This window comes from Gracilinanus agilis, chromosome 1 (genome assembly GCF_016433145.1).
Source record: "Gracilinanus agilis isolate LMUSP501 chromosome 1, AgileGrace, whole genome shotgun sequence".
Taxonomy (NCBI): Eukaryota; Metazoa; Chordata; class Mammalia; order Didelphimorphia; family Didelphidae; genus Gracilinanus; species Gracilinanus agilis.
In genome coordinates, this window is record NC_058130.1 from 483,008,954 (window position 1) to 483,081,042 (window position 72,089).

At 37.1% G+C, this 72,089-nt stretch overlaps 2 protein-coding genes across 4 annotated transcripts; both read left to right on the plus strand.

Annotated features, from left to right (window-relative positions):
* The first annotated feature begins 18,467 nt into the window (after nt 1-18,467).
* Nucleotides 18,468-19,793, plus strand: SLC10A5 (solute carrier family 10 member 5). Its single transcript, XM_044657928.1, has one exon. It carries the CDS (start codon nt 18,468-18,470, stop codon nt 19,791-19,793), a length of 1,326 nt encoding a protein of 441 aa, XP_044513863.1.
* A 6,026-nt stretch (nt 19,794-25,819) lies between these two features.
* Nucleotides 25,820-57,004, plus strand: IMPA1 (inositol monophosphatase 1). 3 transcript variants are annotated; one of them, XM_044657930.1, is made up of 9 exons: nt 25,820-25,857; nt 38,273-38,341; nt 38,893-39,026; nt 40,995-41,099; nt 46,143-46,188; nt 48,795-48,903; nt 50,901-51,009; nt 54,618-54,769; nt 55,514-57,004. In XM_044657930.1, exons 2-9 carry the CDS (start codon nt 38,279-38,281, stop codon nt 55,627-55,629), a joined length of 834 nt encoding a protein of 277 aa, XP_044513865.1. In that variant the 5' UTR covers nt 25,820-25,857; nt 38,273-38,278; the 3' UTR covers nt 55,630-57,004. The 3 variants fall into 3 exon arrangements, with proteins under 3 accessions (XP_044513865.1, XP_044513866.1, XP_044513867.1); XM_044657931.1 differs by lacking the exon at nt 25,820-25,857 and adding an exon at nt 31,788-31,866; XM_044657932.1 differs by lacking the exon at nt 25,820-25,857 and having other exon boundaries at nt 38,258-38,341.
* Nucleotides 57,005-72,089: the final 15,085 nt, after the last annotated feature.

Below are 72,089 nucleotides of genomic sequence, written 5' to 3' on the forward strand. Positions count from 1 at the left end.
CTGATCCTAGCTGTGTGTCAGTCAATCCCTTTAATAGCCTGTTCTCTGTTGCAAATATAAATCTCATCAACAGATAATAAGATTAACATCATCAAATCTATACAGAAGAACTATAATCAACACTTGATATCATCCTGCTAAGCTTATTCATCAATGTATTTAGTTAGATACTAGAGGCAGAAGTTAGGTAGAGAGTGGAACTCTATAAAGAGGCCTAACCCTTACAGGGGAGGCCTTCCTCTAATTCATCTTGATTAGTTGATAGAGATTACCTCATTTCTCTTACCTCATCATTCAAACCTATATTCCATATACCTTCCCTGTTTGTATCTTTACACTGATTAATTAAAAGAAGTTTCCTTTAGTTATCATAGCCCATTTGATTGGATCATAAAATATTTTACCCTTGAATAGTATCCTTCATCATATCAAGGTTTGTCAATTGGTGGGGAACCATCACTTGAGGGAATCCTGTTGATTTCCACATATAATCCTGACAGAGCATCATACCTTGTTAGCCTTTAATATCCTCTCTACTGGAAGAACTTCATCTCTCATTGTAATCATCAGTTTGAAAGAGATTTGACTTGATTTCCTCTGTAAAGCCATTGTACTGAGCCCTTTCTGTAAGGATCTTCTGTAACTAACCTCTTGTGGGAACTAACAGCAGCTAAACCAAAGATAGCTCATCCCCCGCATGAAGGTTAGAGTGACAGCTTTCCAATCTCAACTAAGAATCATCCTTACGCATTTTGGTGACATACTTGAACCATATGTGCTTTTTTTCTATTTTGTTCATATCCCAGTTTTGTCCTTTAGCTACAGACTTCTTTTGTTGTTTTGAACATTCATTTTGCAATCTGTCATCGGTTTGCAATGGAATTGCATTAGCATGGAGACAAGGATGGAGTGTTTGCTTTTTCTTGTGCAGTTGCTATTGACTGGAATTCTTTGACATTTGGATTTTAGGTTGACTTTTCTATTATGTCATTGGTATGTTGTTTTGTAATATCCTCTCTGCTTTCAGTGTCATTGTCTCCAGGAGGTCTCCTAATTTGAATGTTTTCTGTTATTACATTTCCCTCTCCATTGGACCATTTTGTTGTTTTCTCATTTGCTTCAATTAATTCAGTTGCAGTTTGTTTAGAATCTTTAGAACCATCTAATATTTGTTGCTATTGCTTTTGCTATTACTATTTGTTTTGTACTTTTATTTTCTAAGGTATACTCTTTCCTTTCTGCTAAGTTACTTTTCTCTTGTGTTGAGAAATGTTGCAATTCACTATTGCTTGGATCTAATGTTTTGTGTTCTTTGCTTTTTAAGTTATATTTTCCTAATAAGTTTAAGGTCTGTGTGTTACAGACTGTTTCCAGATCTGTTCCTTCCCTTTTCTTTGTATCTTGTTCCACTGTTCCAAACTTTTTTTCTCTAATCTGTTACATTATTATCTAATTGGATTTCTTCTTCTATCTGTTCTTTAGTTTTGTTTTTCTCTTTTGGATCCCCTAATTCTATTTTCATGCATTTTCTTTTTTCATTTTTCCCATTTCTCTTTCTCCTTTTCTCTTTTGATGTTACCCCTTGCACCTGGCTTCATAATTGACTTTGCTTAGCAGTTCGTGAAACGATTTGTGAGTAATGAGGCTTTGCTCCTTGTTGTATATTTCCATAGTCTGCAGATCAGGCACATGAGCTGAGCTTTTACGTGCATGATCACAGCACTAAGAATGATTTTGTTTTATATCTTGTGTTGCTATTCTATGACTTTTTGTTATTTGTTTTTAGGTCTAATTGTTATTTCAGGCTGCAAAATCTCACTATATGGCTAATTTTTCCACAGAGGAAACATCTTTGATTATTGTATCTCTGTCTAAATGGTTGTATATCACTCTTTGGTTTATAAGCTTGTAGTGCAGCTATGTTTTTAATTTCATCAATTTCCTTTTGCTTAATGGTTGCATTAGCCTCTTTAAGTTGTTATTTTAGTTCTTTAATGATTTCCTCTATTCTCTTTAGCCTGTTCTCTATCTCCTGAGAATATATATGTGGCCATCTTTCTCAGGTCTTCAGGCTAAGCTCTTCCCAATTTGGACAGTGTAAATGATAGTATGTCTTTATGGGCATGCTGCTTCCCTTCACAAATTGTCTTTTCATATGTTGTACATTGTTCTCATTTAAATTTAGGATATTTTCTGAGACTTCAGTAACCCTGTAGAGATAGATAGATGGGTGCTCTCCATTTTCCTGTATCAGTTTCTCAAATGTACCCAATTACCTGGTGTTTTTGCAAAACTATGGCCTCAACCAAATATTCTCTTGCCCATCTTAGATAAACTAAATTTTGGTTATTGGACAATTCTAAATCAGTCCACTGCTCCGGCCAGGATATAAGGTTTGAGTTCCTTCTTATCTCATTTATAAACTGGCCTTTTTCTTTTTTCTTTTTTCCTGTCTTTACAAGTTAACATCGTCTTGAATTACAGAATTTTCCCAGGATTTTGCAGGTTTGGCCCTTTTCACCTCTATTCTGGTATCATTGTTCTTATTTACAATCAAATTATCCTTAATTAAATCACAGTTTCCATTATTCTTCTTAGTTACACAATTACTAGAACTTCTAACACCATTTACAACACTCTTTTTCCTTTTCTCACTATTATTTACAACACTAATCAAATTATTATCAACACCATATAAACCTCAGACACTTCCCAGCTATGTGACACTGGGCAAGACACTTGACCCCCATTGCCCACCCTTACCACTCTTCCACCAAGGAGCCAATACACAGAAGTTAAGGGTTTAAAAAGAAATTACTACCACCATTAGGTAAATTACCACTAACATTGGTTAAATTACAATTTACACCATTACCAGTAGTTAATTCAGATAATTTAACATTAACACTATTCAAATTATCATTAATTCTTTGCAAATTATCATTCACATTGATTAAACTATCATTGATTCCATTTAAATTAACATTAACACCGATCTACTCTTCACCATTATTAATTAAATTCTTATTATCACCAATTAAATCATTATTAACACCAAGTGCACCATTTCCATTATCCACAATTACATTATCATTATCTTTAACATACAATTTCCTCAATATTCATTTTATTCCCATTACCTTGATTAATTACTTCTGAATTTCAGGCACACCTTCATAATGAAGCTGTCCCTCCATTCAGGTTACCATGATTAACATTCTGGACAACATGACTATATTTTGGTCAGGCTCCAGCCTTTATGTAATCCTACATCGTTGCCATATTGGGAGCTTGAATATCCTGACAGCATGCATTTTGGCATTGGAACACATTTTGCTGGCTATTTCCATAATTAAATCCATTATTCCAATTATTTTCCCTACATCCATAATTATTATTAAACCGGTTAAATCCATTATTATTATTGTACCTCTGCCCATATAATCTTCTAAACCTACATTCTGTGGCAAAATGTCCAACTTGGCCACATACATAACATGATTGTGGTCTTTGATATCTTGTGTTTATATTAGCATTATTCTTATAGTTATTAGCATTATTTTTCTTTTCAGATGCCCACAGTGCTACCACTGCTTTTATCTCACTAATTTCTTTTTCATTTGTCCTACTATTAGCCTCTCTAAGTTGTTTCCTGAGGCTCTCAATCACTGCATCCTTTTCATCATTCCCTTTGTCCTTCTCCTGAGCAAAAACATAAGTAGCCTTTTGTTTCAGTTCATCCAGGCTAAGAAGTTCCCAATCTGGATAATTATCATTGAAAAATTTCCTCACCTGTGTAACAGCATTTTCCACAAATATACATTTAACATGCTCAATGGTGGTATCTTCCAGGACATTCAGGCCCAAGCAAATTTCGGCAGCTTCGATGATTCGATCTAAATATGTAGCTGGTGTCTCCTGATTGGTCAGCCTTACTTTCTCAAAGTTAGACCAAGTGTTAGGGTTCCTCGAATTTTTCTCCATAATTTTGATTAGTGATATTCTTGCTTGTTGGAGCATTCTGTAAATAGGAACTGAATTTAGATCCAGCTCCTCCCATGCTACTGGCCATGGTGTCATCCCTTCAGTATTTCTAGTTTTTTCCACAAACTTGTTTCTATCATGATTAGATAAGATCTCCCCTAGAATATACCAGCAGTCCTCAAAATCTGGGTCATGTGCTTTAACAAATTCGCAAAAGATTTTAACAAATTTGTCAGCGTCGTCATGAAAGTTTGGGATTTTCCTTTTCAAGTTCTCCACATCCTCTGTCCTAAATCTAGTATGCTGTCTCACATGAAAAATTCCATCAGCGCTCACTACTGGAAGGTCCCATAGCAGCAAAAGGTTAACCGGTTTGCCCCCTTCATTCAGTATTTTCTGTTCCAAATCAGCCTTAGATATGTCTGCATTATCCATTTCATTAACATGCTGAGCCAGACCATAGCCAGTGTTCTTAAACCTTTCTTGCTTTATGTGTTCTGCCATATTATTGATCTGAATTTACATCAAATGTAACATTAACTTTAAATCAGACTTCTTGTACCACCAAGATACCAATACTTTAAATGTATATAACATGCATTTTAACAACCAGCACATCCTATATACAATATATCCACAAAATAAAATCAATGATGTGTGCCACCAAATCTAGTAATGTAATCTCCCATATTGGCTTTACTTTTTCCAAATTTAGGCCTAACTTGATGCATTTTGGGATACCATTAATAAAAAAATAAAAGGTGCCCCACAACAAATTTCATACCAACATTATAAATTTATCCATTAATTCTTCCATTTTAGCTTTAATATACTTGTTGACAATGTGCTAGTAGTATTTGTAGTATTGTATTATGGGTATTTACCAAACAAAACCGAAATTATACATCAACAATAACAATATAGTACAGTAAGGACAATTTTAAAAAAACACTAAAAGAAAAAATAAGGAGAAAAAATAATCAGGGGTAAAAATGGCTGAAAAAACCCTTCCCTGAAGCTTAGTTGTAAAGCTGATTCACTCAGGGAATTTATGAATGAATCAGGGGGAAGGGTAAGCAGCTCTGATTGGTACATCACTGGCTTGGAACTTTCAACCACAGCCAATGGCTATCCTCCCTCATGGAATGTGCAGAACCCTTTCACTTCCAGTCTGTTCCTATGTGTCTAAGAGTGAAGTTCCTGTCCTCCTCTTAACCCACCATCTGGGGTAGTCAAACTCTTATGGTAAAAACTGGGGTTAACTTACATATTTTATCTGGATTCAGAAGAGTGAGTATGAGACAGGAATGGACAATAGGATGGGACCTAACAAGCTGGGGAAATGAATGATTTGGGCAGCTGACAGGAATGACAGTTGGATCTTAACTGCCACACTGGTCCACCTAGCCAGGGAGTCTATGAAACTAACAAGTGAGTGGACTGACAAAAGGTTTTATAAACAGGGGTTTTAATAATTGAGGGTCAGGGATAAAGGGGAGAGGTCACACTGAATCAAATCACTAAAGTCCACACAGGGGCTGGGAGAATGGGAGAATGGGAGAATGAGCCTACGCTGTACTAATCAGACTATTACAGACTAAAAGGGAAATGAGTCTCTCATAAAGTCATGTCTACTTCAGCTCCTCTTGATGGCACAGGAAATGGGTCCACAGAAAGGTAAATCCAGGAAATGCTAATCAAAGAGCTTGTCTCAGACTGGGATGTCCACCATCCCAGCTAGATCTTCTTGCTCACTTGATCTTCCCTGGCAGGTCTTCCTTCTCAGTGGTAACTCCACACTCCTTGGGCTCCTCACTGGGCAGGTAAAGGCATCCACAACCTCTCCCTTTCCCAGCTTGACCAGAATCCTCAAGGGCAAAAGAGTTTTTTCCCTTAATTCCATTTAGAATGTCCCTGGCTGACAGCCAAGGCTTCTTCCCCTATCTGCGCTAAGTCTGCTTTCCTACTTTTAAAGTCTATTTCCTATTACACAACTGGGGTGCAAAAGGGAGCCTCATTAGAAAGGTTTCCTTTGACAGCAAATGAAGAAACAAAAATTTTGTCTTAATAACAATGAGAGAGTCAAACTCCTGAACATTTTTTCCCTTGCACTCCAGACAAAATCTGCTATTTTCAGTGCCACACATCACATTTTCATTTATCTTTTATTCCTTTCTCTCAGTACTATGATAGATAGTAGTTCTTTGTCTAAAACTTCATCACCAGAAGTAGTACATTTGTCCCTTGCTTTGTAGCTTCACTGTATTGTGGGTTTTAAATATATATGTATATAATTCTGTATTGTGCAGTTTTCACTATTATCCTGGGATTTTGTGGAAGAATACTGTACTGTGCACAATGGAAATGCACTATGCCATGACCGCTTGCCCAAGTTTGCCAGTGTGAGATTGTACATGGCTGAGCGCAAAGCAGGCATTTCTGTATTGGCTGATGCAATGAAAGGCAACTAACCATAGCGTTGTGTTCTGTACCCAGGGCTCTGATTGGCTCAGTGTTTATAAGCATGTGGAAAAGGTTTATAGGAGAGAGGGAAAGTTTATACAGCTTTAAAATATCTACAAATAATAAAATAAATATAAAGCCACTACTTCATGGATTTTCACCTATTGCAGGGATCTCTGGAATGTAACTTGCAATAGGTGAGGGATTATTGTAATAATAGAAGAGGCATAGGAATAATAATATAATAAAAATGTTTATAGTTTGTAGAGTGCTTTATATGTAATATCTCATTTAAGTCTTATAATAGTCCTGTTGGTTAGGGCTGAGGGTGGGAGGAATGCCAAATATTGGGAGTGGGGCAGGGGTTCCTGTACAAAATGATCACTAAATATTAAAGTTCATTGTGCCAGTAGCTGTGACTGACAGTACTGTCTTGAAGGAGGGAATAGGATTTTAGATTACAGGTAAAAGATAGGAAGAGAATAGATAGGAATTCCATTTTAATTTTTAAGACAGGCAGAAGGAAAAGATACTTTCCACTTTTTAGAACTATGCAAAGACAGAGGTTGGGTTCTGAAAGAAATGTGTCAAGAGTTTAATAGTATTTATTAAATTCAGTGCAAAAAGATTGATTTAACAAAAATCTGCTTTTATAGGCATATATCTAGTTGAAAAAATACTGGTATGAAAATATGTCTGCTTCAACACTCAAGTACTTGCTATCTGTGCAGCCTTATTCAGTCAGCCTCAGACTTATTCTTTTCATCTATAAAATGGGGTTGTCATCTGTCTTGACTACTCTATGCCATTGTAAGGATCCAGTGAAATAGTGGAAAGAGATTTTTTGTTGTTGTTGTTGTCTACCATGCTAGGTAAATAGGCATCATGGTATAGGGCAGTGATGGGCAAAGTACGGCCCATGGGCCAGATGGGGGGGGGTTAGAAAGGGGCCCTGAAATATTCTATCTCGAGGTGACATTATTCCCAATCTTACAAATACAATGAGTAGGATACAATACAATGAAACTTCAAAAGAGTTGCCTTAGCAACAGACTGACAGATGAGCATTTCCTTTCCTTTGGCCCCCTCTTTAAAAAGTTTGCCCATCACTGGTATAGGGGATGATGAGCTGATTTGAAGTCTGGAAGCTCAGGTTCACACTATCAAGCCATCAAGTCTTAGATGACTATTTACTAGTTATAGATCCATCTTTACTAATTTTTTTAATGAGTTTAAATCAAATAATCCCTTAGGCCTACTTCCAGCTCCAGCATTTTAAGGAAACACTAGCCCTGTCTATGGCAGTCTTAGTCAAATGCCCCAAGTAGATACAAAGTCCTGTTTTGTTAGGGAGAAGGAAAATTAATGATTGTATTTTCCCACTCTTTTCAACCAAGACATCCTGAAAGTCTTAATACGATGTAATTTCAGGGACATTATTCAAAGAATCAGAGAATCTGAAAGGGACCACAGTTCATCTCATCCAAACCATACTTGAATAGTAATCCTTTTTCCTGTCTTGGTTCAATTCAACAAATATTTGTTAAGCCCTTACTTTGTGCCAAGAATAGTGCCTAGTCCTGGGACAACAAATACAAAAACAAAACAGTTCCTGTCCTCTATGACTGAACATATTTAAGAATCTTAGCATGCAGGTTTTTTTGGAAGTCAAATATAGTTTCAGAGGGAGAGGAAAACCTTTTTATATATATTAATAGCTATTATTTATATAGTACTGTAACATCTGCAAAGTACTTTTCATATACTACTTCATTTTATCCTCATAATCCTGGAAGATAGATGCATTTCCCTCATTTTACAGATGAAGAAGCAGGCCAACTGAAATTAAGTGATTGAGCTAGTAAGTATTTGAAGTTGTATTTGAATACAGGTCTTCCTGACATTCTGGGTCTAGTGCTCTATCTACTGTGCCACCGAGATTTTGTTTATTTCCTTTATTGATTATAAATGTTTATTGCCTTTAATACTCAACTAAGTTATGAGGGAGTTCTTAAATCCTACTTGAACTAACAAGACTACTTCACTATGAGTACCACCTCAACATCCTGATTGGTCGGAACCAACCACCAGCACTATAAGAAACTGCTTTCCATCATTGGTGCCAGAGTAATATAAGGTACTTGGAGCTGGTCCCAGGGCCAGCCCTGCTCATCCCACCCAAGGATCCAAATGAATATGGAGATTTGAGACAGGTATACCTAAAGGGTAAAACAAGCTTCATAGTCCATTTTCAAATTTATTCACCTTAAGTTTATAGGCTGTTCAAACAATTGCTTGGGCGTGTCTAGCTTCTCATCTCAAACCCTTAAAACTTCCTAGGGCCCAATTCTCTACATTCTTTAGGAATGTATAATGAGTCATCAGACCCTAATCCCTGTGGTCCCTTTTCAAGGATGGAACATTTTAGCTCACTGCTAGGTCCTTCTAGTGTTGTCCTTCAACTTTTTAGCAGCCACTGTCAACTCTCCTTACCATCTTTTGTCTATAACCTTAAAGATAATGTTTACGTAACTGTATTACCTATTCTTTAGCTGATCCTTCCATATCTACTGTTATAAGAGAATTAGGGAAAGTTTAGCAGTAGGCATAAGTAAAGTGGATGCTTGTCAGGCAAGGCTGGAGTGTTCCAATCATGGAATAGTGAGAAGGAAGTCTTTCCCTAATTCTCTTATAACACTACTCATTTACCATGCTCTCTCCTCTGGTGTAGACAGCTTCCATGATGTTAATTGGGGACTAGATTACCCAGATCTTAAGGTATGTCAGAAGTAGGGAGCAGCTGGGTAGCTCAGTAAATTGAGAGCTAGGCCTAGAGATGGGAGGTCCTTGGTTCAAATCTGGCCTCGGACACTTCCCAGCTGTGTGACCCTGGGCAAGTCACTTCACCCCCATTGCCTAGTCCTTACCATTCTTCTGCCTTGGAGCCAATATTGGCTCCAAGAAAGAAGGTAAGGGTTTAAAAAAAAAAGAAGTAGACCTGGCTTCTGCTTTAGCAATGGGCCCATGAAAAATAACTTGTTTATCTATATTATGGACAAGTACTTCTTCCTTCAAAAGGAAGAGGAACCAATGAGGGCACCAGTGTTGTGAATTTACTGTTTCCAATGAGAAAGTACTGGTTGCTAATGTGGAAACTGGGACATTTGGAAACCTGACCTAGCCCTTTCCTACCTTTCCAGACTTCTTTCACTTTCTACCCTTCTATAAATAAACTTGTCTCCAGATGTCCTACCTCTGTGCCTTTGTCCTAGCTATTCCTCTACAACTGGAATGTTCTTCTTTCTCAACTCTGCCTTGGAAACCCTGGCTTCTTTCAAAATTCAACTAAAAATTTTAGCAGGGGGAATGTTCTAGTTCTTTCTGGCTCATAGAGCCTTTCTCTTTTCTGTTTGAGTTTCCCCTTCTGTCCTCATCTCCATTTACTTAGAAGCCTTCTGCTACTGTCTCTTCCTTTGTCCCTGCCTCACATGATGTTATGGCCTTACTTCTTACCAAAGCTAGCCCTTCCTTCTTCAAGTGATCCCATTCCATCCCATTTCCTCCAGCAGACTGCCCCTTCTGTCATCCTCATTCTGTCCGTTGACTCTTTCCTTGTCTACTGGCTTATTCCCTACTGCCTACAAACATACTTATGCCTCCCCTATCCTGAAAGACAAACAAACCTCACTGTTATGGATGCCTTCTCATGAGCCTGTCTTTCCCTCAAACCCTATAGGAGAATAGGCCAGACTTTCTTCTGGAATGATTCAGGAAGACCTCAGTTTAAGTCTGCTTGAGACCCTAGTCAAGTCACCTAACCTCTCTCAGTTTCCTCATCTGGTAAATGGGGATAATAATAGCACCAACCCCTAAAGTTATTTTGTGGATTAATAACACACTTGTAAAGCAATTTGTTAACCTTAAAGTGCTATATAAATGTCATATATGATTATGCTGATAATACTGATAAGACTGCACCAGTGGCTAGACTATCCCTTGTCTATCCCTCTTTTAGGCCTACATAAACTCTTCAGCCACCATATGTTCCATCCCAACTATTTTTGCCCTAGGTGAAGGAATTCTCATTTCCAGCTCTAATATGTTCAGATTGGTTATAGCACAGCATAGTTTTGGATACAGGAATTTTCAAAGATCCTCTACTAAACTAGGGGGTGTTGTGATCTTCACTGCAAAGGGCAGAACAATGAACTCTCAGGACCTCCTTTTATGAAGGACTCAGACCTTTCAGCTAACTTCATTTTCCAACATCTGCTCTGCTTGGTTTCAATTCTATGCACATATCTCAGCACAAGGTATCCTCTTGTAGTCCTCATCTTCTTCCCTGCTTTTTGACTTTTTATGAATAGTTTTCTTCCATTAGATATTTTTCTTACTTGATCACCCAGTGCTTGGTACATAAAAGGCACTTAAATATTTGTTGGCGGTTTTGAGTTCTCCATCAGTGGTGATATCCAAATGTAGGTTGAATGACCATTTGTTAAAAGTGGTACAGATGAAATTAATGCTTTCAGTAGACTTTCCCCAAGATGGCATAGTTAGCTAGTTTGTAGTAGAGCCTGAACTACATCATCAGATAACAAGTATACTAGTAAATGAAGGTCTGAAGGTAGAAGTGTTGTGTCTAGTAGCCAGGAGATCCTTGGAAGCTCTGAGTTTTCACGCAAGAAACCCAAAGATCAGTTGTCCATGTTCTGGGTCTGGAGATTAGAGAACATGTAGTGACTACTGAAATCACAATGACAACAATAATGGTAGCTAAAATTTATATAATGCTTTTTAAGGTTTGCACACAGACAGTACCTTCTTTTGTTCTCATAACAACCCCATAGTCTTCTGCCAAATAACAGTAACTATAACTTCTCACTGGCAGATTCTTGACTGTTGTTTCTCAGTGTTCATTTTCCTGCCCCAGCTGCCTTGTCAGTGGGAAATTTGGATGACTCAGTTTACCTCTGCCCTTTGAGACATCTCAGTACGAAACATTAAGATGTGTTATAGCCGACCCCTAGTTGATACCCCTGTGGTTGCAAAGAGGTTTGCAACCTGTTTGTAGTTTTTCTCTGTAGGCTTAACTTAGTCAATTCTCCAGAGGGTAGAAGAGACTCCCTAAGTTCTGTCTCTCTTCGGAGCTGGCAATTAGCACTGTGTTTTCTCCCAGGGCGGAGTTGGCATCAGAGCTGGCATTTAGTGTGGTGCCTTCTCCCTGGGATAAAGTTCCCAGAGTCCCCAGGGTGTAGGCCCGGTGTGGTATGTGGTGCTGGACTCTGAGTGGTGGCCGAAACAATGGGCCCTATCCCTATTCCTGATTAAAGACTTGGGTTTTTCTGACTACTTTGGTAGTTCTGTGTTATTTCCAAGGTAACAAAACTAATGTTGCCAATTCCCTTTCTGTTTACTTGTATTCTTTTCTCATGTTTCTGTCCTACAGGCCTCATGTTTCTGGTTGCTGGTAGGAATCTACCATGATATTTAGGCCCCTTTTTAATTACGTAGACTATGTTATCAATAAAATTTGAGACCCTTCTTGGATAAGTATTTAAAGGTTTCATTTCATTCTTGGAAGAATGGGCATGCACTACAAGAAGTGGCACATGCACAGCCTTGTTGCAGTATATTTTTTATTCCTAATCCTAAAGTAAAGTTCTCTCCCCTCTGTTCCTCATTGTCTGAGTACCAGAAAGTGTATGGTCTTCACAAAAGAATTCCAATTAAGAGCCCCTTGGTATGTATAACACTCCTCCTGTTACATACATTTCTCTTTTTCCCTAAACCTTACCTTCCAACTGAGAATCAATACTATGAACCACTGTTGAAAGGCAGAAGAATGATAAAGGCTTGGCAATGGGGTTATAAGTAACTTGCCCAGGGTCACCCAGCTAGGAAGTGTCTGAGGCCATATTTGAACCCAGGACCTCCTGTCTCTAGGCCTGGCTCTCAATCCACTGAGCCACCCAACTGCCCCTGTTACATACATTTCCATATTTCACATGTGCAGAAAATGGCTGCCAAATCTCACCCAGAGGCAGGAAGAAAATATTAGCTTCATTAACACTTATTAAGCATGTGAAATAAGCACTGGGGTCACCTTCAGGTCCCACTGCTGCCCCTAGCTGGCTTGCCCCTAACTTTCCCCAACTGCCCCTCTGACCTCTCCCCATTCCTTGTTTGGGAAGAGCCACACACTGCTACTTCTTACTGACTGTAATGTTGTCTACAAATGACTGTCTGCCCTGCAGCTTTGACCTAAGGACACACACTTTTTTTTTTTTTTTTTTGCCTGACATCTTGAAAAAGCAGGCCTGAGCCTGTGAGGAGAACCGGGTTCAGTTATGGATCCCAGCCACTAGGGGCCCAAGTGGAGACAACTATTCAGCAGTTTCTTAATTGTCCGTATTTGTATCTCCTACATGTCCAACACCATACGGTACATCGGCACATACAAATGGACAAAATACTGGATGTCCCTCCTCTCAAGGAACTTGGTTTCTTTGCAAAAAGAAGGTTAGCTTAGAAAGACTAGCGTAAACTTTTAAAGGTACCGGCTATAAATGCTATAGGAGTTCAGAGAAGAAAACCAATGGAGCCTCGAGTTGTTAGGAAGGCTTCTTGTAGAAAAGGGGACTTCAGCTGGCCCTGGAAAGGAGTCAAGGTTAGAGGAACAACAGGAACCTGGACTGAGCTTATATGGTGTTTGTGTGTAAGTGAGGGGACCAGACTGGAGGCTGCAAAGTGGGGGAGGGAGATGCAGCTCAGAAGTTACATAATCCCTTTCTCCCAGAGCAGGGGTTGGCAACATATGGCTCTAGAGCCATATCTGGCTCTTTTGAGGGCCAGATATGGCTCTTTCTGCTGCTTCAGCATGGTGGCGGATGTAATGGCAGGTCTTTCAAACTGACTCAACATGGCACATGGCTTCATTTTTCTAATGGCTACCAATAAATCTTTTTAAACCATAATATTTTTAAATCTATCCTTTTATATCCATTTTATTTCTTATAGGGGGCTGGGCCTGGCGTCAGGAAGACGAGCTCAAATCCAACTCTAAATCCTTACCAGCTATATGACCCTGAGTAAGTTATTTAACTTCTGTTGCCTCAATTTCCTCAACCGTAAAATGGAGATAATAGCACCCATTTCCCAGAGTCGTTGTGAGGCTCACACAAGACTATTTCTAAAGCAGTTAGCATAGTGTCTAGCACACTCTAGGTACTATATAAATACCTATTCTCCCTTCCCACATGTTCTAGAACACAATGCAATTTGTGGCTTCTGTCTTTGTCATAGAGCTGCTGATTGATTGGGGGCAAGTCACTCAACCCTTTTAGGCTTCTGTTTTGAGAGGGTTGGATAAATGACCAAATTCCAGAATTTTAATATTGTCATAATGCAGGAAATGTGTGTGAATTTGGGATATCTTCATTCCAGAATTTGTAATTAAGGTCTTCTGCACATGCTTAAAAAAAAATAAGCCTGAAGGTACTTAGGAAGGGCCTGTTGGGAGGTATACGGCCATAGAGGTACCCACTAGAGTTTTGAGAAATTGTAGCACAGGACTTTAGGGTGGGGGGAAATGTCATCTTTAACTTGGGGTCTGTAAAATCAGCTTATTCTTTGGGAATCACTTCTTAAAGTAGAGTCTCAGAATCACTGGTCATCTGAGATATCATAATTCGACTCATTTTGCCTCTACCTAGGATTTCCTCTGGAAACAAAAACTGGAAATGTCCAACTTCCTGATTAGTGTAGTAAATAGAGAGCATTCAATTTCGAATCAGGAAGACCTGAATTTAAATCCTGCTACAGACAACTAGTTTCTGTTACCTTATACCTTAGTTTCCTTCCCAATACAATTAGGGAATTGGACTTGATGACGTTTATTCTCTCCTTCTTCATCTCTACCTCTTGGATTCCTTCAAGACCAAATTAAAGTTCCACTTTCTGCAAGAAACTCTTCCCAGACTTTCTCAATGTTTTCCTTTGATTTATCCTGTATGTATCTTATTTGTGCATAATAATTTGCATGTCCTCTCTTCACTGGAATTCCTTGAGAGCAGAACTATGACTTTTCTATTTCTATCCCCAATGCTTTGAACAGAACCTGTCACAATGTAGGTTGAGTTTCTTTCAGTTGTAAATCTGCCTTCCTAAGCAACTATTCAGCCTAACAATATATTGAACAAATGAATGGTCAAAACATCCTCTTAACTGGGCCTCTACTTTCACCTGGGACTTAAACAGTCCCTTAGACCTATGCTTCTACCTTAGGGATGAAAAAACAATGCAATATGAACACAGTTAGGATTGATGGAGAATCAAATAGCACCCTTACTCCAGTTATCCAGGAATTTAGTCAGGCTTCCCACATTACAGTAATTCTCTATGATTGAGATAGCCTCTAAAAAGAGAAAAGTACTCAGTGACTAGAATATCAAGGAAGCCCCTCAGTCTCCTAGATGAGCCTTACATGTCTCCTCATAGACCTAGGTCTCTCTACATCCCTGTACAACCTTCCAAACTTGTGGCACTTTCTTGGAGTGAAGGATAATTTTTGATCCTCACAACAAACACAGGAGGTTGGTTCTAAAGGTATTATTACCCCCCAAATGAGGCTTAGAGAGGTCATGTGCTCGTAGTCATTTGATGGTGGGGGCTTGGGGGTGTTTAATGGTGGACTGTTAACGCAGGTCTTTCTTGACTCAAATGACTTTCCCCCCATATCACATTGCTTATAGGACCTGTATCATTTGAAATTGTTATAAGCCCTGGAAGACTAAGTCTCCCAGGACTCTCTCTGCTACAACTTTTCAGTTCGCTAAAACACTTGTGTTACATAGTACTAGCCAGAGCATAGGACTTTTTACTTATTACATTTTTTTTTAAATCCTTACCTTCCGTCTTGGAGTCAATAAAAAAAAAATGTAGTAAGTAGGGGGCAGCTGGGTATCTCGGTGGATTGAGAGCCAGGCCTAGAGGTCCTGGGTTCAAATCTGGCCTCAGACACTTCCCAGCTGTGTGACCCTGGGCAAGTCACTTGATCCCCATTGCCTACCCTTACCACTCTTCTGCCTTGGAGCCAATACACAGTATTTTTTTAATTTTAAACCCTTAACTTCTGTGTATTGTCTCATAGGTGGAAGAGTGGTAAGAGTGGGCAATGGGGGTCAAGTGACTTGCCCAGGGTCACACAGCTGGGAAGTGGCTGAGGCCGGATTTGAACCTAGGACCTCCCGTCTCTAGGCCTGGCTCTCAATCCACTGAGCTACCCAGCTGCCCCCTACTTACTACATTTTAACATTAAATTTGGATCATTATTCCTACCTAGACCTTTTGGGATCTTGACTCTGTAATCAAATGTATTAAATATCTTTCCTAGCTTCATGTCTACTTGTGTGAGGTCAAATCAGCAAGCATTTATTAAGGCTTACTTCTTATATGTACCAGGCATTGTATTAAAAGCTGGGAGTACAAAACACAAAAAGACAATCCCTGACCTTAAGGAGCCTATATCTAATGGAGAAGACTACACATAAAAGGGGAAGTGAGAAGTGAATGAGAAGTTGAGGGTTGGGGTTGAGAAGAAGTTTCCTGCAGCAGGGCATGGTGGCCAATTAAGGAGAATAAGGGATGGCTCATTGGGCCCTTACTAAAAATGGAAGTTCAGGGAAGAACTAGAAAAATGGGAGAAGGGGTCTATAGAAGCAAAGTCAAGAGGCAGCTAAGGCATAGTGATACAGTCTGGAAATTGTGGATTTAATAACCATGCCATTTTTGCCTTCATCTAAACCACTGCTGAAAATGGCCAGTGGCAGCAGAATATATGTTCCAACAGGGACTATCAAGGTAGAAAGAAGGATTGATGAGATCTGATGACTGAGGACCAGTCCAACTAAGTTTGGAGAGTTTTGTTTTCAGAGAGCTGAATACATGTAGTGATGATGGAGATTTTTTTGGCTGGAGCAAATCATGAAAACCAACTACCAAGTTATAAATAAGTTTCTATCTGTTCCTGGGCAGCTAGGTGGCACAGTGGATAGAGTGCCAAGCCTGGAATCAGGAAGACCCATCTTCCTGAGTTCAAATTTAGCCTCAGACACTAGGTGTCTGACCCTGGGCAAATCATTTAAATCCATTTGCCTCAATTTCCCTACTGTAAAATGAGCTGGGAAAGGAAATGGTAAACTACTCTGATATTTTTGCCAAGAAAGCCCCAGATGGATCCATGAAGAATTGGATAAGCCTGAAATAACTGAACAACTCCAATATCTGTATTGTAAGGAGAAATATCAATACTGATGAAATCATAGGTCTTTAAATATGTTCTAGATAGATATCCATTAAATTTTGTGCTAAGATTAAATCATTTCTTATAGACACTGAACTGTTAAAAATATCATCTGATTAATGCCTAGGGGCCCTCTCCCACAGAGGAAGAGACTCTGAACTTTCATAGATAAAAGATTTATCTCAGGTTGGTAAGTAAGATTACAGATTTAGGAGAGGGAATAGGCTCTTTTCACTTTCTGGCTTATTGCTCCTTACCTGGAGGACTCTGGGGAAGTCTTTAAAACAAAGCTTATCAAACAAAGGTAAGATATAAAATCTCCCCATCAATGAGTCAAGGCATAGTGGTATAGTCTAGAGACTACAATGTGTGGATTTAATAGCCATGCCATATATGCCTTTGTCTAAACTGATGCTAAAAATATGCCACCCTAGTCCCCCCTTTTTTTCTAGAAGGATAAAGTATTTCTTCTAGAAAAGATATAGTGCTTACTAGTTTTAGACTCAACAGGTCTGGATTCAAATTCTGCCTTTGCTACTTATACACCTGATCACTTAATCTCTCTGGGCTTTCCTCATTTGAAAAAAAAAATTATGAGGTTGAACTAAATAACCTCTAAGGCATCTTCTCATTCTAAATCTTAAACTTAGGAGCCTTGAAGTTTTTATGTCTTTCATGACAGTTTGGACTGTCTTTCCAGTAGTCTGAGAGATAGCATTGATGAAGGAATGCAGGGAGGAGGGCTGGGGCTAGGGATCCTTTAGTTTTGGAATGGTGAAAGTAGCAGGATGGCAACATTGGGTGAATGATGATAAAGACATCAATAATATGTGCTAGCAGTGCCAGTGAACACAGAAGAAAAATTCAAACTGGCAGGAGTTGTAGGGAGTGAAGAGGACATCCTATGGCCATTTCATGTATAATCTATGAAAATAAATCTTAAGCAGGAGTAGCCATTTATATAACTATGTGGCTAAATTCATAAGAGGCAATCCTAAAGTGGTATGTACCTGGTTAAGACTGCCTGTACTTGAAATGCTTTGTTGCCATAGACCTGTGCAGGATTCTCACCAGAGGTGAGGCATATGTCTTAATGATAAATTGCAGAAAATATTGTTTTTCTGTTTTTTTACTTATATGCCTAATTTTTTTAAAAAAATCTATTCTTTCTTTTGTTGATGAATGTGTTTAGAGGTCTACATTCCTCTAAGGATACTTTGTTAAGTACCTCAAGGGTTTTTGGTGTGTTATTTGTCGTTTTCTTTGATTAAATTTTCTGTTGTTTCTATGGTTTGTTCTTTGAGCCACAAAATCTTTAGGATTAAATTATTTATATTCTAATTAAACTTTAATCCTTTCTTCAAAATTCCTTCATTGAACATAATTTGTATTGTGTTATGGCCAATAAAATATGTTAAATATTTCTGCTTTATAAGGTTTTAAATATATTTTCCAAGATTTCATTACATTGTTAAAAACTAGAATTGCTAAAACACTGCTTCTTTTATTTAACAGATGATTTCAAGTTAAACAGGTTATGTCATTAGATACCTTTATATTTACCTGTTAAGGTTATTCACCTTTCTTCTTCTGAACTTTGATCCAGCAAAAACAAGTCTTCTAACTTAAAGCAACCAGGAACTGGAATACTGGAAGGGATGAAATACTTTCTTAAATCTCAGCCATTTTTCTTGTTCTGATAGCTACAGAGAATATTATGTTTTCCAAAATGATTATAGAACTTGTAATTTTCCAAGTTTTGGGTGTATCCCTGGGTGAAATGTGGAAACCACCTGTCCATTTTCTGAGTCTAGACCAGACGGAAATCCGGCTTTACACAAAGACAGAAGAAGCATTACTTGTACGGTCAAGCTACAAGAGTGATGGGCCAAATAGGAGCTATCTTTCTGTATATTCAAAAGACCTGGAAGTGACAGAAGTGGTAAATGTGACCAGGATGTCTTCGGAAGTTGCAAACTTTAAAATAAACCTACTGCCAAAGAGAGCAGGTGAGACAAGTTTAACTATCCAGCTATGGGATTTTGTAGGTGGACAAGAAAAACTCATCGAAGAGATAAAAGACATCCAAATGAAAGTGATCTTCAAACAGGAAACAGAGACTGTCCTAAAGGCACTGCTGCATTTTGACAGCTATGCCCTAATGCTGATTTTCCCAATGATCTTGCTTAATAAATGTGCATTTGGTTGCAAGATTGAAGTGGAGACACTCCAGATTGCATGGAAGAGACCTTTACCAATAATTCTTGGTGCAGCCATACAGTTTTTTGTTATGCCATTCTGTGGATTTCTTTTTACTAGGGTTTTGGCATTATCCCAAGCTCTCTCTTTTGGATTTGTCATGACTTGTACCTGTCCTGGAGGAGGTGGAGGCTACCTCTTTGCCCTGCTTCTGGAAGGTGATATTACTTTGGCCATTGTGATGACTTGTACTTCAACATTATTAGCACTGATAATGATGCCTCTAAATTCATATATTTATAGTAGAATGTTGGGACTGCATGGTTCACTGCATATACCTGTTTCTAAAATCATGACAACCCTTCTTTTCATAGTTATACCGATATCAGTAGGCATAATCATTAAGCAGAAAGTACCTAAATGGGCAAGCTACCTGGAAAAAATAATTAAACCTTTTAGTTTTGTGTTAATGTCTGTTGGAATATATTTGAGCTTCAGAATGGGATCACTGTTTGCAAAAACAATCAGTTTGGAGATGCTTTTCCTGGGAATATTAGTTCCTGTGTTGGGTTTGTTGTTTGGATATTCATTTTCTAAAATGCTTATGTTGCCTCTTCCAGTTTGCAAAACAGTTGCTATTGAAGGTGGGGCTCTAAATAGTTTCTTAGCATTGGCCATTATTCAGCTCTCTTTTCCACAACCCAAGGCAGATTTGGCATCTGCTGCTCCTTTTACAGTAGCCATGTGTTCTGGCTTTGAAATGTTGCTTATGATTCTGTTATACAATGCTAAGAAAATTACTGTTCTAAATGTAGAAAATGAAAAACTAAAATCTTTTGTCTAATAAATTCTTACAATCAGTTCACAAGTATGTTTTGAGCACCTGTCATGTATCTGGAGGGAATAAAAATTAATATCAGATATAGTATCAGCCTTTAAGAAGCTAGTTAAGAGATAAGAGAAAATGATAAGTAACACTACAATGCCTAAATAATAAATATCAAATACCTAAAACAGTGGTTAAAGGCTTTAAAGGATCAGAGGAGAGATTCTATAGTAATTCAAAGGCACATCAGCTACTTCCAGATAAGTTTCCTAAAATGAAATCAAATAAAAAGAAAAGTACTCTCCCTTCCCCCTCCCCAAGCTAAATGGTGTAGTAAATGATTTAGCAACACACAACCTGAACTTATAATAAAACACATATAATCCAGTCAAATACTAGCCTGTTCAGTAACTTTTCTTCCAGGCATGTGTGTGTGTGTGGATGTCTTGAAAGGAGAGACAGAAAGATGGAGTTTGAGCTGGACACTTAGGATTCTTGTCTCCATCAAAAGAAAGAATATTAAAATTTTTTTTGCATAAATGAAATGTTTATTCTTTGAATGTAGAATCAATTGATTATACAGTATTACCTGCAAAATTCTGAAAACCATTCAAATCAATTTCATATTTAAAGATTTCACTTTAATATATTTTTTTTACTAGGTGTTCAAGGAAGAGTTGGTTATTCATTAGACCAACTACTTGGTTCAAAAATATCAGAATAATTAAAAATGCTTTTATCATTTTTATGTCTGATAAAAGATGTAAGTTCATATGTTGAATCATATTTTTCAGTAATATATTCCTAGGGAGAATATTACATTTGTTATTTTTTATTAAGTGGAATATTCATAAGTATATTTTACTTGAAACTTCAACTTGAGATTCATGGTTTCCAGTACCAATCTTTAAGTTTCCCAAACTTCCATGATATATGTGATTATTTTTAGGCTTTCTGAATATTAGTTTTTAACTGAACTGTTATTAAGAATAATGAAAATTTCTGAAGAAATTTATATATATGTATATGTATATGTAAACTTCGGGAATTTATATATAAAATTTCTCAAGAATTATTATAGCAAAGTCTTGCAAGAAATTAATGTTATTTAATCTTTTTTATCCAACCAGAATTAGAAGAATGATGATGACAAAGTATGATATGATATAGATAGCATATGTATATTATGATATGGTTTAATATATTAAACATTGTATTATATATTATATAATTTATTCTATTATAACATTTTATTACGTCTGAAGGAATTTCGTATTTTCGCTGCCTCATTAGGAGCAGAAATTTTAGGTCGGAGGAAGATTTTAATTTGCACGCTGTCTCCGTAAGAAGCAGCAACAACAGACCCCTCTGAATCTGTCACTTTAAGAAGACGGAACCGACAGATCTTGCTTCCGGCTCTTTAAGAGAAAGCCATAACCCGGGAGAGGGGAGTCAGTCAGGAGCTCTAATTTGCTCTGGTCTCGGTCGGAGACGAGTTGGAAGGTGCTGGTTCAGTTTTCTCTCTCTATCAGGAGAAACTGGCAGTGAAGGTTTGAGAGTTGATTTGAGACTTCCCGAGAGCGCTGTTTCCCAGAACTCCGAGGGAGCTGCCGCGGGACTGTCTGACCATTTTGGAGTGGAGGGAAGAGCGTTCTGAGCTGTTCAGGTTCGCTCTCTGTCCACAGGACCCTCTGACGGTCGGCTTCTGGCAGCTTTTGGTTTTCGGATAAGGAGTTAAGGAAGTTGAAAGAAGAAAGACTTATTAATTTAGTTAATAGAAGTTAAATCTTAGTTTAGTGAGTATAGGTTAGTGAAGGCCTTTTCTGGCAGGCAAGAAGATTCTTAATATAGGAGTAAGATTTTTAGACATAACCAAAATATTTTAAATGATTAACTTGTTTTATTTTATTTTAGATATGGAATTGTCAAAAGGCAATTATGTCCCATGTTTTAAACACCAAATGACGATTTTAGACAAATTTTTAAACAATTTTATAGCTACCTCAGACTTTCTTTCCAGAACTGTATTAAAATCATCAGTATAAAATAAAATTAAGTTCACTTTCAAATATCCATTATTAAAACCACAATAACTTAAAGCAGACAGAATACAAAGAAAGCTTACACTCTAATGGGGGAGCTGCACTTTAGGAAGATTACTTTGAGAGCTGATTAAGAATGAACTGGAGTGGGGGGAGACTTGTGGAAGGTAGATGAGCAGGCTGTTGTAATAGTCTAGTTGTGAGGTGATAAGGACTTGTACCAGGGTGATAGCAGTGCCAAATGAAAGAAAGGGCTGTAGTCTACTGATGTCTAAACGGGGAAAATTAAAAGGCCAGGGCAGGGCAGCTGGGTAGCTCAGTGGATTCAGAGTCAGGCCTAGAGACGGGAGGTCCTAGGTTCAAATCTGGCCTCAGACACGTCCCAGCTGTGTGACCCTGGGCAAGTCACTTGACCCCCATTGCCTACCCTTACTAATCTTCCACCTATGAACCAATACACAGAAGTTAAGGGTTTAAAAATTTAAAAAAAAAAAAAAAAAAAAAAAAAGGCCAGGGCAAATTGTACTTTGGAAGTAGGAGTGAATGAGGTGAGGATGACACCTAGTTTTCCAGCCTGAATGACTGGGAAGATGGTCATACTTTTAACAGTAACAGGGAAGTTAGGAAGACGGAGGGTTTAGTGGGACAACACAATTAGTTTAGCTTTGGGTAATTTAATGTTAAGATGTCTACAAATGTCTAATTCAAGATGTCTAAGATGTGAGATGTGGGATTTGACTGGAGGTCAGGAGAGAGATTAGGGCTGGACAAGTAAACTGAGAATCAGCTGCATAGATGTGATAATTGAATCATTGGGAGCTAGTGAGAGTACCAAGTGAAGTAGAAAAGAAGGAGAGAACATAGAACAGAGATTGGGGCCTCACCCATGTTTAATGTACCTGACTTGGAGGAAAATCTAGGAAAGGAGACTGAGAAAGAGTGGTCAGAGAAGAGAACTAGGAAATAGTAGTGTCATGAAAGCCTATAGAAGATATCAAGAAAACGGTTGATCACCAGTGGTCAAAGGCTGCAGAAGTCAGAGAAGGCAAAAAGGTTGAAGATTGAAAAAGGCCATTAGACTTGGTGTCTAAGATTCTTAGTGACTTCGAAGACAGCAGTTTGGGTTGAATGAATGCACAAAAATCCAGGTTTATTTCAAGATAAATAAATTAGGAGATGATTATTCATCTTGCAAAAAGGATTATTACTTTTACCAGAGCATTCACCATAAGATTTTTTAAAATAGCAATTCTCTTTGTGAATATAATTCAAATTGCATACAACTTTTCAAAAAATTTCTCTTGGACTGGAAGTTGAGAAAATCCAATTACTATTAGGATTAGATAATCTTCAATATTCCTTTCAGCTCTAAATTATTTTTTGTGTAAAGAACCTTTACCCCACACTACATCTCTCAACTTCATATTAACTTTATTGGCTATCCCTCATAGCTGGAATGCTATTCCTCCTCATTTCTCTCTCTTGGCTTCTATCAAGACAGCTTAAATCCTACCTTTTTGCAGGAATCTTTTCCTGTTCACCCTCAAATCTAACCCTCCACTGACTTCCCTCTGAGATTACCTTTGTGTATATTGTGTATATACATAGCTGTTTGCATATTGTCTCCCCTCACTAAAAGATGAGGTCTTTTGACAGCAAGGAATGTTTTTAGTTATCTTTTTGTCCCTAGCCTCTTAACACAGTTCCTGGCACACAGGAAGTGCTTAATAAATGGTTGCTGCCTAATTTACTGCCTATACCTACCTTGACATAGTAGAAAGGTCACTGCTAGATTTGTGGTCTGAAGACCTGGATTCCAAACCAGACCCTACCATAGGCAAAAATTTTGATCTTTCTGATCCTGTTTCCTCACTAATAAAATGCAGATGGATTAAATGATATTGGTTATGATTATACACACTACAGCAATTTTCCTTTTTAAGAAGCAGTTGTGTATCTAAAAATATTTTGAGACTTCAAAATATTTCAAATTATTTTATATTTTCTTATTGATGTGTTATTGCAGGTTATTTATTAACAGAGATATGTGAATTAAATGGGAGTTCACTTGGTGAAGTTGGCATTGATTGTATGCTCACAGATCTACAAAATGTTATTTGAGATATTCTTTGTGATTAATGACAAAATGTGACTTAATGAATCAGTTTTTATGCAGTCTGTTTTACATAGTCAAGATTTATGGTACAAATGAAGGCAGATTTCATAAGGTTCTTTCTAGAATAAGGGCATGATACCATTACACTTACTCTTATGCTGGGGTAAGGAACCATTACAAGTCTTTAACTGATTAGACAGATAAATCACCTAACTCAGTATCTGTAGAACACCCACATAGATACATTAAATTAGAAGTGTCCTTAACCTCCCATCTGTAAAAATAATTAAATCACTTTAGAAATTTCAGGAATAATACCAAGGAAGTACATGCATATTTGGTGTTTAATTTCCTTTTATATGATGCATTATTAAAGACAAAGTGTGGTATAATCGAAATGTGCTCACTTGGGGGTCATAAGGGAGTCATATGATAGAGTTCAAATTCTGCCTGACACTCAATGCCTTTGGGACCATAACCTCTCTAATATAAATTCACTAAAGATAATGAACTATATCCAGAATTGAATAGAAAGGGAAAGGGCTGAAGTGAATTTCAGATAATAGGTAACATTTTCAATAATGCAAAGATCTGCTTCAAAAGCACATTTGTTTAATACTATTACATTCCCAGGAATACTGTATTAATATGAATCATTTAATACTGCAATTCCATAAAAATCAAAATTGTAGTTGACCTTACAGGAAATAAAGGAAAAGACAGAATGAGTTTGGGAGCAGGCTGAAACATCTGACCAGTAATGGTGGGCTTCAAAAGTGGTATGAAATGCATCAAGTATGCATATGAGTTAAAATAGGTAATGGTGTACAGAGGAAAGAATTGATTTAGAATCGGAGGACTTCAATTTGAATTCCTGGCTTTGCCATTTAGTACCTGTGAGACGCTGGACAGGTAAATTAGCTTTCTTGTAGAAAAATAAAAGGTTTGGGTTAGATCACCTTTAACATCTCATCCAGCTACAAATTTATGATCCCATGAGAAAAGGCATACAAATTATGTAACAAATAGGTTAAAAGTCTATTGTTACTCATCTGACTATGAACCCAGAGATCATGGCATTCTTTGGGGTTTTCTTAGCAAAGATACCAGTTTTCCATTTCCTTCTCTACTGGATCCTTCTGTCAGGCAATCAGAAGTTAAGGGATTTGTCCAAGGTCACATAGTGAGGAACTGTTAGAGGCTGGATTTGAACTGATTTTCCTAACTTCAAGCCCAACACTCTACTACTGCCATCTTTCTGCTCTGCAGAAGACATTGACTGCATTAAATAATGGAATCTTAAATTCAAAATAGAATAGGCCTGAATGACTTGGTCCACCTCCTTATCTAAATTTAAGGTTTAATGAGGGTGGGGTGAGGAGGAGAGGGTAATTGAGGAATTGGAAAAGAATGATAATATTTATATCATGCTTATAAGGTTTGTAAGGTGTCTTAAAATACGACCTAATTTTGGCTGCACAACAATCTTAGGAAGTGTTATAATTCTTTCCATTTTGCAGATGAGGTAACGGAAGCTGGCAGCTGTGCAGTGACTTGAGCAGGGTAACACAGCTATTGAGTAAATTTCAGGTGCATTTGAACTTTGGCCTTAAGAGAAGAAAGACTAAGAGGAACATTGGGGTGAAAATGGACGGAAGGGAAAGACTGAGAAGGGACAGCAAGGGAGGAGATGGACGTAGAATAAACATAATGGAAGAGGTGGGGAGAGGACGGGCTGGGTTCCACGCCCCGTCCTGGAAGCACAGCCTCGCTTCCAGCCACCTTTGCCCGCCTCAGGCCCTTCAGAAACAAGCCGGGAGGAAGGCGGGACTTCCTGTTTTGAGGATGAACGGTTTCCGATTAAGAAGAACGGACTCTAACGGCATCAGAGAGAGCCGGCCGGCAGGGAGCTTAAGACTAGAAGGTGAGATTCGCGGCTGCCTCCCTTTTCCCCCCACGTCGCGGGACTTTCCTCTCACTCCCCCCTCCCTAGGTGGCGTCGCGTGGTGTGAGAACGCCCTTGCCTCCTTCTTCCCCTTCTCCACCTTCACCCTCCGGGATGGAATGAGTGGGTGCGTTGGTGGGGGGTGAGGGAGAGAGTGCGCGAGAAGGAGCGCGGAGCCTGATGCTGGCGCTTGCGCTGTGGGGCTGGGCTCTTGGAGGAGGGCGTGACGCCCAGACCCTGCTAGAACTGGGTCTTTGAGGCACTGACTGGGGAGGGGAAAGGAACTCGGGGCGACTAAGCGGGCATTAAATGGGGATCGAGATCGGCCAGGCACCCTTCGGGTTGGGGGTAGGAGTAAGAGGAAGATGGATTTAGACCGCAATAAATTTAGTCATTGCTCCAGCCCCACCCCGGCTTTGCCTTGCCCTGGTGAGAAGGAGTAGGTATGAGGAGTGTAATCTCCACACCCTCCACGTGCTGGAGATACTGTGGAAAGGGCCCCTGATTTGGAGTCAGTCTATACCTTATGTCAACTTCTTGGTCTGCAACATTTTTTTGGAAACCTGTCTGACATTAGATGAATTTCTTAATCTTTCTGGCAGTCTCAGTTTCTTCTGGGCTCTTAAGTTTTTTTTCTTTGCATCACCTGTACCTTGCATGCAAACATGCAAAGCATACAACAAATGCTTGTTGAATTATTGACTAGTCTTACTTGAGAAACAGCTGTTTCATTTAATGATATTTTTTGGGCATCCCAGTTGTGCAAGTTACACAGCTGATGGCAGTGACCTATGGATACAGAGTTAAATGAAAGGCAGATCTGGTGCCAGTAGCAGAATCCTGGTTTGAACTAAGGACTTGTCCTGCTTTAAGGTGTACAAAACAGTCAATTCCTGCCCTCAAAGAGTTTATGTAGTGGTAGGGAAAAGAATACATAATAAAAGAATACACAATGTAGCAACTGGATGTTCTATAGGCATCTAGGAAAAATGTTCAAAACATTCATTCTTTTAACTCTTGCTCTACCCCTTCACCACCATTCTTTATATTAGTAGCCTTTATCTATAGCTCTTCCTCCTTCTCACACTTTATATCCAAACAATTGCCAAGTCTTTTTATTGCTACATCCGTAACATTTCTCATATCTTTCCTTTCATTCGAAAACCTTGTTAAGGTTTTCACCTGGATATAAAAAATTAAAAAAATTTTCATTATAAACTTAATCATAAAAACTGTAAACATTTCAGAATACAGAACAGAGGATTGTATATGAAACTGTGAACCTCTGTTATATTAACTTGGAAAAACACAGAACCACTAAGATAGAAAAACCAAATCTTTATTCAGGTAAGAGACAAGTTGTTAATATTCAGCCCTCACAGAGTCAAGTGCTAAAAACCATACCAAGATAAAGCTCTGGAACTCTGGGAACAGTGTCTCTTGTTAGAATGCACTGCCAGATGATTCTCCAAAGAGTAACAGACCTTGGGAGTCTTATATACCTTTTGGGGGAACAAAAGGCAGGGAAGAATGATTGACTAGCCCTACTTTAGATACAAGAAGAGGAGAAGCCCAAGGCTTGACTGACAGGAAGAGACTGATGCTTTGCACTAGCTTCAAAAAGATGTTTCTAGCCAGGGACTGGATTATGGGGTTAAGGTTGATAAACTTTAAAAACTAAACAAACATTCCTAAGGCTTGATTGACTACTAATTTTATGTAAACTGAAATCATTAAGTACCTCAAAGTCTATTTTTCAGTTCAGAGGTAGGATCTAAAAGTCTAGGGACAAACTTGGGATTTCTAGAAATAGATTTGACAGTTACATAGTTTGGTTTTCAAAGTTTATTAGATTTAACATGATAGGAACAAAGTAGTTCTGTCCTCTTCTGAACTAATTGGTGCTCTCTTTGTATTAAGCATTAAGTATGTCAATGGCACTTTTTTCTTTTCTTTCCTTTGTTTTTTGCTTCACTCTTACTAGTCCCCAAATATTACCCCATACCTCCAACTTCCTATATCACCTGAACTATTCAAACAGCTATCAGATTGGACTCCTGACTTCTATTTGCCCCTATTTTCAATTCATCTATCCTCACATAGCTGCCAAATTGACATTTCTAAAGCACAATCTTTTGATTATGCTACTTCCTCAATGACACCCTTTCCCCTTTAATATAAATGATAGTTTTTTTCAAATTAGCACTTAAAACCCTTCACAGTCTTTCCAGCCTACATTTCCAGACTTAATGAACATTATTTCCCTTTAATGCACTGTACATTATAGCCAAACTGCTCTATTTGCCATTCCCTGAACTTGGCATTCCATCTCCTGCCTCTGTTTGTGTACAGCCGGTTCCTCTGCCTGGAATATATTTTTTCCTTACTGCTGCCTCTTCCTGTGAAGAAAATGGTCATGTGCTGACTTCTGAAGGATGCCTTACCCAAATCTGTTGGTTGTTAATGTTTTGTCCATCCTCAAATTTTCATCTATATACTTATTTTCTTGCTATATTATTCCACTAGCTCCCTATGATCAGGGAACTAACTATTCATTTTTTTCTTTGCATCTCTAGCACTAAATTTCTTCCACATAATTGATACTTAAACACTTTATGGATTATTATTGGAAGTGTCATAGTAAAGGTATAATAAAGTGCTACATAGAAGTTCAGAGGAAAAAAAGGTAATTTCTGATAATGGGGGATCAGAGAAGGCATCGGGAAGAAGTTGTCATTTGAGCTAAGGTTAAGAGAGGAGAAAATAAATTATAATTTTTTTACCCTCAGTACAAATATAGCTTCAGATTTTGTCTGTTACCTGCCATTTTAAAGGGTAAATATTAAAAAATAAAACAAACAAACATTTGCTCTTTTAATTCACTTAAAATGTAACTACTAGTGATTCCTGTTGTATTTTGATTGTGAAATATACTTCCTCAGTGTCTAGCAATAGTAAGTCATTATATTTAGGCTTCATTTTTTACTGGTAATGCCAGGTTTTTTTTGTTATGGAGAAATCTTAATGGAAGTATTTACATTATTCATCACAATAGCATCTATGTTTTCTGTGAAAATATATATTTCCGAATATAAAACCAAGAAATGGATCTTGAGTCGTGTTACTTAACAATAGTTAATTGACAGTTTCTTGGTAATTTTCTGCCTTATATTTTTGGTCATTTAAAAAAAGTTTTCTTTGGTTGAATTCAGTTGCTCCTAAAAATATTTGTCTTTGCTCTCTTTCCTTATTTGAGGACCTACAGATATTCCATCTTAAATTTTTTTTCATATAAAGGAAACCTTCATTATTTTGATCTTTCACCTTGACAAAGCCTACATCATTTTTGTTCAGTCTTGATAAATTAAACCAAATATAGTATTCAACAATAGGAAAAGAATTTTTGTGGCTGATGTCACATTTTTCTTTACCTGTAATAAATTGTTTCCTTTGAGGCCAATGCAATAGATAATTACCCTTAAATGTGGTAAGGTTTTTCCCCCTTTCTCTACTGTCATATTCACAAATAAAGACCCAATATTTGACATGCTCAAGGTGGAATCATAGTACAAGTAGTCTTTTACAGATCTCCATTAATAGTACCAAAAATAGTTTTATACTTAATGCTCAGGAAAATTCCATCTTTTAGACATTTTGGAATCCTCTAATGGAAGATTTCATCCATGAAATCTAGGAGCTAAAAGTCGATCATGATTTTTGGATGACTTAAGGTCATGAAGAAGGCCATTTAGATCAGCTTTGAGTTATTAAATTTTTATCTGAGGATCAAAAAATTACTTCAAATGGGGAAGTCACTTTACTGATTTCTAATATCATTGTTACAATCTGAATCATAAGGTTACTCAAAATTTTGAATTTCTTGTAGTTAAATTATCTCATAGGTGATGGTAGATTTTGATATTGAACAATGTTTAGATTTGTAGGTAATCCCTAATATACTTGTTAAGCAAAAATAGCAATATATTGATTTTTTTGTTCTCTCTAAATTATAAGAACTACAGAGAACATTTGAGGAGATCCAGGTATCCAGCCAGTTAGTAGTTTGATGTGAAGTGCCTAAGGCTTATACTGATTATTTTTAAACCAAAATAGAGTTCATATAGTTTCTTAAATAGATGAGTAAAAATTTGTCTCTGATACTTATAAGTTGGTTTGTAACAAAAACCAATTAAAAGGTTCACATATTGAGAACTTAAGTAATTCTATATCAACCAAGTATAAAACACTTGAGAAAACAGTAAAAATAAAAATGTATCAATAATGACACCTGGTATGCAACTAATAGAAATCTGCTAAATATTGAGATTCACTACGTTAACTCACATCTGAACATCTTAACCTTTTTGCCAACTAGCATATAATAATAATGTCAACTAGTTAGTGATTTTTCATTACTTGCTCCAACCACGCCATATTTTATTCACTTTATTACAACCTCATATTGCATAATTTAGGTAAATATTTACCTGTCATTTCAGGAACTGTGATGGATAGAAAAATTCCATTTCTATTTTGGATTCAGCACAAAGAAATTACATATAAAATGCCAAGAAATTTCCATGTGACAAAATATTTGTCTAGCAGTTAAGTGTTCTTCTAGGCTGTACTTGAAGCCCTCAGGTGACAGAGTATCTACTATTGTGAGGCAGGCTATTTCATTTTGGGATAATTCTAATTGTTAGAACATTTTTCCTTATGTTGACTTTAAATTGGCCTTTTGCAACTTTTCCCCATTGTTCCTGGTTCTGTACTTTAGATCCAAGAAAAAGTTAATTTTTCTGTTTGACAGACCTACAAATACAGGAAGGCATCTAATATATTTCCCATAAGTCTTACAACCAAATTAAATATTTCAGCATCCTTCTGGTCATCTTCACATTTGACAATTTGCTGAAGACCTTTCTAAAATAAAGGAGGTAGAACAGAAAAGTAGACCTACTTATTTTGTGCCTGTTTTTTTCTGCCAACTATAATGAACTTTGGTTTGGAGAGGACAACAAAAATGGCTAATGGGGAATTGATGTCCAAGATAAGTATGTAGGTTTTAGAGAGCCCTGAAATACCCAGATGTAAGCTAATCAGAGCAGATTATAGGGGTATATTAAATTCATTATGCACACTGTATCTCTGTTAATTTAGCCTGTGATAACATTAGGTTTTTGGCAGCTGAGTCACATTATTGACTCATTTTGAACTTGTAGTCTACAAAATCCTCAGATAATCTTTTTCCATGCATACTATTATCCAATCATACCACCCTAGTCTTACATTTGTGCAGATGATTTTTTTAAAATCAAGTATTTGATTTTATGTACATCTATATTAAATTTCATTTTGCTGGCCTTATTCTAGTAAACATACTTTTTTCCTGTCCTGGCTTAGGATCTCAAGTTATCCTTCCCAGTTTTGTGTCATTTGCCAGTTTTTAAGCATGCCATCTTTGCCTTCATAACTGTTACTGATAAAAATGTTGAACATCACAGGACTTAAGAAAGATCCCTGGGAGCACCCAGTGTTATAAGCTTTTACCTATTAATAGTTATTCTTTGGGCCAGATCATATAAGACCATTTCTGAATTTATCTAACATACTATATAGTCCAACCTGTATTTCCTCTTGTCCACAAGATAGTATGATAGACTTTATGTACAAAATTTTAGCAAGACATTGATCAATGTCTTATGTCATGCCCCTGAACTAAAAGTCTAATAATCCTATTCGAAAAGGAATTGGGGTTAGTTTGGCAGAAGTTGTTTTTAATGAACCCATGCTACTTCTACAGGAAAAGTCAGTCCAGAAGGGATGTGAATCTCCCAAGAGTGAAATTCTGAAGACACAAATGCAAACAATTCTTATGAGAAAGAAAAAACAGGAATTATCTGGAGAGACTGATGTGGATGCACAGGGAACTCAACCAACCAACTTATATTTTAAAAAAATTTGTACAGAAGATGGAAGCAAGGGCAGGTAATAGAGGATTGTTACAAAATAATGGAATATTACTGTAAGAATTGTGTCAGAAATGCTAGGGCTCAGAATGAGCTGAGGCTACTGGGAAAAAAAGTTCTTAAAATATTCAAATTTTTAGCTAATTTGGTGAAAAGTAGATCAAGAAATGAAGTAGATTGCTTTTAGGTGTAGATGGTTTTCTTCTGTTTTCTCTGCCAAGAACTTTGGATTGAAGAGAACAGAACAGAAAAGGCTAATGGGGAATTGATGTCCAAGATAAGTAAGTGGATGTTAGAGTGCCTAGATACTGTAGGAGTAAAAATGAATAAATATTCCTGATATTTTAAATTAAAGAATTTAATTATAACAAAAATGAGAGGGAAAGGGATTCCTTCAGCCAAGTGAGCAGAGCACAGAGCCAGAGACCCACACCTGCCACACTTTAACCAAATTAAAGTCCAAAAAGAGCCCCAAAAAAGTCTCTAAGTGTGGGTCTCAGCAAAATTTATCTCCCAAGCCTCTACATCAAATGAGGATGGACTTAAAAGGATGCTGGGAATGTAGCCCAGGTGTGGCAAATTTTCCACCTGCACAATATCTTTGCTGAATTTAGATCACCATGTCCAAATAAACTGTGTCCTTTGGTACAGAAAGAAATGATTGTTGAACTGATCAATGATATTTGAAAGATGGAGAATAGAGATACCAAAGGATTGGAAAAAGACAAATGACATGATTTCCAAAAAAGGAAAGATAATATAATTTGTAAACTATAGGGAAGTGAGCTTGACTTACCCCCACCCTCACCCCAATTCTCACCTTTTGCTTAGGAATAATAATTGCATCTTCTCTGAATTGAGGCCTGGAGCACAACTACCATTATTCATGTGAAGAACAAAGTTATCTTTCCCTTCAGAATTCCCGTGATTTAAAATCTAGACTGCCTAGATGAAAACTTCCCCTGGTACCACTCCCCAAACCCTCTTACCCATCTTTGTCTGTCCCATTTCTCCAAATTCCTTTTTAATTCTTGTACCCTATTGGAAACCTTAGTGTATTGCTAACCATCTACTTTTTATGTTAAACATTTTCCTGAATTCTATCTTCCTAGAATCACCATTCAGAAGACAGTCTTTTAACAAATCTCTGCAGTTTCTGGATATACTTTCTCTTGTGCCACTTGGTGTATTGGACCAGGAGAAGGCATAGACATGCTTCTTGCTCCTTATTGCCTATTCTAGTTTTCCTTAACTACTACCAACTCTTAACTTGTCCTTCATATAGTTCATTATCCAGAGCCTGATTGCTTTTCTCTGTCAACCACAGACCATCTCATTTCTCAAGGAGTTTGATAACTAGTTCACAGTCTTCCTCTGCTCTTATCCTTGGAATCAACTTATCCTTACCCATACATATTGATATCTCTTCAGAAACACCCTTGCTTCCTAGTTCATCAACATCTTCAACTCTCTTGATTTATCTGCACATTCCCTCCACTTTAGATACCTGTTGAGAGCCGTTGGATGTAAAAAGCCAATTGGAGAAATAGGGTCAAATTTAGGGCCTGTTATCTGGATTCCCTACGTGACCAATCCAGGCTGAGGCAGTCTTTGTGTTTGGTCCTGGTCACCTGAGCCCTAAAAACTCTGGTACCAGCAGGTAGATTAATCCAAAAACAACTTGACCCCTCCAAGAGGCTCTTAGGAGTCATTTAGAGAAACAGAGTCTGTAATAGATGTTTTATCTGGATCCCATTACAAAATCATCGGCAAGTAAAACTGTGTGTATGATTTTTCTGCACTGCATGTCAGATGCAGATAGAATGGACCATCTAAGGTAAAAATCTGAGGCTCCTCTTTTGACTCATTTTTAGATCCCCACATTTTCTCAATATTCTTATTGGAAAGCTTTGAGTCCTTATCCAGACCAGCAGCTACTGAGTTAACAATTCCTCTCCTTGACAATTTCTCTTCTTGATAATTAAGAAGCCTGAAACCTAAAAAATATATTACTTAGATAAGGACTGGAGCCAGACGATTTAGTCCAGACTATCTGACCAGGTGCAGATCTGTAAATCAAGGCAGAACGCAATTAGTAAACATCTCCATGAAATTTATTTCTGCTTCCGGAATTATCCCCTACTAATTGGTGGTTGGAATTTGGCCCCTGTCCTTGCACCCATATCTCTATTTTTTAGACTTTAATGAATTGTGTATGATTTGTAACCCCTTCACAGCTGTGATTCTTTCTTTGTGTTCTTTGTTTGAAACCAGTATAAAATAAAGTCCCAAATCCCCTAGTGTTGGATCAGCATGGGCTAACTGCTAGTTCAGCTGTTCTCAGTTTCTTTTTCCTGTCTTAGCAATCCGACACTGTAAAACGCCGCTCAGGACCCCTACTATATAGAGCTGGTCCTCTATAGATACCCACACCAGTATCCTACATACCCTTGATTTAATCATCGGTGTACCACTTCTATAATCCATAACTTTGAAATCCTTTCATCTTAAACCGTCCTGCCATTTCTCTCTGCTTACCAAACCCATATGTCATGATAACTTCTAGTCATTTCACATTCCCCTGATTTCCAAGGCCATCACTCATTTTCTTCCCCTCTTTGAAATCTTGATTCTACAGTTCAACTTTATGCCATTTTATACTGTCTAATTCCTTGCCATTTGCTCTTATCATCATTTGGCCTTTTTCAAACCCCAACCTTGCATTACTTCTGCCATTACTTTTTTTGCTTCTACTTGGGTACTGCTATTTGTAGCTGGAAGAAGATGTATCAACCATCCTGAGCAGGTTTTCTACAAATTTATTTTGCTTCAGACATTTAACACTTGTAGTTGTATGACCCTAGGCTTAATCTCTCTTGGTTTTTATTTCATTATCTGTAAAATGGGGATAATAATAGCGGTTACCTCACAGAGTTGTTCTAAGGATTAAGTGAAATTATATATATATATCTATATATATCTATATCTATATCTATATATATATATACACACACACACACACACATATACACATACATATACACATATATATACTTAATGAATATTAAAGAGCTCTGTTAGGTTGTGATGTTGTTAACAGAGAGGAATCAGATTTGAGAGATGTGGGAGTTGAAAGAAGATTTGGCAACTCATTGGATATATAAGGTGAATTAGAATGAGTAATCAAGGATAATATACCCAGGTTATAAATCTAGGAAACTAGAAAAATGGTAATGCATTTTTTAGAAAGAAAGAAAGAAATTTAGAGGAAGGAGTGAGTTTTGAAAGAATGATAATATTTTTCTGTTTTGAACACATCAATTCTTTTGGACATCCATTTTGAAGTGTCTAATAAATATTTTTGTTGCAGGAATGAAGCTCAGGAGAGTTGTATATGGTACTGGATATATAGATGTGTGAGATATCTCCATAGAGTTCCTCCACTTCCTCCCTCTTGAAGTAGAAGCTTGATATGGATAGAGGATATTTCTGTATCCTATACCTATCCTCTATACCTGACCATCTGTTGAATATATTATAATAAGGATTTCTTTATGGTTTGGGTTAGTCAAAATGACTGCTGAAATTCCATCTTTAAAGTTCTGTGATATTCTGGTCACTATTTCCTCTTCCTAAATACTTAAAAACTATCCCATTAATAACATACTAAGTTTTTGTTTTTGTTTTTTCTTTTTTTTTTTTTAAACCCTTAATCTCAGTGTATTGTCTCATAGGTGGAAGAGTGGTAAGGGTGGGCAGTGGGGGTCAAGTGACTTGCCCAGGGTCACACAGCTGGGAAGTGTCTGAGGCCGGATTTGAACCTAGGACCTCCTGTCTCTAGGCCTGACTCTCACTCCACTGAGCTACCCAGCTGCCCCTTAACATACTAAGTTTTGATAAGAATCAAAGCCAAGCTCACTGACTAATAGATTGAAGACTCATCCCAATTTCCCCAAGGTTCTAGGTAGAAGAAAAGACTTCGGCAAAGGAGCAGAGACAAAGCAATATAAGTTTCTTCAGCTAGTAAAACATCCAGTTTGGTTAAAATACAGACTAGAGGGTGTAGTAGGAAGCAAGGAAGGCCTAAAAGGTAGTTTAGGGCTAAAACAGATTATGAAGTGCTATGGGATGTTAATGTTACAATTTGTAGAAAACACTCTTGTTATTCTTTCTATTTTAACTTGTTTTTAACTCTTCTTCCCTTTCTTTATGCCACTGTAACAGGTTTTAGGCATACATTATTTATAATATATTCTTTAGGCAGAAGTACCATGCTTGTTATCTTTTCAAAGAAAAGTATAAGAAGGAAAAATTTCCTCATCTTATTAAACAGCTGACAGTTCCACCATGCATCAGACGTTATAAAGATTCACTGTAAGCCGGCCTCAGACACTTCCCAGCTGTGTGACCCTGGGCAAGTCATTTGACCCCCATTGCCCACCCTTACCACTCTTCCACCTATGAACCAATACACAGAAGTTAAGGGTTTAAACAAAAAAAAGATTCAATGTATGAGGTATTTTAATTTTTGTTTTGTTTTGTTTTTTGGTATTTTAATTTTTAGTGAAGTGTTTGGTTAGTTATTTTTAGTTCTCCTCAGGATTTCAGTAGAAAATCAGTAGAAAGTTAGATTGAATAGAGCAAGTATCATAAATGCTTTTTCTCTCTAAAACACAGATGCTATTTTTTGTAAACTTTTTTTTATACTCTATTTAATACTATTCCCTTTGTACTTACAAGCGATTTCCTTTATTTTCTAATATTCTCATCTTGTTCCTCTTCTATTTTTTCCCCCTTCTCTCCTTAAACCATATATCAGAGTTGTCAAACTTGAGGTCCCACAAAATTCTCAAGTGAGGCTGATATGTAATCAAAAAATAGATTATATCTGCACTAGTATAATTTCTTTAATAAGTCGGAAGAATTACTAAAGTCTCTAAGGGTACCTGATTTAAATTTCAACAAGGGGTCTGAAGTATGGAGCTGAGATAGTAGAGTAGAGGTAGCAACCTGGACAACTGGGAATTCTCCCAATATTCCCCTCCAAAAAATTTTAATATAATGCATCAAATCAAACTCTGGAGTGGCATAGCCAACAAAAGATAAGAGTGAGACATTTTCCCAGTCCAAAACAACTTAGGAGGTCAGCAGGAGAGATCTGTGAGAGTGGAGTGGGAAGAGGAGGGAGGTTAACTGCAGCACTAGCAATGAGCCTTGGAATCTGCAACAGCTTTCCAGAGCTCTCAGCCTAGAGATGGTAAGGTGGTTGGATAATTGGCCAGAAAAATATTACAGTAACCTCTTACTTCACTAGACACAAGATCTGGCACAAGAATTCATTTTCCATAGGCAATTCTGGGTCACAATTCCAGGGTGGAGAGGAGTACTAGTGCTTATGACAGGAGGGTATCAGGAACCCTGATCCCAGTTCCAGGATCTGAGGTGTGCTAATGCTTATGGCTGTAGGAGAGTAGGTGCATTTCCTGGATAAAGACCAGAATGCAGAAGAAGAGAGCAGTGATAACATTTCTTTGGATCATAACAACTTGGAAGCACTGAAAACTTGCAGATCTCTGAGAACTAGCTCTGAAAACAGCAGCATGAAAAAGCCTGAAGTTTGGAACAATGTCTCCCTACCCCTAAGTGAGCAAAGCCCAACTTTAACAAAGTTCAAAGTTCAAAAATAAGTTGGAGATATGAGCAACAACAGCAACAAAAATAAACTTATTAGAATTTTATTTTTATTTTTTTCCATTGTTACGTGATTCTTGTTGTCTCCCCTCTTCCCTCCCCTCTCTCAGAGTTGACAGACAATTTCACTGTGTTATACATATGTTATCATTCAAGTCCTATTTCCATATTATTCATGTTTGTAATAGAGTAATCTTTTAAAACCAAACCCCCAAATCATATACCCATACATACAAGTGTTAAATCTTATGTTTAAAGAAACTTATAAAAAGCTACTATTGTATGGGGAAGGTAACACCCAAACTCAGAAGAAAACAAGGTGAAAATAGCTATAAGCAAAGCCATTGGTACAAGAAAAGTATGGAAAGAGAAAACCATTTTAAAAAACAGAATTGATCAAATATTGGTAAAAGAGATTTAAAAATTCACTGAAGAAAATAACTTCTTAAAAAAGCAATACTACTCCATGATGTCTTAAGTTCAAGAGCTTACTAACTTTGGCCCATCCTAGCAAGTCACTCTACCTCTCTGGGCTCTGTTACCTTAGTTGTAAAATGGATTATATAATCTTTAAAGTAACATGTGGGTATCTTAAAATGTATGAATTCCTTGGTGGAAAATGTGGGGAGTCTGAAATCAAACTGTTGAAGCTAACTTTTGAGTAGTATATTCTTCAGCTAGGATTAGGACTTTTGGGAATTCATAACTACATAATATTTTTTAAATATATACAGGAGAAGATGGCTGATCCTTGGCAAGAATGTATGGATTATGCAATATCCTTAGCAAGAAAAGCAGGAGAGGTAAATTGAGTCATATATTCATGGGTGGATATACAATTTATGTTATTTTAAATGGGACTATAAAAATTTATTAAACTCACTTTTCTTTAGGCTAAATATCACTTGAAATAAAAGAAGTAAATGTTTCATTTCCCAGATTAAAAAAACTACAAATATGTATGAAAAGATGACAGAGTTGAGTCTAAAATAGGACTCCCATTTTAGAAGCTCATGAATTTATAGTCATTGTGTCTTGAAAAGGAGCTTTTATTAGGAATTAGAAGATGGGGGTTTCTAACTCTCAACTCTTCTACTATATAGTCATGTGCCTTGGTAAATTACTCTTTTCTTTGAGCCTCAGATTCATTACCTATAAAATGAAGAAAGTGGTCAGCTGGTCTTTAAAGTTCTTTCCAGCTTCCTTTTATGACTTCTGAAGGTTAATTTCATGTAAGTTAAGGGTGGAGGTCTGTGGGGATTGTTGATTACTAGTTTAATGTTTCATACCAAGTTTTTGTCTGTTTTAAATTTTTCATCTTTTTTCCTTGTGTTTGCTAAAAACTCTCTCTTAGATGGTTCAAGAAGCTCTAAAAAATGAGATGGCTGTCATGTTGAAGAGTTCTCCAGCAGATTTGGTTACAGCCACTGACCAAAAAATTGAAAAAATGATGCTTTCTGCCATAAAGGAGAAGTTTCCTTCTCACAGGTATTTATTTCTTAATTTCAACTAATAAATACAGAATATAAATAATGTAGAAATGGAAATAGATAGAGGTATAAGTTAATTTATTGAAACTTTTTGATTGTATGTAGAGAGCTCTGGTGAGGAACTTATTCATTGCAGATGCAGTTTGGAAGCTACTTTGCCACTTACTCTCTTAAGAGTACTGCTTGGGAAATTAAATGGTTAAACGACCTTCCCAGGGCCACATAGCCAGTATGTGGGAGTGGTGGGATTTGAACTCAGGTGACCTTGACTGCTGGGCCAGTTTTCTATGTACATTAGGCTGTACCACCTCTCCATTGGAACTTTTTTATCATATTATTTGCCAGGAAACATAGTTAGGTATATGGCCAGTCTGCCTGTCTTTGATCCATGAGAAAATCTATAAGGGCGGTGTAGATAAATAGAGACTTTATGAGTGAGAAAAACGACAGGTTAAATACATTTTACAGGCTGAAAAGCACTGAGGAGAGAGGGAAAAGTTGGAGTTAAGGAGTAAAGAGATGAGTTTCACTTCAAGATAGGAAGAAGTTCAGGTTGCAGCTAGAGGAGATTGGCTTTTTATTTATTTATCTATCTACTTATTTGTTTGTTTGTTTATTTATTTTAAACCCTTAACTTCTGTGTATTGACTTATAGGTGGAAGAGTGGTAAGGGTAGGCAAAGGGGGTCAAGTGACTTGCCCAGGGTCACACAGTTGGGAAGTGTCTGAGGCTGGATTTGAACCTAGGACCTCCCGTTTCTAGGCCTGGCTCTCAATCCACTGAGCTACCCAGCTGCCCCCAGAGATTGGCTTTTTAAAGGAGAGAGAGAAACAAATATTCAGTCAACCCCTTGCAAGTGATTCAAGCTTTGGTTATCCTTGATCATGTCTGTCTATTCTTAGCGAGGATCACGGCCTTTATGCATGAGCAGAAACAATACCCTTAGCTATTAATCAATATTTATTAAGTTCCTACTGTGTGCCAGGTACTGATGGGCTCTGGGGATACCAGTACAAAGAGGGAAACAAATCGAGCAGCAAGAGCTTTGAAAAGCATTAAAATCAGAGCCAGAAGGAACTGAGAAGCCTCATTTTACAGAAAAGGAAATTTGAGATCAGAGGTGAAGTGACTTCATCAGAATAATTATATTAATTAACTACCTGGTTCAATCTTCAGATTTTTCATAGCACTTTGCCTGGATCTCTCCTTTAAGTCTGCCCCCTTTTATTAAATAGTGGTCTCTCTCTGTCCATCATCCTTCAGATCATTACATTTTTCTCTTGTTACCACAGTTACCCTAAACCAGACCTGCTCCAGGTAAAATGAATGCTGCTGAATTGAACTGAAGTAGAAAGGGAAGGTTTATAAAAGAGGGCAGAGACCTCACTCTCCATGGGCACACAATTTATTCCATTTATTTAAGATGCCTCTTTATTTTAGATAGAATAAGGCCAGACATTTTATGCACAATAATGATTTCAGATTGATTCTTGTCCCTGTGTTTTTGATGTTTACATTTTCTTCTTTATATCCTGTGCACTTTTCAACATCTTGAACACTGAGTCACCTTGAGTTTGCATTTTTGTTGTGAGTCCTGCTGTCTGTGTGAGAATTTGAACCAACACAGTATCAGATCTGTGTTCTTGTAAATCTTCCAGAAATATAGAGGAGCAACAGCAGAGGAGAGTACAGGCAGAAAGAACCCTAGATGTGGAATCAGAGGAACTGAATTAAAAATCCTCGCTTTGCCACTATAACCTGTGTAACTCTAGCAAGTAACTCCAGGTCTCCATGTATTCATTTGCAAACTTAAGATTCTGAACTATGTGCCTATTCCAGATCTAAATCTGTGATCCTAAACTTGGGAGATTTTGTAAGAATAGACTATTGAATTTGTGAAAGGTGTTTAGGAAATGACTGAAAGTAAAGTAAACATGGTAACATTTCATATTCTTATTCTTTATAGTTTCATTGGTGAAGAATCAGTGGCTGCTGGGGAACACAGTGTCTTGACTGATAATCCCACATGGATAATTGATCCTATTGATGGAACTACTAACTTTGTGCACAGGTATATACTACTCTAATAATACTAATATCAATAAAATGGAAATTTTGTGCCATGTCTTATGAGAATCAAATGAATTAATAGGTATAAAGGGCTTTGTATGCATAGGATCTATGTAATGTCAGCTATTTGTCATTGCTATTAACTTTTTTATATTATATGTTGATAGAGTTTTTTTTTTTTTTTTTTTAAACCCTTACCTTCCGTCTTGGAGTCAATACTGTGTATTGGCTCCAAGGCAGAAGAGTGGTAAGGGTAGGCAATGGGGGTCAAGTGACTTGCCCAGGGTCACACAGCTGGGAAGTGTCTGAGGCCAGATTTGAACCTAGGACCTCCCGTCTCTAGGCCTGACTCTCAATCCACTGAGCTACCCAGCTGCCCCCATTGATAGAGTTTTTATTCCTTTGGAATTCTAAATTTTTAACATTCACCATTTAGAAAAATCATTGTTTTCTTCATGATTCTTTTTAAAATAGCAAATTTTTGTAAAATAACGATTAACAAAATAGTTGTTTTTTAGTAAATACTATTTAATTTTCTCAATCAATTCTCAATCAGGAATATAGTTATGAGGGTTATAAAACTGGTGTACTTGTCACTAGATTGTCTCCTGCTGCCCCAGATTCCTTTCTAAAACTAAATGAAAATTTAAATATGGAACAATGCAGCCTCTCAGTTTCAGTGTCTGCTGAGAGATTAGAGGCTTAAAATGTATATGGGGAGGAAGGCAGTCAGTGTAGACATAGAATCTGGATTGAATAAGGAATTGTTATAGTTTAGAACAGTGATTCCCAAAGTGGGTGTCACCGCCCCATGGTGGGTGCTGCAGCGATCCAGGAGGGCAGTGATGGCCACAGGTGCATTTGGGGGCGGTGAATAACTGTATGGGGGCAGTGATAATATGTGACGGGGGTGCTAAGTAATATTTTTTTCTGGGAACAGGGCGGTAGGCCAAAAAAGTTTGGGAACCACTGGTTTAGAAGGAAGAGTAAAGAGGAAGGGAGTTCAGGAAGTCAGGAGATAATTATGAGAATCAACCTTCTTACCCTTAAATGAGTAGATTTTTTTTTTTTTGGTTGGGTCAGGCATTTGTACTGAAAAGAGCAGTGGGTTAGGAATCAAGAGACTTGGGTTAAATCTCTCTTTCAGCATTTATTACCTGTGTGATCCTTATTTTTCATGGACCTTAGTTTTCCCATCTGTAAAATGAGAAGTTGGACTTGACCTTTTGAGGTCCATGAGCTTTATTGTAGTTATAGATCTGTGACCTTTTTGTCTCTGTCTCTTATCTCTATCTGTATATATGCTTGCACACACTTGGCATATAGTGGTTGTCTTGAATCTATAAAGGACTGTAAAATATAAACCCTTCTTAGGTTTGGGATCTATATGAGTTGAATCTGGGTTCAAGGCCTGGCCCTTCCATTTAGTGCCTATGTGACCTCAGGTACATCACTTTACCTCTCTGGGTCTCAGTTTGCTCATCTGTAAAAGCAAGCTTTTTCAATGATTCCCAAAGTGGGTGCTACCGCCCCCTGGTGGGTGCTGCAGCAATCTAGTGACGCGGTGATGGCCACAGGTGCATTTATCTTTCCTATTAATTGCTATTAAAATTAAAGAAAAATTAATTTCCAGGGGGCTAAGTAATATTTTTTTTCTGGAAAGCGTGTGGTAGGCCAAAAAAGTTTGGAAACCACTGCTTTAGATAAAGAGATTTCTATTGTTCTTTCTGGTCCTAAATATATGAACAATAAATAGTCTCAAAAGAAAATGTGTTTCCTAGACCTGATTGTAGTGGTTGGTAATTTCTATAGCCAGCCATGTGCTGAAGCTTAGTTTGTCTTGCTTCTTGAGAGCTGATTATAGAAATTAGATAGCTCTGGGCTTGAGTTATTGTTTTCATTATGTTGATCTCTTAAATTGTCATTGGTATTTCAGTTAATAAACTTTTAGGCACTTACTAAATGTTGTGTAATTGGAAATCTTGTATCTTTAAAACTACATTACCCAGGAGCCCACTGACTTCCTAGGTAATGTAGTTTTAAAGGTTCAAGATTTCCAATTATACAATGTCAGGTCCTTTGCTTAAGGCTGGAGATACAATAAGAGGCAAAACACAGTACCCTGCACTCAAGGAACTTACAGTGTAGTGGGAGAGACAATAAGGAAATAAATATATACAAAGCAAGGAATCTACAGGATAAATAAATTTAATTAAAATAGGGAAAGCACTGGAATTAAGAGGTGTTAGGAAAGGCTTCCAGTAGAAGATGGAATTTTAGTTTGTTAGGAAGGAAGGGAGATCAGTAGTTGGAGGGAAGGAGAGAGCATAGGGAATAGGCAGAGAAAATGTTCAAAGCCAAGAGATAGAATGTTTTTGTGGAACAGAGCTTGGTATCACTTGGTGGAAGAATATGTGTTGGGAGTAAGGTATAAGAGGACTGAAAAAGTAGGAGAAGACTAGTTTATGGAGGGGTTTTGACCATTTTGTATTTGCCCTTGGAGGCAGTAGGGAACCACTGAATGGGGGCAGGATGACATGATCAGATGTGCACTTTAGGAAAATCACTTTAGTGGCTCAATGGAGGATGAATTGGAATGGGAAGAAACGGGAGACAGACCTTTCAGCAGGCTCTTATAGTAATCTAGGTATAAGGTGATAAGGGATTACACTAAAGCAGTGACAGTGTTTGAGGAGAAAGGGGGTGTACTGAAGAAATATTACAAAGGTGAAATCAACAGTCCTTAGCAACAGCCTGGATATGGAGGAGTGAGAGATAGTGAAGAGTCCAGGATGATTCTTAGGTTGTGAGCCCAAGGGACTAGGAAGATAATGTCCTCTAAAGTAATAGGAAGTTAGGAAGGAGGGAAAGATTTAGGGAGAAAATAATGTGCTCCATTTTGGGCCTATTGAGTTTAAGATGTCTAGTGAACATCTAGTTTGAGATGTCTGAAAGTCAGAGATATGAAATTGGAAATCAGCAGAGATTGGAGCAGGAAAGGTAGATTTGAGAATTTTTTGCCTAGAGATGGTAATTAAATCCATGGGAGCTGATGAGATCATCAAGTAAAGTGGCATAAAGGAATCACAAATGATGGCCTAGGAAAGAACCCTTTAGGACATCTACAGTTTGAGAGCATGATCTGGAGGATACAGCAAAGGAGACTGAGAAAAAGCAGTTTTATAGGTAGAAGGAAAACAAGAAGAGAGTGGTATTCCAAAAACCTAGAGAGGGGAAAGTATCAAGGAACAGAGTGACTGACATTGTCAAAGATTCTAGAAAGGTCAAAGAGAATGAGGACTGAGAAAAGGATATTAGATTTGGCAACTAAGAGAGTACCTTTGGAGAGAGCAGTTTTAAGTGGAATGATAAGATTGAGAGTGAGAGGAAAGTGGAGGCACCTGTATTGTAGGTGGCCTTTCTGAGGAGTTTAGCTTTCAAAGGCAGAAGATACATAGGATCATAATTAAAAGGGACTGAAGAGTGAAATGAAGGGTTTTTTTTTTTAAGGATGGGTAGACATGGGCATGTCTGTAGGCAATAGAAAATGAGCCATTAAGGCAGGGAGAGATTGAAAAAAAGTGAAAGAGGGAGCAGCTGAGTGGCTCAGTGGTTTGAGAGCCAGGCCTAGAGTTGGTCCTGGATTTAAATCTGGCCTCAGATACTTCCTGGGTAAGTCACCTAACCTCCATCTCCTATCCCTTCCCTCTCTTTTGCTTTGGAACCAATATACAGTATTGATTCTAAGACAAGAGGCAAGGGTTTATTAAAAAAAGAAAAGAAATGAAAGAATGGAAATATTAGAAATGGCAACAATCTGTTGGAGGAAACGAGGAGAGAATGGGATTGCTTGAGTAGGTAGAGGGGTTAGACATGGTAAGGGGTAAGGCTATTTTATCATGTGAGACAGATGAAGGAGGAAGTAGTGAGAGAAAGCCTCTTGCCTGTTAGGAGATGAGGAAGATGGAAGAAGAGGAAGTTCATGGTGAATGGCCTGTTTTTTCTGTAAAATAGGAGACAAGATTCTCAGCTAAGAGTGATTTTCTTTTAGTGATTTTTGTCAGGCACTTTTTTTTAAAAAAATTTTAAACCCTTAACTTCTGTGTATTGACCCATAGGTGAAAGATTGGTAAGGGTAGGCAATGGGGGTCAAGTGACTTGCCCAGGGTCACACAGGTGGGAAGTGTCTGAGGCCAGATTTGAACCCAGGACCTCCTGTCTCTAGGCCTGGCTCTCAATCCACTGAGCTACCTAGCTGCCCCCTTGTCAGGTACTTTTAAAAAAATTTCTTTTTTGTTACTATGAACTTAAAAAATAAAATCATTTTCATATACAAAGAAGCACAGGAAAAGAAAATTATATAGGAAACTGTGAATCTCCATTATTTTCACCTATTTAAAAAAGTACATAACAAATTCAAAAAGTACTTCCAAAACTGCTCTGCTTGTCTTTGTCTTCTTAAATTACTTCTATTTCTCTTTGGTAAATTTGAAATGTTTTATTCATATTTTTCTTTTTAAAAATCAATACCACTGTTCCCTTTTTTCCTCCTTCTCAAAACAAAAGTTCTCCTTTGTGATTGATAAATATTGTCAGGTGAAATGAATCCACACATTAGACATGTCTAGAAATATATGTACAATATTTTTTATTTTTTACCTCTAGTTTATCATTTCTCCATTTATATACTTAATATACATTATATTGGAAATACATAGAAAGGATTAATTTTTTAAAATTCAGTAGACCTGAGAAACACAAAAGGAAAAATTAGCTTTTAATTTGAAATAAATTCAAAGTAGATAAAAACTATAGGTGGAAGAAATATGTTCTCAAATTTTATTAGGTCATTTAAAAATACAACTAAAAGGCTACTGATAAACATTGTTTCATACTGTAATTTTTCTTTGGTAGAAAGAAAAAGCACATAAAATTTCATTTCTATATTGTTTGAAACTGTCAGCATAACGTACATACATAGTCTTGCAAAAAGATCTAATAAAAAACTTAATTTGGAATATTTATCTTTCTTTTTTTTTTAAAGATTTCCATTTGTAGCTATTTCCATTGGCTTTGTTGTGGGCAAAAAGGTATGTAGATATTTTAAATTTTTAGGTACTGAAATCTGTCTTTAATTATGGATGATTGTTTTTTTGAGAAAAGATTTCTGAGTTTGACTGCAATTAAATTCCGGTTTGTGTATATGTATAAAGAATATAATGGTACCTACTTAGTATTATACATGAAAATAATTGTTAATTTTATTACATATTTTTGCAGTTAAGAAAATTAGAATTAATTTTCAAGTATTTTAATAAGCTCTGAGAACCATGTTTGTACTTTTTATTTAGTCTAAACCTGCTCCTTTGATTTTGTAAATAAGAGCTTTTTAAACAAAGATAACGGGACTGACTTCAGAGGTGATTTGATAAATTTTTATTAGATATAAAGGATTTCTTGACAAGAGAGTATTATGAAACCTCAGAATTAACTTTTAGGTCAGGCCTTTATCATTAGTTTAATTTAGATAGTTATTGTGTACCTGTTACCTGCAGAGTATAATGGATATATAAAAGCAGTATAAGACCTGGCCCCTGCTCACCAGGAATTTACATTAAGAGATATAATACAGAACACTTTGTAATAAAATAGGAATAATGTAGATGGTACGTACAAGAATTCAGACAGAGAAATAGTCTAGGATAATTAACAAAAAGGTCATGGAGGAGATGAATAAGATTTGAATAGGTAGAAGTAGGAACAGTATTTGGAGAACAGAAAAGAGATTAGAAATAAGGGCATAAAGATAGAAAAATAAGAGTTGTGTTCACAGGATGGAGACTAGAATACTTTGGCAGGAATGGAGAGTTTGTATAGAGAACTGAGAGAAAAGGATGGGAAGGTAAGGAAAATAAACTGAGTTGGAAGGGATCTTATAGGTCATTTAGTCCAGCCACCTCAGTTTATAAATGAGGAAACCGAATTTGGTATTTTTTATTGGATTTTTTTGTATTTGTTGTATTTTTATTGTGTTTTACAATGTACCCACCACACTGCCTCTTTTAGCTTTGAGACTGCATTAGAAAGGATCTTGAATGTCAAGTTAAGGAGTTTAGGATTTATATTCTGGAACTGGGAAATTGTTGGAGATTTTTGAACAAGGAAAGGACATAATCAAAGTAATCTTTTAGGAAGATCATTCTGGTAGCAGTTAGCAGTAAGTAAGCAAATTACCAATTTTCACATTTATAGGTTTTTTTCTCTCAGGCCCCTTCTCATATATCTTCGTTCCTCAGATAGTTTGTAAACTCCTAACAGCAGGTACTGTCTTAGAACTCCTTTTTATTCTCCCTAGAACCTAGTACTTTAATCAGCCAACAAGCATTTATTTATTAAACTCCTACTATGTGCTAAGTACTACAGTGCTAGGCACTTTGCTAATCTAGGAGCTTCCATTCTATTTTTTTAAACCCTTACCTTCCATCTTGGAGTCAGTACTGTGTATTGGTAGAACAGTGGTAAGGGCTAGACAATGGGGGTTAAGTGACTTGCTCAGGGTCACACAGCTAGGAAGTGTCCGAGGGCAGATTTGAACCCAGGACCTCCTGTCTCTAGGTCTGGCTCTCAATCCACTGAGCCACCCAGCTGCCCCATGGAGCTTCCATTCTAATGAGAGAGATTAATATACAAGTAGTAGGCTCTCCAAGAATGTACCCTGATTAATTAATAGTAATAATAATAGTAATTAAAGCCTATGGAGTTCCTTGATATTCTGGCAAACTCATATATTATATATTAATGATTGATTTAAGTAAGAAGCCCGAAGAAAACTTCAAGAGATTTCTGTAACTAGTTTAAGCCCAGGAACTTGGCTTATAGAAATAATGTGCATGTAACCAAATTGGCCAATTTGAAATCACAGATCTTAGAAGAACTTTCCTGCTAAACTTGTCAGTTTGTAGAAAGCTAAACAACAGAAAGAAAGTGAAGAAGGAAGACAGGATTCAGGAGAGTATACTTTCTGGAAAGGTGGTAAAGAGTATTACAATAAACTGGAAGTTTTCAAACTCAGACTTGTCTAGAAATCTGCATTTTAAATACCCAGTAGTTAAGTAATTTGACCACATTTTTTTATTTAAGTAAACTTGGGGCAGGATAGAGTAGTGGATGAAATGCTATTTTGGAAGTAAAAAAAGCCAGAATTTTCTTTGATATCCCACCTGTGTCACCCTGAGCAAGGCACATACGCTCTTAGTGCCCTAGGTGTAGCGCCTTTTGATCTGAATTGGTAGAAGGAGGTTTCTTATTAAGAGTTTTCTTTTTTATTTTAAAACAATTAAAACAATTTATTTTGTTAGATATTTCTCAATTATATGTAAAAAATTTAATGATCATTTAAAAAAATTTTGAATTCCAAATTTTCTCCTACTTTCTCCTCTGTCCCCTCTTTCTTGACAAAGCAAGCAATTTGGCAGAATTATCCATATTAGCGATGTTACAAAAGAAAACAAAAGAAAAAAGTGAACAAGAAAAATAAAGTAAAAAAATCTATAGGAGTTTTTATACCAGTAACATCACTGGTCAGATCCCCAAAATAATCATATGTGAATATATTTTCTTGCTACTAAAGATTTCCTTTAGACTAAGACACACCAAGTATAGAATTTATACTTTTGTAATTGTTTCTCTTCTGTAGATGGAATTTGGAGTTGTATACAGTTGTATAGAAGATAAAATGTACACTGGCAGGAAAGGAAAAGGGGCTTTTTGCAATGATCAAAAACTTCATGTGTCGGGACAAGAAGGTAAGCTTAAGTAGTTTTTGGTGGTAGAGAGAAAATAGATGATTATGAATTATTAAGAAGGCTTTGAATTACCATTTTTTGGTAATCTTTTGAATTCTTCAAATGATACAGTCCAATAAACATTGTAGAACTATGTATGGGGTTTTGCTAGGAGTTAAGAATACAAAGATAAAAGTGATGTAGTCCCTGCCTACAGGAAACTTCTATAGTTAAAAGGCTGGAAAAGATACATAATTGAGCAAATATATTACAGAGTAAAATGTAATAAGGGCAAAGCAAAGATCTAGACAAAGTACTGTTAGAAAATTTGAAGAGATTCTTTTCCGTTAATAAAATTATGGAAGGCTTAATCTGTAGGTACTTATTAAAATCTGTTATATGCTAACCACTGGACTTAGTTCTGGGGGATACAAAGATAAGAATGAAACAGATATGATGGTACCTGAACTGGGTTTTGAAGGATAAGAAGGATCCCAGCAGGCAAAAAAATGGGAAGGTACATTTCATTGATTAGTGATAGACTACGTGAATGTGTGCAAGGGTATATACTGCAGTATAAAATTATTGATTTCTTTCCAGTTTTTGGTGTTTTTTCTTTTCCTATTTCAAGCTAATGGTTAGCTTTTAACCCATCATGGAAACAGAGAAAGCCAATATGATTTAGAATTGCCCCAGCCTGTGTAGCTTGGGGGCAGTACAATGGAAAAAGTAAGGATTTTAATCCAGAATTCCAATTTACAACCTGTCTGACCTTGGAAAAACTAATTGATTATTTTGGGCTTCGGTTTTCTAATCTACAAAATGAGGAGGTTGGACTAGATGGATCTTAGAAATCCCTAACAGCTTTAAATCTGTGATTCCAATTTAATTTTTTTTTTAAATCTCAAATTACTACTGTTTTATGGAAAGTCTAGGTACAAAAAGTTTGGCACTTCAAAGTTCAGTATGTTCTGCCCCAAAGTACTTGCTTATTTATTTCCCACCTGAGGATCTAGGTACATAGACAGGTTATATCCTGTGCCTTTTGGGGAGTGGATGAAGTTAGACTTTTTTTGAGATTTATAAGAACCATCACCTGGGTATTGTTAAATACAGACTCCAGCTAGAGTTGTTAAACAGGCACTGCTTCAGAATATCGAGTCATACCACGTGGGAAGAAGGAATTAGGACAAACAATGAGTGGACTTGAATTTCAGTTTTGAAGAATTATGATTAATTATAAATTTCTGTTTAGTCTCATGTACATATATAGTGTGTTCCAAAAGTCTTAGTACAATTTTAAGTTTCAACAGGCACAGTTTTCCAAATATTGGGGTAACCAGTACCTGATGAAATGGAAACAAGCATCTGATTTTGTCTTAATTTCAGTGAGTTATCCCAGGAACCAAAGACTTCTCCCTATGCCAACTACATAAATAACTGGAATCATGAGGCAAACCAAGAAGTTAGGATGCTTGTAATTGTTATGTGGCTGATGCTTGCCCAATTGGCCCATGGGCCCAAGAAAGACCTAGATCACCCAAATCCTGCCTGGGAGATGGATAGATATTCTGATTGTTACTTGAGCAAACATGGCCTGTTATATAACATTTTCTTTAGCTAATTTTAGACATTTTAAGCTAATTTTAGAGATTTTAGGAAAAGTATTCTCCTTTCTGAAGATTTATTTTCAAATTTTTATTATTTAAAACACTCTAGTTAGATATACTGGTATTACCTAGAAATATGGAACACTATTCCAATGTTATATTTTTAAAAAGCCATCATTCTAGCTTTTGTAGGCCTTGATATTCCACAAGGTAATGGATGGACTATACAACGTGTACTGGTCTATTGTTAAAAACATAAGAAATTGGTAGGATAAAATGCAGATACTTTATTAGAAAAGAGTATAAAAGGTTTTAGTCTGAATTGCAGATGGATAATTGTGTTTTGTCCTAAGTTCAAGATGTTGAAATTTCAAGTTTCTAGTGATAGATTATTTTTCTTCCTTTCAGATATTACAAAGTCACTTTTGGTGACAGAATTGGGATCTAACCGACAACCAGAGATTGTAAAAACTATTCTTTCAAATATGGAGAGACTTCTTTGTATTCCTATTCATGGGTAAGCTGTTTTCCTCTTCTGTGGAAAATTTCAGAGAGTTCTGATGTTTTAGAATAAAACATAATTCCCATATCCCTTCTGCTGAAACTGTAATGGTTAAAATGTGGTTTAATTTTTATTCAGTCATAGAATGGAGAAAAAGCCTAAACTTAATATTTGAACAGTTATAATTTTTCATTGAATATTTCAAAGGCAAAGCTTTTTTTTTTTTCCAAATAAACTGTGGCTTTGTTTAGGATTCAGAGCTCTCAAAATTTATATAGTGAGTTCTTTCAGGAAAACAACAACTTCATTATATTTCCTGACAACTTTTCTAGAATAAAAAAAATAAAATTACTGAATAATTACAGCTTTGTGATTGTTGATTAATAAAATTACTGAACAATTGTAGATTTATGGGATTGTCGAATCTCTCCAACTTTCTAATCTTACTGAATTTTAGATTGGAAGGGAGCTTTGAATTCATCTAGTTCAGGGCCAAATTCAAACTGCATGTTTGTTTTAAATATAGAGAACTTGTTTGTTTTCATAACACTACTATGCAAGTAATTGTTTATCTTTATGAAGATTAATTCATCTGACTACATTTTAGAGATAATTTACTTTGAGAGATTGATTTCTAGAAAATCAGTGGAAGCTATATTTTGGTTTTTAGGCCACTGATCTATTTCAGATCACTAACATTATAAATAAGGCAACTAAAGCCTAGGGAATTAGCTACAGGGACAGAACATCTTCCTGGACATTAGTTTTCTTATTTTTAAAATAGGTAACAATAAAACAACCTACCTCATCAGATTTTTGTGAAGAAAGCTTTGTAAAGCATAAAATATTATGTAAATGTGCTGCCTTATTTTACCAAACACCTTTTAACAATTGAGAAATTCAAACTAATGATTTATTTAGCTACTCTAACCTGCCAAGTATTAGAAAATAGCAAAGTATTTCTCCTTTTAACTTTTTTTCATAAAAGCATGAATTCTGAGATCAAGAACAGTTGTTCAGTTTTAGTGAATGGATTTGTCTTAAAAGAATATCACTTTCCCACAGAGTAAGCAAGGTGGCATTTTCTTTCTTTCTTTTTTTTTTTTTAAATAAACCCTTACCTTCAAGGCAGAAGAGTGGTAAGGGTAGGCAATGAGGGTCAAGTGACTTGCCCAGGGTCACACAGCTGGGCAGTGTCTGAGGGCAGATTTGAATCCAGGACCTCCTGTCTCTAGGCCTGGCTCTCAATCCACTGAGCTACCCAGCTGCCCCTAAAGTGGCATTTTCAACTCTACTAGACTCTTTGGCATGGCAGTCCTTTTGGTGTGGGTTTAAAATCAGAGATCTCAACAACTGAAAGGCGTCTATAAGACTATTTAGTTCAATACACATCTGAAAAAAATCCCTTCTGCAACATACCTGACAAATCATCCAGCTTTTTACTGAACCTCTAGTGAAGATAATGATAATAACAGCTAGTATTTATTTAGTGCTTTAAGGTTTGTAAAGCACTTTACATATGTCCTTTCCAGGCAGCCCATTCTACTTTTAATAGCACCATGGGTTAGTCAAATTTTCCTTTTATCAAGCTTCATCTGCCCTCTGCAACTTTTACTTGCTATTACTTGTTTTATCGTTTAGTACCAAGCAGAATGAGCCCAATGTCTTTTCAGTGTGATAGACTTTCAGACACACAAAGCGAGCAGTCATGTTCCCTTTTCTTCAAGCTAAGCATCTCCTACCCTTCAAGTGATCTTTATCTGATGTGGCCTTGAGGCCCTTAACCATCCTGTCACTTTTCTTTGAATATTCTCCAATTTATCAATGTTCTGGGTAGCTAGGTGTGGCAAAGGATGGAGTGTTAGATCTGGAATCAGAAAAACTTTGCTTCAAATGCAACCTTAGACATACACTAGCTGTGTGACCATGGACAAGTCACTTAGCCTCTGTTTGCCTCAGTTTCCCTAATTTTAAAATGGGGATAATAATAGCACCTACCCCCCAGAGTTGTGGTGAGGATTAAAAATGAGATAATATTTGTAAAGTGCTTAGCACAGTGCCTGGCACATAATAAGCACTATCTAAATGCTAGCTAGCTAGCTTCCTAAGTTATGGTAGCCAGAATAGAAAACGGTATTACACACATGCTCTCTGATGAAGACAAAACAGAGCAGGACTTTCTTACCATATTCCTCTTTCTGGATACCCTTTCACACTGTTGATTCATATGGAACCTTCAGCCCACTAAAACCCCTAAATCTTTTTCAGATCTTTTTAGAAATGCCTCCCTTACTTTATACTCATGGACTTAATTGTTTGTGTCCAAGCATAAGACTACATTTTTCCCTATTGAATTTTATCTTATTTAGTCAGACCAGTTTTGTAGCCTATCAGAATTTTTTGGGATTCTGACTCTTACCATCTAGTGTATCCTTCTACCTTTGTCCTTTACAGATATTGTGTTATATCATCTGTCACTCAAGTCATTAATAAAAACGTTCAACAGCAGAGGGCCAAGCACAGATATCCCACTAAAGATTCCTGACATGTTGACATTGAATTTCAATAACTACTCTGAGTCTAGTTATTCTTCCAGTTGTGTATAGACATTTGGGTATTTGGTATTTTTTTTTAAACCCTTACCTTCCATCTTAGAATCAATACTATGTATTGCTTCTTAGGCAGAAGAGCAGTAAGGGCCTGGCAATGGGGATTAAGTAACTTGCCCAGGGTCATATAGACATTTGGTATTTTTAATAAATTCTAGAATTTTGCCAAGAATTCAAGGCAAGCTCATAGTTTGCAGATTTTACTTGTATCCCACCCCCCCTTTTTTTTTTTTTCAAAATGGTGATGACATTTGCCCTACTCTCATCCTACATTTCTCTCACTCTGAGCTATATTCATTTCTAGGATTTTCTCAAAATGAAACAAAGCCTTATTATATCATTTGTTATTCCTTTTGCTATTTTAACTTTAACTCATTTGTTTTTAGAGTTATGCTTTAATTCAGTCAATGACGACTGATCTTGTAAGATCCTGTGATGCTTTTTGAGTTTTATTTTATTTTTTTGCTAATAAATCAAAGATTATCAGTGTCTAAAGAAGTGGCATTTCTTATAATACAAGATCATATTCTTGTTTTATTATCTAATTATATGTTAGAGGTTTACTGATATGTTTTTTGTCTATTAGCAAAATGAATTAATGATTTCATATTTGACATGTAAAAGTATGCAGCAACTTATACTGGTATATAACAATTAGTGGGATTTGTTTTAAACATTTATATAATTTTTATTCACTTTTAGCAATATGTTCTCATTGGTTATTATTAATGTTAATAGTATTGTTACTATTAATGATATATTCTCATTTCTTAATGTTAAATCATATTAGATAATTTAGTCTTGTTAGAGTCAATACTTGTTTCATTATTTTTGGAGTACATATACAAAGTATAATGCTAATCTTTCTTGATATATTTGCCTTAATTATCCGATGCATGGATGAACAACAAATGTTCCAGGTGGCACTCTATAAAGTGAATTAGGGACAGAGAGAACAATCTTAAAGGATGATTTTTTTTCTAAGTAAATTTTGTTTAAATTGTTGTGTTTTAGAATAAGGGGTGCTGGTACAGCAGCAATAAATATGTGCCTGGTGGCAACTGGAGGAGCAGATGCATATTATGAAATGGGCATTCACTGCTGGGATATGGCAGGAGCTGGTGTTATTGTTACTGAAGCTGGTGGAGTGCTTTTGGATATAACAGGTAAATATATGATGGCGGAGAACCTTTGTTCTGTTTTTTGAGTTTCCTTTCACAGTCCAGTAATTCTTTTAAATCCTTGACTTCTTTTTTAAGCTACCTTCTTTTATAACTAAGTTCAAATCTTACCTTCTGTAAGCTGTCTATGTTAGTCTATCCCCACCCTGACTTCCTTCATTAGTCCTTTCTTTGAGATTGTGACCCACTTTACTTGTAAATATCATTAAGTCCATAATTGTTTGCTTATTGTCATGACTTCATTGGGGTTGTTTGCCATTTCCTTTTTTAGCTTATTTTAAAGATAAGGAAACTGAGGCAAACAAGGTTAAGTGACTTGTCTAGGGTCACACAGCCTTTACATACCTGAAGCCAGACTTAAGAAGATGAGTCTTCCTGAACCCAAATCTGACACTATCCACTGTGCCACATCTGCCCTTTTAAGACTTTATTAAGTGGGACAGTTAGGTAACCCAGTGGATAGAGCATCAGGCCTGGAGGCAGAAGGACCTGAGTTCAAATCTGACCTCAAATACTTCCTAGTAGTGTGATCCTGGGCAAGTCATTTAATCCTAATTGTGTAGCCTTTGCTGTGATTCTGCCTTAGAATTGATACTAAGACAGAAAGTAAGGCTTTTTTTAAAAGAAGATTTATAAGTCATAAAACATTGTAAATGATTGTACAGTATGCATTTTGAGCCTGCCTGTGTACCATATTTGATTCATTGATGTGCTTGATTTTTATCTTAGGGGGACCTTTTGACTTGATGTCACGAAGAGTAATTGCTGCAAGCAGCAAAGTCTTAGCAGAAAGAATTGCCAAAGAAATTCAGCTAATACCTCTTCAGCGAGATGATGAAGAGTAATTGAGATGGTTTGAGTGTATGGTTTAATTGTAAACTGCTTTTCCCTGTGTCACTTGAAAGGGTGGCAATCATTCAAATCCAGCTGCAATTTGAGCTTAGATATTTAGTGCCTCTTTCAAAAGTATAAGGTTGATTTTAAACTGTCCCTGATTTCCAGATTATACAAATTAAAATTTCCTTGGCTTAGAAAAGTACAAAAAAGCAATTTTTAAAGTTCTTTTAAAGGGGGAGGGATACATGGAGAGGAAGAGAGAGAACTCCAAAATAAATATGATTCATAAAATATTATCCAGTCATTTGAAATAGTCAAGGAGAAACTGTGGAGAAGTTTCTGGATATACAGTCTTCAGAATATCCTATTAACTTGATTTTTTAATACTTATGTGCCCTTAGGTTAAAAACAAACTTTTGTAGGAAGAAAATCTTAGGGCTACAAAAGCCATATTTTGTTGAAGTATAAAAGTAAAAAATTACTTATTTGGATTGTAATTTCTTATGTAACATGGACCTTAAATCATATTTTGAAGGGAATAATTCAAGAATCAGAATAATTGTAGAAAGGTTGAGTTAAGTGGACTTATTTGGCACCAAGTCTAATTATTATTAAAGGGAATTTGTTCAGTGATTAGATACTTGTTATTTCATATAACTATATCCCACTTAGGAGTATTTGAAGTTAATATGGTTTATGTAACTACTTGGATCATTGTGCCAGTCATAGGGAGAATTTATTTTAAACTATATGTTAACTATACTACTGCAGTGCAGTTGTAGGAATAAGACTATATTTAAAGGATGCCAAAATAAACAATGGAAAAATTAGGAAAAATTGTTTGGATTAGATATTTGATGCCATTTTGATCTTCCAAAGAGTCTTTTATTCAGTTCAGCATTTTGACTGATTTTAGTCATATTGGATGTTTTTGTAAACATTGCAGTGCAAATAGAGTAGACACATATTGACCTATTTGGTGTCTTCTAAAAGTGGTTCTTCTGTTCCACTTCCAGTAGAGCCTGTAGCTTCAACCTTCCTCAGCAACCTTTTCCATTCATAAAGAGTAAAATTGCACTGATTAAGAAATACTTTAAGAGAATTAATTTATTGAAGACCATAGCCTGAAATGAAAGTGGAATATAGAAGCTTTTTGTTAATTTAGTGTGTTTCAATGTTTAAAATGTTCAAGGAAGGGAGTTACATTCATTGTCTTGTATGTTGAATAGGTGATACTAAAGGATAAGTATTATAATTCTTGTACTTATACAGTTGATCAGTATAAGTACTTTAAACATCATGTACTGTATTATTCCCAAACGGATTTGTTTTTTTAAAAAATTCACTTTGTGAAAATATCAATAAAAAACATTGAAATTTAAATTTAACAGTTCAGTGACATTTATTTAAAAATCCTTACCTTTTGTCTCAGTATCAATTTTAAGACAGAAGAGTGGCAAGGGCTAGGTAATTGGGGTTGAGTGACCTACCCAGGTTCACACAGCTAAGAAGGGTTTGAAGCCAGAATTGAACTCAGATTCTCCAAATTCCATGCCTGGTGCTTTATCCACTGTGCTCTCTACGTGCCCTATCAATAACATTTATTAAGCCTTTACTTTGTGCAAGGCATTATTAGGTTCTGGGAATACAAAGACAAAAAACCAAGATCCCTTTCCTCGAGGAAATTATTAAAATTAATATTAAACTTTTATGGGAGTTTTTTAATGAATCATGTAAATATTTTGAACCTTGCAGTAAATAGGATTGATTTTTCCCGTAATGCTTCTCTTTTTTGTAGTCCTCTTTTCTCCATTAGATTATTAGCATACATATATTCTGTCCACTAACCAACCAATTTCTTCCAATGAAACATTTTTATGCTAATGAAATAGATTCTCCTTTGACATTCATTTTAGATTTTAAAAGTTAAAAAGACTCAACAATTCTGCCTTCAAATAGTGACTTGAATGTGTTTTTTTTGAATAACTTTTGAAGTCGTTGTTTTGTCATTGAAACTTAAGAAAAGTCAGAATGATGAATAAGACATTACAAATATTTATCAGTGATATTTATGTTTGTGCATACAAATCTATATCATACTCATAATGAAGAAACTTTGGAGTTTGTGGTGTTTTAAAATCTGCAGCTAGGGGGCAGCTGAGTGGCTCAGTAGATTGAGAACCAGGCTGTAAGGATGGGATTTGTGCAAGGGGAATGGGACCAAAGGAGCCAGAGAAGGCAGTTGCTGACAGTTGCAGACAGTTGAGAAGAGAAAGGATTATGGGAATTTACTCAGAAGAAGAGAGAGAGGAGAGGTCTTCAAGTGGAGGACTGTGAGGAGAAAGGAGGAGGACATCCCAGCTCGGATCCATTCCTGAGGATCTTTCTTTTGGAAAATGAAGCCCTGATTCTCTGATCAAAGCCATTCCATTGCATCTCATCCATCAAGACTTCAACCATCAAGTCAGCTAAGTTTGGATTCCATTTTGGGAGCAATTTCTTACTCTCCTTCTCTCATTACCCAACCTTGCTGAGAGACCCTTTTTCAGTCAAACCTTACAATTATAGAAAAGGATAGAGATATAAAAACAGAAGGAAAAGGAGCAAGGGGAGAAGCTTAGGTGTGGGAATCACTAGGGATCCCACCCAAGTGATCGACCCCATAGCAATAGCAAAGAGAGCACCCCAAAATCCCTCTGCCCTTCATCTCCAATCTCTGATTTGTGAATAATAAAAAGCCATTCAACAGTCAGATAGCATTCCAGAGTGTCTGAGAGACAACAAGGGAGAGGGGAACCACAGCTTGGTCTGGCTGCCTCCATCTTGAAGCTGGATGACCCACTGTGAATTTAATTGATTGGGGGGAAGATTTGTGTGAACCCTATCTTTGTTTAGGATTGGGGTACCACATACCTCGTATTATAGGGAAGCCTCGTCCCCAACTCCTGTGGGGCGGCACAACCATCCAGGCCACCCAGTTTTGGGGTGACACACCCTTAAAAGTCTTCCAGTGTATATTCGGCCCCAGGGAGTGCTGGAAGAGAGATTCACCACATAGACTTTCTCTTATCGCCCTTCTTTGAAACATCCATGACTGGCCTTTTTATTCTTACAATGCCTGGAGACAGGAGGTCTTAGGTTCAAATTTGGCCTCAGACACTTCCTTCCTAGCTGTGTGACCCTGGGCAAGTCAGTTGACCCCCATTGCCTAGCCCATACTGCTCTTCTGCCTTGGAGCCAATACACAAATCTGCAACTATATATAGCATCACTTAAAAAACACTTGTATTTAAGAAGATTGGTTTTGCATCCAGGAAGAATTTGTTAAAAGCAAATGCAGTCCAGCCTTTTGTCTTTTAGCTGTTTACTATTTGATGCCTAGTCTAGTTCACCAGACTGCAATAACTGTCTTAGTTATATGTACTTGTATATTAACGCCATTGAAGGTGAGTGAAGAGATACATGATGAGCACAAGATGGTTTCCATGTCCACTGATGTTCAATGTGACAGGGTGGGATGTCATCAAGGAAATGTATAATTAGAAAAGGAAGTACCATTTATATGTTGGAAACAAGGGATAACTTAAGACAGTCTTTGTGCTGTGTAAATACCAACAAAATGTCAAAAGACCTAAAAGAAGGCCTTTAGCATGTTGGATAGATCCTTTATGGAGGGTCTGTGGGAGAACATGGACAAAAATTGTACATGAAAAAATATTGATAAGTTGCAATTTGCATCCAAGGAAGAAATACTGGTATTGACAAGATCACAGATTAGTTGAAGTATGAAAAAAACATTTTATTTATTCTGAGAATCTGGAACCTCCTTTTTTCCTCCCTGGCTAGATATGTGGCAGCCTTTCATGGACTAATGTCACTCCTGATTTGCATGGGAGCCATGACCATGCAAATTGCTCTCAGGGGCTTACCCTATCAGTACTGGTCATACTGCAAAAATTCATTCAGCTTAGCACTGTGTAGCTTAGAACTCCTGGAGCACAAGAGCTCTATCAGCCTTATGCCACTTAGGAGCAGGGATTACAAACATGCATGTGCACACCCAAATAAGATCTGGATTTAAAGAAATGGCATATGGAAAAAATAGAAAGGATTTGAAAATTTTATAGCACTGTTATGGTATTTCCTTTGGATACTGCTCTAAGAAAAGTACTTACAGGGGCAGCTGGGTAGCTCAGTGGATTGAGAGTCAAGCCTAGAGATGGGAGGTCCTAGGTTCAAATCTGGCCTCAGACACTTCCCAGCTGTGTGACCCTGGGCAAGTCACTTGACCCCCCATTGCCCACCCATACCACTCTTCCACCAAGGAGCCAATACACAGAAGTTAAGGGTTTAAAAAAAAAAAAAAAGTACTTGCAGCATTTCTTTCTTTCTTTTTTTTTTTTAACACAACAATATACATTAATGTAAGGACTGCACTAGAGTTGAAGAAAAAAAGCAAATAAAAACATCAGAAGAAAAGTGAAAGTGTGATACAGAGTACTGGACATAATAGAGAAGACAGGTCATGAGGATGGAAAAAGGCTACATGTATACACACCAGTGATGGCGAACCTATGGCACAGGTGCCAAAGAGCACTCTCTGGCACAGAACACTCTCTGAGCACATGGGCCACCCTGCCTCCTCCCCCCAGTTCATTATTAGAAAGGCAGAGAGACTTGGCAGACATGCTCCCTTCCCCCTCTCCACTGTACCTGATGACATTTTTCCCATCCGCTGCCCCTCTGCCCAGTGGCCCAATGAGAGCACATATAGGGTAAGAAAGTAAAGAGACACATGTACAAACATTAACAAATCCATTTCATTCTTTACTCTTAAGTGTTTCACTTCAGGAGGTGGGTGGAATCTTTCTTCATTAGTTCCCTGAAATTGTGTTTGGACATTCTAGTGATCAGAATTTCAGTCTTTCATAGTTGTTTGTCTTTACAAGTTGTTGACATTGTATAAATTATTCTAATTTTGTTAACTATATCTGTTCATACATATCTTCCCAGGTTTTTATGAGTCTCTCCTCTTTGTCATTTCTTAGAGCACAGTAGTATTCCACCACATTTATATACCATAACTTGTTTATCCATTCCAAATTTGATAGGGCCCTCCCAGATTCCTATTTGTTGTCATCTTTAAAAAGAGCTGTAAATGTTTTTGTACATCCCTAGAGTTTATTTTGCTTAGGACAAGTCTTTTCTTTACTCTAACTTCCCTCAAATTTCCCTTCTTCTTTCTTTCCTTTTCCTCCTATTTCCTGTTAAGTGAAATATATTTTTGTGCCCCACTGTGTGTGTGTGTGTGTGTGTGTGTGTGTGTGTGTGTGTGTGTGTGTGTGTGTGGTCTTTCCTCCTTTGTCCAGATCAGAGGAGAGTGTAGTTCAAGAGTCAGTTGCTCCCCCAACCCCTTGATTATATAGACTTCTACTTGTTCACCTCATCACATACACAAGATGTTTTTTTTCCCCCCAAGTTAAGCATCATTATGCTGCTAACTCAAGATTTGCCAGGCACTATTTCTCTCAGCTTTCTTTTCCTTCTGATTGACAGGCTGGCAGATGGAATACCAAACTCTTTTTTAGAGGGCATAAGCTAGACTTTTCAGCTCACTCCACTCTGCATCTTCTCCATCTATTTTCAACTTTATGGAACAAGATGTCCCTTCATTCACCCATGGCAGGTACCTCTGCCTCCTTTATAAAAGTCTCTTAAAACTTAAAAAAACACCTTGCTTCATCTCTTCTAGGAATTCTAGTTTAATATATGCCTGAGATGTTTTGCTTTGAGATTGTGGTTATGTTTTAGAATTATTCTCTTCTCTTATTTTTGTGTCTTGAGTATCACTGTTACCATAATAGTTTTCTGTGGTGGAATTATTATTTTTTTGTTTTCTGATTTTTCCCAGTCTACTTTCTGACTTCATATTTGATCTTAGTGCCAGGCTCTGTATACTTTTGGAGAGAAGGTCTTGGCCAATTGCACTGTTACTTTCTTGGAATATCAAGTGACTTCAAGAACAGGTTGGAAGATCTATAGGCTTTTGTTACCATTTTCCCCAAATGGTCTGATTTAGGATAAAGTCTGATTGCTGTCCTCCGAACTCTTACTCCTGCAGCTCCTGACCTGGCGTTAGATCTGAACAACAGTAGCTTGCTCCTGGACTCAGTCACTATTAGCCCACTGGAAAGTTCTGCTGATTCAGAGGAACAGAGCTATAGACTTCCTTCGTTCTGAGGTTTCTGCCCTAATTATTCCTTTGTAGGTATCAGACTGGAAACTAGAAGTGAGAACTTCTTCTGCTTCTGGAGTCCCAAACACTCTACTGCTACATGCCACTGAACTTGTTCCTCAGCATTAAACCTAGGACCCATGCCATTCCCTGCTGAAGAATACCACTTCAGGGTGCAAGTATGACCCCAAATGAACTGGGTAGTGGTGAAAGAGCTGCCAGTGGGCACCTTTCCTGTACCTTGATTGCAATGCCCTGGTGTGTATCTGAGACTCCTTCTTATTCAGGCGCATAACCTCTCCAAGTGTCCTTCTGACTAGACCCCATCATTCCCACTGTCCACTGACATCTCTACTACCACATTTTGACCTCAACTTGAAAAAAGACTTTTTCCCATCAGGATACAGTGTGATGCATTTTCTAGATCTGGAGCGGTGTCTCTGTGTGTGTGTGTGTGTGTGTGTGTGTGTGTGTGTGTGTGTGTGTGTGTGTGTGTGAGAGAGAGAGAGAGAGAGAGAGAGAGAGAGAGAGAGAGAGAGAGCTCTTTACTGTTCTTCCTGATATATTAATTTCTAGAGCAGGGGTCGGCAACCTTTTTGGCCGTGAGAGCCATAAACGCCACAGTTTTTAAAATATAATTTCATGAGAGCCGTACAGTGCTCACAGTATGCGCTCCTGTAACAGCGCCTGAAAAAAAATTGACTTTATGGCTCCTGCAGAAAGAGCCATATCTGGCCCTCAAAAGAGCCAGATATGGCTCGAGAGCCATACATTGTCGACCCCTGGGATATAGATTTTGAATATAGTTTTTCAAGTTCTTACTGTCACCCCTTCAGAGAATTTGGTTTCATTTTTATTCCAAGATTATGGTGCCCTTGTGGGATAGAAGTCAGAAGAGAATCAATATTTTAAACTGGATAAAAGGAAACTTTTCAAGATTAACACCCTATTGATTATGAATAGGTGAATCAAGTTAATGTGAATTTTTCATGCTGATGGAAATGTCACCAAGGACAATACAAAATGGGATTTAATATAGCAGTTCTATCTTTACTACCACTTTTGGATATCTTTGTCTTTTTTCCACACCACAATTCCTGGGCCATGTTTAGCGCCATCACTACTCAGAAATTTTTTTTTTATAATTATTGTCTATAAGTAACTGGAATCAAGAGAACCTGAGTTCAAATTCAGCCTCATTTATTAACTCTATGACCTTGGACAAATTACCTTGTTTGCCTCGTTTTCTCATCTGTAAAATGGAGATAATAATAGCAGCTACCTTTTAGGGTTGTTGCGAGGATCAAATGAGCTAATATTTATAAAGTGCTTAGCACATAGTAAGCACCATATAAATGTTAGCTGTTAACTATCATTATCTTACCTTGTTATCCCACAATAATTTTTTAAATCCTTACCTTCTGTTTTAGAATTGATACTAAGTATTGGTTACCAGGCAGATGAGCAGCTGGGATTAAGTGACTTGCCTGAGGTCATATCCAGTCAAAGAAGTCTCTGAGGTCGGATTTGAACCCAGGATCTCTGTTTTCTAGGCGTAGCTCCCTATCCAGTGAGCCACCTAGCTGACTCTCCCCCACAATAATCAATACTAGCCAGTACTTATATCTTATTTTAAAGTGTGCACAGCACTTTGCATGTGTCATCTTATTTGAGTTTTACCACCACACTGAGCTAAAGGCCACAGTTATCATGACCCACATTTTATTAATGAGGAAACTGAGACTAAGTGACTTGACCACAGTCACTATTCTATAGTGTTCAAGTGGGATTGTGGGATTGCAAATGGTAGCCCTGGCCCAGGAAGCATGCTTCATGGACTGGGCCTCTGGAAACCAACTGGGCAGTAGGGAAACTGCAGAATTTAGTTCCTACAATTGTTTAAGAGGAAGGATAAAAAAATGGCCTCTCTTGTTAAATGCCTCTTTATGTTGCATTCTAAATTTTACCTTAACATTATTTATTACATAATTCTCAAGATAGTTTTAGTTTTACAGTGAAAATATGTCTTTAAAAAAAGATTTTTTTCTTCAAATTCAAATTGTTTTGCTTCCATTGGGATTGGGTTGGGAATTGCTGCTATAAGTTATTTTTCATTTCTATTCCTGAACACTAGGTGTCAGAGCACACATAAGAAAAAAAAGTCCTATTCCAAAGACCTTTTTTTCCCCCAGTTTTTTTTTTTTAACATGGTAATGGCTTTTCAGAATGTATATCACTCACTCATTGAAAAAATATAGAATCCAATTGAATTCTATCATCCGTTGGATTCTTAGGAACCAAATCATATTCCCTAAGTAACTAGGAACCCAAGCTATTGTAATTGTTTTCTTTCTTAAGACGAGTCTTAAAATTTGGTTCCTCTATATTTAAATATACATTATTGCTCTGAGTTGATTGCTTTGTTTTTACCCAGGACTCTCCCTTCTCAATTTTTCCATCAAAATCTAGTTCCTTAATAAAGAGCTTAGAAGTACCCTCTAGTCTAAATGATAAAATGAACATGTTAAGAGTTCTCTACAATTTAGAGAATGCTTAGGCAATAGTTTATTTTGTGTATTGTGTGTTTCAATTAGTTAATAATTACTCAATTCACATAGAACTTTAGCATTTTCAATGTGTCCTTACAATAAAACGTTAGTAGTTTTTATGCTTGTATTATGATTCTCAGGTCACATATATTATCATTCTTATTTTGTGAATAAATAAACTGAGGATCTAAGAGTTTGTATCTTGCCCAATAGCACTTAAGATCTTCTAGGCCTAGCTTTTCCATTTTGCCTTCTAAGTAGAGTAGTATTGGGTAATATATAATCAAGGGCTAATTTGTGAAAATGGACCACAGTTATTTTAGGAGAAAGAGTAGGAAGAAATTAAAATATCTTGGAGTGATGGAACAGGTTTCATGTAGAGAATGAGTCTTGAACTGGAAATTTCTAAGATACACTGGGGTTATTTGAATCAAAATGTTTCTCATCTCTTTTAATGGCTTCAGTTCAGTAAACATGTATCAAAGCATATTAACTATTTGGAGAACCCTGTGTTAGTTGTAAGAGGAAACACCTTATTTATAAGATGTGGTCCCTTCCCTCATGGAATTTTCAATCCTTTATGGGATATCGTGCATATACAAATCATCATAATATGGGGCTTGTTATATAGGCAGAAAACAAGGAAGAAGTAAAATTCAAACCATTTTGGATCAGGTATTCCAGCATCTTTCTGTGTTATCTTCCAAGTCATGCCAAGTAACATCTCAGAATATTTTTAGCCTTCCTAAGTGGATATGCTTGTGTTGGTGATAATATTCCTTTGTATGAAGTGAAAGCTACAAGAGGTAATTGAGGTTTAGGAATGGAAATTCTTAGAGTTTGGGCCTATATTACTGTTTGCTAAACTCTAAACACTCAATTTTTAAAAACTTTATTAATTTATTTAATTAATTAAGATTATTTATTCATGGTTACATGATTCATGTTCTTTTCCTCCCCTCCTCCCACTCTCTTCCCGTAGCCAATGAGCAATTCTACTGTGTTTTACATGTGTCATTGATCAAGACGTATTTCCATATTATTGATAGTTGGACTAGAGTTATCATTTAGAGTCTATATCCCTTATGAACCATGTGACCAAGCAAATGCTTTTCTTCTGTGTTACTCCTCCCACAGTTCTTTCTCTGGATGTGGTTAGCGTTCTTTCTCATAAGTCCCTCAGAATTGTCCTGGGTCATTGCATCCTGCTAGTAGAGAAGTTCATTACATTCGATTGTACCACAGTGTATCAGTCTCTGTGTATAAGGTTCTCCTGGATCTGCTCCTTTCACTCTGCATCAATTCCTGGAGGTCTTTCCAGTTCACATGGAATTCCTCTAGTTTATTATTCCTTTGAGAACAATAGTATTCCATCACCAACAGATACCACAATTTGTTCAGCCATTCCCCCATCGAAGGGCCCCAAAATTTTCCAATTTTTTGCTACCACAAAGAGCACAGCTATAAATATTTTTGTAAATGTATTTTTCCTTATTATCTCTTTGGGGTTAAACACTCAATTTTTCAAAGAAAATAAGAAGAAATTACAGAATCTTAGTCAATAAATAGGCTGTTCCATATAGATGTTCATCAGTTGCTTTCAGGTACCAATGGCCTTCCAACTTAGCCTACCAAAATGTGTTGGCAATCATAGCATCAGGGAACTCTGAATCCTGTAACCCTTCCTTTTTTTTCTGCAATGATTACTAAAGATGTTCCAGATTTTGTTTGACAAACCTACTTTTGGACCAAGTTATGATTTCCTAGTGTCTTCAAAGGAAAATGGAAACAAATTTGAGGAACTTGGCTCTTAGCTAAAGGTGCTGTTTCCTTGAAGTTCTAAAAAAAGACAGCTAAAAAAGCTAATATGATCTTGGGCTACAATAAGAAAAGTAGAGCTTTCAGAAATCTGAGTGTGATGGTCCCATATTATTCTGCCTTTGCCAGACCTTATTAGAAGTACCATATTCAGTTCTAATACCATATTTGAAGGAGGAATTTGATAACCTGGAACACATTCAGAGGAGGCCAACCTTAGTGCCTGTTGGACACCTTCAGGAAATCCATAATTAAAAGATGAATTTGGGCATGTTCCCCACATTGGCCTAACTCTTTAGAAACTGAGGTCAAAGCTACCGTTGCCCACTTTCTGCTACATCTGAACTTATAGGTTTTGGTTTGCCACAATGCCATATAATTCTTTATATGTTAATATTAAGATCCTCACTCTGAACTGGTTATGTCTCCATATTGATAGAAGGGATCTGACAAAGTACAGGGAGAAACTTGATACAACTGTCATTTTAAAAAAATGAGCCACAATCCATTACATTAAAAATAAGGAAGATAAATATTTTAAGCCCTTAATAGAAAATGAATAATTAAAATAAGATAAATGTCATTAACTTAAAAATATATAACACATTTTCAGTGAAATTATTAAATTCCTTAAGGATAAGAGGTCAATTGGAAATTGACTTGCTGTTTTACTTGCAAATGGTTTGGTTTCTATATCTTAGTCTTAACATATACATATATAGTTGGTATACTATTAATAATGATAGAAATAACAAGAACCATGTTTCCTCTTTCCATTTAGTAATCCAAATAAATCTTCAGATAACTCCATTTCTTTAACCCGAGATAAACTTATTAATTCATCCACTGGCTATTTATAAACTTCCTAACACATGTGAGACAGTAAAGAGAACTTAACTCCCCTTTGGAGAGTCTTTAGACCATGATCTAAATGCTTCTTCTAATTTTGGGGTCAGGTTTTTAAAGAGCTTTTTGTATAAAAATGAAAATAGAGATGGTATAATTAGTCTTGATCTCTCAGTAGAGGAGGCTGGCAATCAGTTTTGGATGGAACTTGTGTGAAAAAAAATCTTTGTGAAATATAGTGAAGGGCAAGATAAGAATGTGAAATCTCTTGGCATACTTTGTGTTGCACAACCTGATGGAGAAATCATAGCCAGGGAGAGAAGGACTCACAGTTACTATAAGGGTTTTGATTTATGATAATCAGATCCCCAAATGATCTTTTCTGGGGAAAGAGAGGTTTCCTTTGGCCTGTATTTTGTGTGAAAATAGCCTGAAAGAATAGGAGTTGACAATTCTTCCTCTGAAAAGATTCCAAATACACCTGCAGGCCCAGGAGAAGATTTAGCCCAGCACCTGTGGGTAAAGACATTTCGCTTTCTTGCTTGCTTAACCGAAGCTCTGAAAGGTGATTGAAAGAGAAACATGTTTTAATACTGCCTCATTACATTTGCAATTACCTGTACAAATCTGCAACCTAAATAGACAAACATATTTACAGTCAGAAGTACTCCAAGCTGCGGGATGACTGTTTCAATATTTACTGGTCTTTGATTGGCAACTTATTAGCTTGTGAATGCATAAGCACTGGTAATGACGTTCAAGCACACCAATAGAGAAAGGTTAATAGGCTTGTAGAAGAGATACTGTGCTCTTAGCCTCCTTTGGTTACCCTGGGATAATGGGAGATGACAGGTAATGCATAAGGTAATAATGTCAGTAAAACAGATAAAGAAAACATGGTTGTTGGTAACTGAACTCCGTGGAGTGGCAATCTATCCTGATCACCTTCTAAAGCACTTGCAAGAGGTGAGCCTGGGCAATAAATCAAAAGGCACCAAAAGCAGAACCACCTACCCCATTTCCCCCACACCCCTGACTGGTCATAAAATTATGAAAGTGGGGTTTCACCAAGTTCAGAAGAGAAGGAGCCCTTTTTTTTCTTCCTCCTTTGCTCTCCAGACATATTTCCATTTTTCTGTGAATAAATGCAAAATTCAGGACAGAGTTATTGGGAAGTGATGGGCATTTTATAAAAAAAAAAAAGATGGCACTTCTTTATGGATCCAGAAGTTATGGAGACCTTTCATTCTATAGACTGGGCTCTGGGATCACTTCAAACCCAAATTATTTTTATCCCTCCAAGAAGGAAATGAAGATTTCTCCCTCTCTAAACATGCCACTTGACAATGATGGCTTTGAGAAGAGATGAGCAAATGCGAATTCCTCCTTTGAGGGAAGAGGTTAGGGCCCTTTGGGCCAGGAATGTGGCATATACTGCTCTCAGACAATATTCACATATTGGTTGTTTTTACTTAACAAACACCTCCGCCCCTACTCCCTACTCCCCGTCCGACATGTTAAAAGGGTTGGTGTACAAGGTGGAAGAAGAAGAGGAAGCTTACAGAAGGGACTCATTTGAAAGCAAAAGACATCAGTGAAACAGACAAAAACATGTTGATCTGAACCATCTCCGCAAATCCTGGTTAGAATGCTGTGGATAAAGTGCTTAAGAAAGAATAGTTTCCTCATGAAAATCTCGGTTTAAAGAGCAGAAACCTCATGTTTAGAAACTGACTGATTTGATTCCCAAACGATTGAATACATGTTAAGTGAACGAAACAACTGTTTTCTTGCTGATTTGGGATCATTTTAACCACTAGAGGGGGTCCATTCACAAGAATGAAGCACAATTCTCTGAGAAGCTATGTAATAACTGTTAGCATTTAAGTAAACATAATCAGCTGGGGAAAAGGAACTTAGTACCTCCTAAGGTTAGGTCAAGCCTGACTAATTTATTCAAGTTCTTCCAGGCAATAAATAAGTTTTGGGCAAGGTTAGGAGGGGAGTAGGAACCAGTGAATGCAGCCTGTTTATCGTTACCAGGTTCACCACTCAGTTTCAGGCCTTCATCATCTCTTGCCTACACAGAGAGGAGAGATCAGATGATCAACTTTTCAAGATAAAATCCCTATGACGTAACCTTGGTGGAGTTAAGCCTTTGGGATATTGATTTCATTTCTTTCTGAATTGTGTGGACATGCTAGCTTTACTCCATTAAGAGGACGGAAGACTTCTCAAAGGCTGAGTGTTTGGGGAACCATTCATACTTTTTTGAAGATGTGATTAATTTTCAGTATCCAGGGATGCTTTTGTGGTTTAGAGCTATAAGAATAAAGAATCCTTTTATACTGGGTCTAAAAAGGTAACAAATGGACTTGTCACAGGTGGTCAGATGACAGAGAGAGTAGAGACCAGTTATAGGGAAAGCCAGCTTTAGTGCTTGAAGGGAGAAGCATGCACATCAACTAAGTCCCTCAAGTTGCCAGAGACTGCAGCCATGTAGAGGCAATGACAGGATTTTATAAGTTATGACAAGATCATGTAAAGGAGTATAGCATTTCTCTGGATCTCGATTAAATTACTAGAAATCTTATCAAAGTATTTCTAGTCAAAAGTCTTCTCAAGTTCAGTTAAATAACTCAATAATTAAACTGAAAAGATTAAGTGGATAGGATATTGGATTTAAGAAGCAGAAAGACCTGAGTTCAAATTCTAATTTTGTCTCTTACTAGCTGGATCATCTCAAGTAATGTATTGTCAACTGGGTTTTCTGCAAGTTTTAAGTTTGCTCCTTCCCCTTGAGAACTCTTGTACTAGCCACACCTCTTTTGGACTGAACTACAGACCTTGAAGTGTTTGGGGACCCCAGTTTGGGTGGATTAGTAGTCAACTGTTGAGTGCCCTTATTTGTTTTAGTAGCTTTGCCCATTGTATTTTCTCTCTCACTAATTCTTTCTCATTATCTCTCTAGAAGCCTAGCTCTTGGTTTGACCCTTTCCTTTTGTATTCATATTAGTTGAGGGCTCCCTGACATCCCAGCTACTGGCTGCAACCTCTTTGCAACTTGCTTGCAGCTTGTCTATACATGTTTGCTGTACCAAGTTCTCCAGAGGGTATAAAAGACCCTCCAAGTTCTGTCACTCTTTGCATGGTGCATTCTCCCAGAGATACCCTCCTTAGAGCCCCAGGGTGTTGACTCTGTGTAGTTTGTGGTACTGGGCTCTGTGATAGTGGCCAATTTCTGGGCCTATCTCTTTCCTGATTAAAGACGGTTTTTTCTGACTACTTTAGTAGTTCCATGTTATTTCCAAGTTAATAGTATATAATACAACGGTTGGCAACCTTTTTGGCCGTGAGAGCCATAAACGCCTGCAGAAGGAGGAGGATGGAGGTGGAAGGTGCTGGAATATGGGGTAGGGGCTGAAGGGCCCCCTGGGGCACATCCTGGGGCTCTGCCTGGACTGGGGGTTGGGAGGTAGAGCCAGATATGGCACGAGAGCCATACATTGCTGACCCCTGATATAATATCTCTCTGCCTTATTTCTCTCATCTGTAAAATGAAAGTGTTTGACTCAATATCCTTTAAGGTTCCCTCCATCTTTAAATCTATGATCTTATGATACCATAATTTTCAGGAATAGCTTCCAAACTCTTTCTGAAACTTGAAATTGGGACACAGATGAAAATGTGTGACCCTAAGCTTTCTTAGTTATCTCCTCCCTCTTCCTTCCTCACTCCCTAGTAACCTAGCTAAGAATTAAAAATGTAAGTGTGGATACTTTTTTGAAGATGTGATTAATTTTCAATATCCAGGGATGATCGGTTTATGCTTTGGTTTATCCCCAAATCCACACTTACAAAGATGATGTTGACAGTGACAGTAAATGTGGTACCCTTTCAGGAACTGATTATTAATTGGTACATTTTAAGATATTATTGAGAGACAGTACGGCTTAGAAGAGTATTGGCCCTAGAGAGGGAGTTTTAAATCCTGACCCTAATACTTACTAGCTATCTAATCAAGTCATGCAATCTGTCTCTATTTTTATCTTTTAAAATGGGAATAATAATGATACTTAAGAAACTATGTCATATGATAATTGTGAGACTCAAATAAGATAATATATATACATATAACAAATTTGCTAACTTTAAAGGCATTATGAATGCCAGTTTTTATTATATCAAGAGGAGGCAAATGGTAGGGATGGTGAGAGAAGCCATAGAGCAGCCTTGAAGAAGATTTTTGAGTTTAAATGCCCAGAGGGCAAATTCAAGCTGTCAGCGAACCTCTCTGAGCCCCTCTTCCTGCTGTTACTAGAGAGAGAGCTGAGGGAGGAAGTACTTGCTTTGGGTGGCTGGACAGAGGGACAGGGTATACAAAAAGTGTCCTCTGGAAGAGGGGGAAATCGAGCAGCTCCCCTATGCTGGAGGTGGCACACATGCCATTACTTTGCCAACGCTGTCATAGGGCAATCTAATGACATAGCTTTTTTTTTTACATTTATTAATATTCATTTTTAACATGGTTACATGATTCATGCTCCTCCTTTCCCCTTCAACCCCCCCCCCCCCCCCCGTGCCCTCCCTACCCATGCGCATTTCCACTAGTTTTGTCATGTGTCCTTGATCAAGACCAATTTCCAAATTGTTGGTAGTTGCACTGGTGTGGTAGTTTCGAGTCCACATCCCCAATCATGTCCACCCCAACCCATGCGTTCAAGTAGTTGTTTTTCTTATATGTTTCCTCTCCTGCAGTCCTTCCTCTGAATGTGGGTAGCATCTTTACCATAAATCCCTCAGAATTGTCCTGGGTCATTGTATTGCTGCTGGTACAGAGGTCCATTACATTCGATTTTACCACAGAATGTCAGTCTCTGTGTATAGAGTTCTTCTGGCTCTGCTCCTTTCGCTCTGCATCAGTTCCCGGAGGTCTCTCCAGTTCGCCTGGAACTTCTCCAGTTTATTATTCCTTTTAGCACAATAGTATTCCATCACCCGCATATACCACAGTTTGTTC

Excerpts from the sequence above, each read along its gene's own strand:
- SLC10A5 (XM_044657928.1), top strand. The coding sequence starts at position 18,468 with ATGTTTTCCAAAATGATTATAGAACTTGTAATTTTCCAAGTTTTGGGT.
- IMPA1 (XM_044657930.1), top strand. The coding sequence starts at position 38,279 with ATGGCTGATCCTTGGCAAGAATGTATGGATTATGCAATATCCTTAGCA. Across the intron at positions 46,189-48,794 it reads GCTTTGTTGTGGGCAAAAAG|ATGGAATTTGGAGTTGTATA; the intron begins GTATGTAGATAT and ends TCTCTTCTGTAG. Across the intron at positions 48,904-50,900 it reads TCATGTGTCGGGACAAGAAG|ATATTACAAAGTCACTTTTG; the intron begins GTAAGCTTAAGT and ends TCTTCCTTTCAG.